General features: G+C 38.6%; 1 protein-coding gene across 4 annotated transcripts; it reads right to left on the minus strand.

Annotated features, from left to right (window-relative positions):
* Positions 1 to 11,244: 11,244 nt before the first annotated feature.
* On the minus strand, positions 11,245 to 27,675 carry SLITRK3 (SLIT and NTRK like family member 3). 4 transcript variants are annotated; one of them, XR_008791947.1, is made up of 3 exons: positions 26,975 to 27,058; positions 18,348 to 21,630; positions 11,245 to 11,424 (listed from the first exon to the last, which is right to left on the minus strand). XR_008791947.1 is itself a non-coding variant. In XM_056110597.1 (2 exons), exon 2 carries the CDS (start codon positions 21,607 to 21,609, stop codon positions 18,670 to 18,672), a length of 2,940 nt encoding a protein of 979 aa, XP_055966572.1. In that variant the 5' UTR covers positions 21,610 to 21,630; positions 27,660 to 27,675; the 3' UTR covers positions 17,485 to 18,669. The 4 variants fall into 4 exon arrangements, 3 of the variants coding, with proteins under 3 accessions (XP_055966572.1, XP_055966571.1, XP_055966573.1); XM_056110597.1 differs by lacking the exons at positions 11,245 to 11,424; positions 26,975 to 27,058 and adding an exon at positions 27,660 to 27,675 and having other exon boundaries at positions 17,485 to 21,630; XM_056110596.1 differs by lacking the exon at positions 11,245 to 11,424 and having other exon boundaries at positions 17,485 to 21,630.
* Between the last annotated feature and the right edge of the window lie 44,414 nt (positions 27,676 to 72,089).

A 72,089-nucleotide genomic window follows, 5' to 3' on the forward strand; every position in this document is an offset into this window, starting at 1 on the left:
CCAAAACACAATGGATATATCTTCCTTATTTTAATAGCTAGCTATCGGCAGAGTACATACGTCTATGTCCACTAAAAATTTTTCAAGCATAATTGAATGTACTCTGTTTTCCTATCCTTCAGAAGTTTTTTTTATTAGTTAGAATTCACTTATTTTATTTTGTCATGTACCAAGATCGACAGTAAGCAAAATATTTTGCTACACTGTATAGGAAATTAAGTTAAATTTCTTATTTGGGGAATACTTAATCTCATTAAACCATCCAATATGAAGGACTAACTTCAAATGGACAGAGGTAAGATATGTCATAATTGAAAATTAACAGTAGTTTTAGACCATGTCTATCATAAAAATCATAATTATGGGTGTCATGTATGTATGAGAACATGCTAAGCCCAGGAATTTCCTTCCTCTTTTCCAGTTTAGAAATGTTTTCAGGGCTTTGAGCAATAGTACAGTGGGTAGAGCATTTGCCTTGCATGCAGCCTACCCACATTCAATCCTCGGCACCCCATGTTGATTCCTTAAGCACTGCCAGGAAGATCCCTAAGTGCAGAGTCAGGATTAAGCCTTGAGCACTGCCAGGTCTACAAACAACAACAACAACAAAAAACACCAAATATATTTTATATTCATCTTACCAAATTTGATTAAAATGGTATCTGGCAGAGGACAAATAAATGCATTTTTGTCAACTTAGTTGTTTACTTCATCTTTTTATGAGAAATGATTTCTTATGGCAATGGATATATAAATAACAGTAAACTGTACACCTTGTAGTCACTTCCAAATGTTTTTGCATGCTATTTATCCCTGGCCCCCTGTTCTTGCTTATGATCATCCTATTCTTAATGCCCCTGGCCTCTGAGAAATCACCTAGGATATTTATTACAGGTTGTCTGTATCTAGCTAGCTCTTACCTACCTATTATCTTACTGTACATTTTTATAAAGATGATTTTGTATCTCTAACTTTATCTCCTATTAAAAATAAAATATCTAAAAAAATCATAATTATTTATACCATAATTAAAAGAGACTTAATTTGATGAATTCACTTTTATCATCATCAAGATGTTCATTATAAAAAAAAGATGTTAATTATTACTACACACTGGATTGAACATAGGAAATCATATTGCTTATGAGTATTTTTGATATTCAAATCTTATAGGACATGATGTATTTTCACGTGTAAGTTTCTTGATATTGCTAAATTATATAATTGCCCCTTAATGGATAAATTACAAACACCTTAAGAAAGTATTTACGCTATTCACACAATGGCTTTAATCAGTATGATTAATCATCTCTAACCGTGGTTTCAAAATCACCAAACTTCTGTTTTCAAAACTCTGAGATCCAGGGGTATTTTCCCCGTACTAATAGTACTGCACTGTCCTTCTGTTGTTCATCCATTTGCTCGAGCAGGTAGCAGTAACATCTCCAGTGTGAGACTTGTTGTTACTGTTTTTTAGCATGTTGAATACACCACGGGGAGCTTGCAAGGCTCTGCCGTGTAGGCAGGATACTCTCGTTAGCTTGCTGGACTCTCCAAGAGGGACAGAGGAATCAAACCCGGGTCAGCTATGTGCAAGGCAAATGCCCTAGCCACTGTGCTATTGTTCCAGCCCTGTACTATTGATAATTATTATAAATTATAAATATAAAATGCAATTTATATATTGTAAAAATATAGAATTATAAAAATAAAAGTTTATAATAGTAAATATAAAAATAATAGTTTTTGAAAATAAATAAGACCTGCATTCTAGTGCTCTTCAGCTCATTCCTTGATCACTTGATCACTTGACATCCCGTTATTCATCAATTTGCTCCAGCAGGCACCAGTAATATCTCCATTCTTCCCTGTCACTTGCTAGTGCAGCCCAATGGCGTATGCTCAATCCAGGAACAGGAAGAACCTCAAACAACTCATAGGGTCTTGACAAAGGAGTATGACCAACTCAAAGGTCGGCAACCATGAGATCTTTTGACGTCCTGAGGAATCCAGTGGCTAACAGCTCTAGTCCAGCGGTCATCTCCAAATCCCATTATGTGTCCAGTCCATCAGATTTTTGACACCTTGGCAAATGAGACAGCATCCTGATTCTCGATCATCAACCAAGGTCAGAACTCTGGATTCTTTCTCTCACTTGAGTGAAACATGATACTCCAAGCACAGCTGTTTTGATTCCACTTTGGGAGACCTGAATAGCATTCTCATCCTGTTTTCATAGGGCCCAGGTCTCTGAGGCATAAGTTAATGCAATAAAAACGGTGGAGTCAAAGAGATGTGCCTGGAGCTGGAAGTTCTTCACCCTCTTAGCTATTTCTTCAATTCTCATGAAGGCGTTCCAAGCCTCTCTCTTCCTCCTGTGCACCTCAGTTGCCAGGTCTTTCGTCATGTTGAGTTCTCGACCTAGGTACACATAACTGCTTCATTAAGAGATATTGTTACTGTGTTTGGCATATCGAATACTCTCGGTAGCTTGCCGGGCTCTCCAAGAGGGGCAGAGGAATCGAACTCGGGTCGGCCATGTTGGCCGCTTGTAAGGCGAACACCCTACCCGCTGTGCTATCAAGAAATATTTGTTCTATTGAGAGCAAATGGACTGTCAGGAATGAGTCCGTTTCTCATGAACATTGTCTTGGTGAGATTGAGCTGCAATCCGACCTTTCCACACTCACGGTCAAAGTCGGCCAGCATTTGTACCACTTGGCTAATGTTTGGTGTTATTAGAACAATGTCATCAGCAAAGTGGAAGTGATGTAGTTGCCGACCGTCTATCTTCACTCCCATTCCTTCCCATTCCAGTCGTTGCATGACGTTCTTGAGGGTAGTACTGAAGAGTTTCAGTGAAATGGTATCACCCTGCCAAACCCTCTCTTGACATCAATGATCACTTCCTTGTAGAATGGTGAGATCCCGGTAGTAAATCCATAATAGAGCTCACGGAGGATCCTGACGTATTGAGTTTGAATGCCTTGTTTGGCTAGGGCTTCTATAACCACTTGAATCTCACAGTATCAAAGGCCTCCTTTAAATCAATGAATGTTAGACAGAGTGGCATCTTGAATTCCAGAGAAACCTCAATGGTTTGGTTACCATGTGGGTATGGTTGATCGTGCTGAATCCTTTTTGGAACCCAGCTTGCTGGCATGGTTTTCCTTCATTTAGTGTTCTACCAATCCTATTCAGGACGACTTGAGTGAACAGCTTGTAGAGAATGGACAACAGGCAGATGGGGTAATAGTTGCCAATATCATGGATGTCTCTCTTCTTGTACAGTAGACCAGTCCTGCTGGTTTTCCACTGGGACGAAACCTTGCATTCAGACAGGTAGTGTGTGAAGAGCCGAGACAGTGTATTGGAGCTCATTCCTTAGACCTATTGAATGCTGTATTGAGAAAATAAATTTTTATCTTACAATTTAGAGAGCTTAATAGCTCAGAAAAATTAAGCATTGCTACTTAAATAGGGATTTTTACCCTGACATTACAACAAATTTTAAATACTATATAAACTTCCTCGATAAATAGTGGAGAAGTTTGAGAGAATAGACTCTAATTTTGATAAAAAGTTCTATTGTGCTTAAGATATTAAGATCATCCCATGCTAAACATAAATATTTCATAGGGAAGAGACATTGAATAATGCCAGTTTCATTTTTCTACTTAAGAATAGCCGTAGTCACCACATCCTGCAGTATTACTGTTTCATCAGCTTCCCTCCTCAACATACAGGCAACCCAGCACCAATTACAAAAATTACTGTGCATTAAAGACATAAGAAAATAATTTTATATATGGTACTTAGAGTAGCTGGTGGAGGAAATGCAATGGTTTCAATGGGGGTGGGGTGGGGTGCTAGATCACCCTTCACTCCAGAGTGCAGAGAAGAGAAGAAAAGAAATAGAGTGAAGGGGAAGGGGAGGAGAGATAGATGAAAAGCAACAGGGGCAGAAATCAAAGGGATTCAGGTACATTGGTGTTGTTAAGGAATGATAGAGCTAAAGATCCAAATCACAGTCAACCACACTGAAATTGCAAGACCCTGACATTAATAAATAAATGTAAAGGCTCTCGTAAAGATGGCAGACTGGGGCAGAGGCGGGACTGCAGGAGAGAGAACCTGAGAAGACACTGATGGTGGACATGGGGAAAATATTATGTGAAACCTGACATTGCTGGTTTTCTGTAGTACTCTCTTTAGATTTATATTAAACTAGAATAGCTTAAATTGAGAGTGAGATTATAGGCTATTATAGGAAATTATGAAGATTATTTCTATAATCCTATAAGGCAAAAATTGGAGGATGAGACTATAGAATTTGTTTTGGTTTTTTGAGTCACGCCTGGAGAGGCTCAGGATTACTCCTGGCTCTGTACTCAGGAATTACTCCTCGTGGTGCTCAATGAACTAAATAAGATGCCGGAGATCAAACCTAGGTTGGCCACATGCAAGGCAAACACCCTACTCACTGAACTTTTGCTCCAGTCCCCAGTTCCTGGGATTTGGTTAATATATTTTTGTCTCGTATAATTGTATATTTTGCACTCAGGAGTAACTCCTGGCGGTGCTCGGGGGACCATATGGGATGCTGGGAATCGAACCCAAGTCGACCCGCGTACATGGCAAATGCCATACACGCTGTACTATAGCTCCAACACCTTGCATGCAGCCGACATGGCCTACCCGAGTTCGATTCCTCCACCCCTCTCGGAGAGCCTGGCAACCTACCGAGAGTATCTCACCCTCATGGCAAAGCCTGGCAAGCTACCCAGGACGTATTCGATATGCCAAACACAGTAACAAGTCTCACAATGTTACTGGGCCCGCTGGAGCAAGTCAATGAACAATGGGAGGACAGTGACAGTGACAGTGAATTGTATATTTATTTTATATATTTTCATACATTAGTCTTTAAGATGGGCTGGGACACAGCAGGTAGAACATTTGCCTTGCATGGAGCCGACCCAGGTTTGATTCCTCCATCCCTTTTGGATTGCCCGGCAAGCTACTGAGAGTATCTGCTCGTTTGGCAAAGCCTTGCAAGCTCCCAGTGATGTATTCAATATGCCAAAAACAGTATCAACAAGTCTCACAATTGAGACATTACTGGTGCCCACTCAAGCAAATCAATGAACAATGGGATGACAGTACTACAGTGCTACAGTCTTTACAATGAAGAGAGTACATAACAAAATGATACTGACTCAGAGCAGGATCTACATACCACAGTTATTGGAGATTCTCATCATTTTAATAAAACAGTTCTGATTGTGTTACAATTCAAGAACAATCAAACCTAAATTGCATTTCAATTAGAAATGCAAAATACTTATATTCATTGTCAGTACTTTATAATATTTTCATAAGAATTTTAGCTTGACTCTGAATATATTTAACCCACGGATAATTATTATCTTTATATTTTCCTTTGGGATGGTGGAGTCACACCCACCTGGACTTAGGGTTTATTCCTGGAAGTTCTTGGGGGAAACATATGTGTTTGTACGGATTAAACTGGGTCAACTGCATGCAAGAAAGTTGTGCTACTTGCTTTACTAATCTCATCAGCTCAATATATTTATATATATTTTATTATATACAAAAGCACAATATAATTGTTTTAGAGAAGTGGAGGGTTTGAGCCACACCCAGTGGTGCTCAAGGCTCACTCCTACCTCTGTTTGATTGTTCATAGCAGTACTCAGGTGACCTTACACAGCACTAGGAACTGAACCCCAGCTGACCATGTGCACAGTAAGCACTTTTGTTCTTGTACTAGCTTTACATTCATTCCCATAACATCTTGGCTTTAAAATATAAATATTTATTAAATTAGTAGCTTTTAAAGTGGGTCAAGGTATAAAATCCCACTCATGTCTTCGTGCTTATAGTATCTGAAAGATGCACATCAACGTTTCAATAAATTTTCATAGTATTTTGGCTAATGGAAATATTAATAATAGTAAGTACATAGGGATTGCAGAGAGAGTCCAGTGAATGAAGCACATGTCTTGAATGCTACTGGCCCAGATTCAATCCGTGACACTGTATGTTGTTCTCTGAGCCCAAAGAAAAGTGAGCCCTGAATAGAGTTCAGTGTTTCCCAAAAGCAAACAAATAAAAAAAAGAGTTTGGGAGACACTGGTGTATACATACATATATACACACTTATATAGGTATAAGGCTGGAGTGATAGCACAGCGGGTAGGGCGTTCGCCTTACAAGCGGCCAACATGGCCGACCCGAGTTCGATTCCTCCGCCCCTCTCGGAGAGCCCGGCAAGCTACCGAGAGTATTCGATATGCCAGACACAGTAACAACAAAGTCTCCAGTGGAGACGTTACTGGGCCCGCTCGAGCAAATCGATGATCAACGGGAGGGCCTTTACTTTTACTTTTATATAGGTATAAAGATATATGTGATAAAGATATATGCATATCTTACTTTAAAATCTAAAGATATGAAAACTATAATGTGATTTGTGTTTAAATTTTCTAAAAACATACTCGATTAATTTTTACCTTTTTAAAATTCTTTTTCTTTTATTTTCTTTCTATCTTTCTTCCTTTTCTTTCTCCCTTTACTTCTTTCTTTCTATATTCCTTCCTTCCTTCCTTCCTTCCTTCCTTCCTTCCTTCCTTCCTTCCTTCCTCCCTCCCTCCCTCCCTCCCTCCCTGCCTCCCTCCTTTCTTTCTTTCTTTCTTTCTTTCTTTCTTTCTTTCTTTCTTTCTTTCTTTCTTTCTTTCTTTTGATTTTGGCTTTTGGCTAACACACATTGGTGCTCAAGTCTTATTCCTGATTCTGTGTTCAAGGATCACTCCTGGTGGGGGGCAGGGGATCAATCCACCAGCTGCATGCAAAGCAAGTGCTTCATTCTCTTTACTAATTTTCCAGTCCCTTTTTTTATATACTCATCTCACTTTCCATTAACTGGCAAAGTATTTTCATGTTACGTATTCTAAAATTTACTATAGTACTTGTTATTCTGTTTGTCTAGAGAACGCTAAAATTATAAGACTCATGCAAGTTTTGTAGAACAGCTTCTAAAGTATTTGGATAATACTCTAAATGCATTAAAATATATAAATGTGCAGTTAAAGATAATTTTGTCTCTAATGAAATTAGTTCACACACAATTATATTTTAATGATGAAAAACACCAAGAAATGCTATTTGAACACAAACATAAAAGACAGTTAAAGTGTAGGGTCATAGTGATGAATATTCTGGATTTTTTATAAGAATATTCATTTTATAAATAAAAGTTAAAAAAAATACCAGTGGACTATTTTTAATCAGGAGCATCTTTGTATTTGTTTAAAATATTCCTTTCTGGAATAACATTAACATTAATTAAACTATATTTTTCAGTAATTTATAGATGTAATCAGAGTAGCATATTAAGATTCAATATTCAATATGAATACAGATCAATTTTTTTCATTTCTTTTGAGACCTTATATTATCTAGTAAAAATGTAGGTAGTTATGCATTACCATATAAATATTGCAATATAAAAATATTTTGCATATTATTCCTAGTATTAGCCACAAGGTTCTTCATCACCTGCATATTATGGTATATGCAGGATAATACTAAATTGCAGGAATAAAGCTTGGCATATTTTATTCCTCAAGTGTGCAGTATTATAAATTTTGCTAGCATGAAAAAATAAAAACAGACAGACAGTTACTTTGCATGTGGCTGACCCCAGTTTTATCTCCCCAGTGTATATCCCTTGAGCACACCAGGAGTGATCCCTGAGTACAGAGCCAAAAATAATCTCTGAGCATAGCTGGGTGTGACCTAACAACTCTACCCCCTACCCCTCATCCTCAAAATAAAACCCTCATTTCTGGAAGAACCAAACCTGGAGAAATAACTTCAAAGCTATGGAAGAGAGAGCAGGGACAGAAAAGGAGAAAGAGCTCGACGTACTGTCCTGGAGGGATTTTGGTAAAGTTCTCTTGCAACATATTTGGCAAGACATGTAATTTTACCTCTAAAACAAGCAGTTATGTAAGCTAAAGTTGTTCACTAGAAATATCATTAATAGACTGGTAGTCTCTCAATGGTGGGGGTCAGTGTAAAATATTCATGTTAATGTGCTATTTTTTGTTTTCTGGATGGTTTCAATTAAATGAATAGTTTAAGTACAGAAGTAAAATCTTCAGTTAAGCAATTATAACAAATAAGACCAGAAAACTCCGTAAATTATTTTCTTATAACATTTCAACAACTAAGCCAAAACGTCACTAATATCACATATGCATTATGTTATACTGGGTTTTCTTCATCTAACAGAAATAAAGAAGATATAATCAAGTTTATAGTTCCCCTATTTATTTTCCTTTCATTTTACCTTATTTTATTTCCAGAAACATATTCATAAAACTGTTTCCTTAATTATATTTTTCTTGAGGCCAAAAAAAAGAAATTCAAGAGAACCAGAGTTATTACATTTCTCATATTGTTTATTCCTTGCCAATTTTTTCACATTCTAAACCAGTCCATCATTTTTATCATTTCTTTGGGAGTATTAAAGTTCTACTAACTTCTACACAGGCATATGTATTTTAATTTTTTTATCTATTTAGTCAATGCATATATATTAGTGTCTAATGTTATTAATTCTGTGTTTAGAAGTAGGTATAAATGTGGCTATTCTAGACACAAGACAGATTGCATGAAACTCAGAAATCGATGAGACTATATTGCCCACTGGTGGGCAAAATATGGTCCTAGACACAGGGACTCTGAATATTGTCTCTCTCCTTAAGTTACGCTTAATTGTAAAGCCAGAATTATTGGCACAGATAGGTAAAATGACAAAAGGACACTTAGTATAATGTTCCTGAGAAATAGTATAGCAGGCAAGGTGCCGATCTTACTTGAATCCAAGCCGGGTTCATCCCCAGCATCCTCAGATGGTCTCTGGCTCTCACCATGGGTGTTCCCTTAGTACAGAACCAGGAGTAAGCTCTGGACAGCTGGGTGTAGCCAAAAACAAAAGCTCAATGTTCTTAAATCACCATGAAGTAAAGATTGTAAGAATTTGGAAGAACGATATAAAAATCCCACTACTTTATTAATAGAGGCTTATTAGATCTGGAAATGTGAAATTAAGTTTTGATACATGTGTGATATTCTGAAAGTAAAATAATAACCACTGTGACTTGTATTATCAATTTACATTGATAATATGTATAGTTTCCTATTTCAGGAAATAGGAAACTGCACTTAGAATCAGTATTTCTACCCTCCTTCTTTGAATTAAGACACATTGGTAGGATTCCTAGCAATTTTTAATGAGGTGACAGTATTAAAAGTAACATCTCTAAAGTATGTAGTCAGTTTAATATTACAGTTATTTAGTTAATTTAAAAAGTAAAACATGGGACCAGATGATAGAGTAGGAAGTGCTTGTTGTCATGCAATCCCAGGTACCCATATGTTATCTTGAGCCCAGCAGGAGTGATCCTTGTGTGCAGAATCAGAAGTAAAATCTAAGCATACTGAGTGTGGCCCCCAGACCAATAAATAAATAGATAAATAATTAAAATAAAATAAAACATTAAAACTAAGTTCAGTTCCCCACACTGCATCTTAGCACATTTTGAATTTTTAAATCTTTTACATTTCATTTGTGCAGTAGTGCATTGTAAATTTTTTCCTTATTTGATAATCATTTAATAAAATTTGTATGTATACAGAATTCATTTGAGAAACGTTTAGATATTAAATATGTATATAGAAGAAATTAGAGTTGATTTTTAAGAAACTATTTCAATAACCTTTTGCAAGGAGCAATTTCACTGCCATCTTAAGTTGTGTATGATTAAGTCACAACATGATTGATGAAATGTTTGGATGAAACTTGAGGGCATCATGCTATATGCAATGAGTTATATAATTACCACATACTCTCAATTTTTGTGAAATCTTTAAAAAATGACAACATAAAGGTAATAGACATCTATAAGCTCATAAAGAAGATATTGGTTATTTCTAAAAAAAAAAAGAGGGCTGGGTGTGATGGTCAAATTGTGTGAAGGAAATTAAATGGTACAAACTTCTAGTTATGGTAAAAGAGATAAGGCACTTGCTTTACCCGTGACCAACCACAGTTTGATCTCTACCATCACGTATAGTTCCCCAAGCACCACCAAGTGTCATTCCTCAGCACAAAATTAGGAATAGCCACGGGGCACTGCTGGATGTGTCTCCTGACCCTATGAAATGTCTTAAGAGTCCAGTTATAAAATAAATGTCAAAGGGCCAGGAAGATAGTACATTGGATAAGGCACTTGCCTTCTACACTGCTAACCCAGGTTCAATGCCTGGTACCCCGTATGGTTTCCGAAGCCAGCCAGGACAGATTCCTAAGTACAGAGTCAAGAGTAAGCCCTGAGCCCTGAGCACCTTTGGCTGACCCCCCTCAAAAATATGTCATAAGAATGTAGTGTAGAGCACAGTGATTATAGTTATAAATACCAATAGATTATTTGAAAGCTTTTGATAATAAATTTTAAGTTCCCATCACAAACAATATATACTTATTGTGTCAGATGTTGAAATATTATTTAAAAATATATACAAATCATTATATGTATAAAACTGTTAAAATATGACTCATTAAAAAATAAGTGATGCATTTTAAATGCATCTCATTTTTAAATTCATCAAAATTAATATTTATCAGAAAATTATGCAAAATTTCAAACTATAATCAGAAGTAGAAGTAAACATTTTTGCAGCTAACAAGAAAGGCTTAATCTACCTTTATTTAGCATTAGAATTTTAAATCATATATTACGGTGAATATTTAGAAACTTCCTAAAATAAATCCTAAGTCAATTTATCCTTGGGACCAAGGATGTGTGTCAGCAATAGACTACATGCCTTAAATGTGTAAAGTTCTGTGTTCAATCCTTAAGAATCCAAAAATGGGAAAAAAAGTTGCTGATATAAAATCAGAGATAAGTATGCTAACATGGTATGAAATAAACCAGAAGATAACAATAAATTCTTATTTGTATATAAAAAATAACTAAATAAAAAGATACTGACTCCATAATTCATTTTACAGTTTATAGTATGAATTAGCTAAATATCTTAAAATCCATTAATATTTATTCTTGTGATATCTTTTGAATTCGAATTTTAAAAAATATTGTTGCTCTTCTTCCTGTAAAAGTTTAATTTTCTGTCCAGTAGCTGTTAACAAAAACTGATTGAAGTGACTTAGAGTTATGTTGAAAAACACAGTAAATCTGTTCTGGGATTTAAAGATCAGCAAAGGTTAATATGAAAGTTTTGTTTAAACTAGTAACTTCTTATCTTCAGAGAGGCAGAACATTTTCATTTTCACCCTCTATTTCCATTTCACTTCTTGTTGAGAAAGTTTTCCTGATGAAATAGTGAAAGATTCAAGTAATGTTGCACAGATTACTTATATCTGATATCATTTTTATATCCATTCTCACTTCATTTCTCACCTAAAAAAATGATATGTCTAATAAACTGTTAGAAAGGGTGTAATAGATTTTAATACTGAAGCTAAGTTTGGCGAAAAGCACAGAGAGAAAAAAAACTCAAGTTGATTAAATATCCAATTTAGAAAGATGAAGGGTTTTCTAAAATCTTATGGTAGGGGATGGAGAGAGGGTGTCCTGCCTTACAGGGGCTGGAGCGATAGCACAGCGGGTAGGGCGTTCGCTTTACAAGCGGCCAACATGGCCGACCCGAGTTCGATTCCTCCGCCCCTCTCGGAGAGCCCGGCAAGCTACCGAGAGTATTCAATATGCCAGACACAGTAACAACAGGTGGCCCATACTGGTTTAACTCCACAATCTACAAAATCCTCCAGATCCTTCAGGAGTAAGTCAGGAGTAAGCAATGAACATCAAAGAGTGTGTCCCAAAAGCAAAACATACAAAAAAGCACTATGGTATATCAAATATGGTTTAGGCATACGATTCATAATTTACATATGCCATGGACATTTTTATTATAAAGTCAGTTAACACAATGAAATGAAGGTATAAAGGTAAATTGTTTTACCATAATAGTGTAAAAGAATGGTAGATTGCCCGTTAAAATGCAACAGCCAAATTGTAAGAAAGTTTACACTGCAATAAGAGGAAGTTCTTGAAAATGTGTGAATTCTAGAAAGGGGGTAATATTGAAACAGATATTTTCTATTTATATTTAATTTCCATAAAACCAATGTCTTATATAGAACAGAAAATACATCAGGGCATTTTAGAAATGTTAAAGCAGGGTTTGAGTTCTCAGAGAAAGCTTTCAAACGTTTTAAGAATCTGGCTTCTGTTTTCTAGAAGAGATTCTAGATTTTTTAAATAATTATTAATATAGGCATTGCTATTTTTCATTGGGTTTATAAATGCTTTCACAACAGAGTATGCTTATTTTCTCATTACAAGTACAAATATAAATAAGTTGGATAACTTGCTATTCGTTATGCATATTCATCGATCCCTTATTTTGCAATGGCAAACAATTTGAGCCCAATAAAATATCTCTTGTCCCAAGTTTCTTGGTATTGTGTCAGAAAAAGAAGCTGAAGGAAAATACCAGAAAGGAGTGAGAGAAATAGGGCCAAGAAGAAGTTTTTTCCATTCCTCCACACAAATAATATCTATGTTTCAGCACCTATTTTTCCTAACCCATCACCACACCATAAGTTCGAAAAGTTATAATCTTTTCTATCTCCTACAAAAATAGTACAATTCTAAACCTAAGTGTTTATATTAAATTATATCAAGGGCAAAAGCTCACTCTGCACTAAATATTACATTACAAATGCACTAAATATTACATTACAAATGCTATATAATACAGTATTTGTAGTACAGTAACTTTAATCATAAATATAACAAGCTATTAATTATAAAAATTGAATTATTCTATTCATGTTTGATTTTATTGGTTATTAGCACATTTTGGTATTTATTTCATTGAATAAACTGAGTGAAAACTATCTGCAAACTCACTGCAAACTATTTAACAGTGAGAACTATTACTTCATTTTCCATTCGTAAACAGGAGGGTATATTGAATATACTAAAGAAATATTTAGTTCAATATTTAGTGGACCTCTGGTGGTGGGTGTGGTGTTGAAACAATTTATGCCTGAGACTCCATTATTAATAGTATTTTCAATCACAATATCTAATAAAAATTGGTGATAAAGTGCCTTATTTTTACTAATCATCATGTGTTTCAGTATTCTAAGGTATTATAAGTATTGAATTAATGTATATATATCGTATTACTTCCCTGGAAATAGATACTGTAAGTTATCAGAATCAATATTTTATATGAGGATTCAAAATTCTTAAATACAATTAAGATCAATGCAACAGAGGAAACAGAGGGTTCTCAAAAATATATTATTTTCAAACCAAAAATTATCATAATAAAAGAAGCTGGCAAAAACATCACATCTTCACCACTAGCAGACACAAATAATAGACCTGTTTCTTGATATAAAAATCTTCTGCTTCAATTCCAATTCTGTAGAAGCATATTAAAATGGTCAGCTATCTTTATTATATATTTATTATTATACACTTAATAATGGAGCTAAGAGCAATCAACTGAATGATTAATTTCTTAAACAGGTCCTTTATATACCTTTCATTTACCTCCAACATTTCACTTTTTTCACATATGTAAGTAAATTACAAGGTTTGTCAAATTAATAACTACCAAAATTATTTTCTCCTGTGTAATGTATTCTATGGATAGTAAAATAAAAGTTTTTTATTTTTGAGGATTTAAATAAGTGATGTCCCCTATTAAATAACAAAATGAAAAAAATTGGAATTTAACTTGGAAATTCAGTAATATTAATTACACTGGTGTGGGTTACATGTGAATATTCACAAAGTGAAGATTCATGATTTCATCTATGTTAACCCAAATGGTACCTAGACAGAAAAAAAGGAAATAAATGTATAGAACTATAAGTATTATATTTGTGAGAATAAAAACCTCTTAATTTATAAAACAATAACCCATTATATATAAAGTATGCATATGCCACATATACATATGTAGTAGTAATTTCTATATATACATATGTGTATATATACACATCCATACAGAATTGCCTATTACACATATTATTGCTCCTATTATTTTTAAAAAGCCTATATTAATCAGAAAACATTATGAAATTGATGATGTTTATGTCATATTCACCTGAATTTTTATAGCTGCTTAGTTTGAACTAAGTTAAAATGTTTAAATTCAAATTAAGCCATCTCAAATACAGTGTCCTCTCATTACTACTTCTACCATTGTCTTGGATCATCAAAGTCTTATGTCTCAAATTTCAGTTATGTTTCCATTATCATAGTCACTATAAAAATTTACTGGCAAAGACACAGCATCGTTGTTCAAAGGTTAGAATTGTTTAAACAAACAAAAAAGTAAATTAACAAAAAAAATAACGCATTATAACAGTTTAAAAAATTTTGTTCTACTGCATTATCAATTTTCATAAAGCCAAATATAAATACCATTCTTTTTATATGTCAAAGATTTAAAGAAGTAATTTGCGAAGTTAATAATTGTTTTCCATGTTATCTTTCTAAACTCATTTAAATAATGGTACCCAACATACCCACATCCTTATGCATCAACGTATTTTTAGAATATTGCCTTTTAAATAAAAGCTAAAGTCTTTCTATGAATATCCTATATAAGTACATAATGTCAAAATTATTACTGAATCAACATGAGTTCACTTTCAATTACTTTCCACTCAACATCTTGTAGTTAAAGGGATGATACAATATGTCATTTTATGTCATTGTAGTTAAGGGGATTATACAATGCATCATGTTGTGTCATTTTTAAATATAATTATTATACCATCTTTTCAGTTGCCATGAATGATCTGTCAAAAGTGGATGTTTCAGTTGAATTTACTATTATAATAAAGATTCTGAAAAAAATGATAATTTTATGCAACAAAATATAAACCCTAAACATAATACCTGTATGAATGCTTTGTACTTTGTGAAAATGTATCTAGTATTAAACATTAAAATTAACTTAGATAATACTATTAGGGAAATAATCATGGAAAAAATAAGTGACCTAGTCCATGGGGTAGAAAACTTATGTAAGTAAAAGAATTATCTCCTTTGATACAAAATTCCATTCTCATATAAATTTATTTTCCCTAAATAATGTATTCCTCATTTATGAGTAAAATTTCTATCCATTTTCAAGACAGTCTTACATTCTATATTTAATAAGTAAAATATAAACATTATATTTTTCAAGTCATATTGTAATCTGATATAGTTATGACACTCAGTTTTCAAATGTCAAAAGCACCAGGATAATTGAGATTGTACTTTAACCTGATTAGTATATATTACACAAATATGTGCATGTTTATTAAGGAAATAACAGTAATTGGAATTGTGTAGGTTTGCACTTGCAGTTTTTACTATTTATATGCTGTCTATTATCCACAAAATTATTTTATTAGGAGGATGTGACTATAATGAATCATTAGTTAAAGGGACACCATAGTTCTGTAGACACTATAAAGAATAATAATTTATTGAGAAAGGGAAGAAAGAAGAAAGAAGGGAAGGAGGGAAGGAAGAGAGGAAGGGAGGAAAGGAGGAAAGAGGGAGGAAGGAAGGAAGAAAGGAAGGAAGGAAGGAAGGGAGGGAGGGAGGGAAGGAGGGAGGGAGGGAAGGGGAGAGAGAGAAGAAAGTAAGGAAGGGAGGGAGGGAGGGAGAGAGGGAGAGAGGGAAGGGGAGAGAGAGAAGAAAGTAAGGAAGGGAGGGAGGGAGGAAGGCAGGGAGGGAAGGAAGGAAGGAATGGAGGGAGTGAAGGAGGAAAAGAGGAAGGAAGAGCGGGAAGGAGGAAGAGAGGAAGGAAGAAGGGAAGGAAGGAAGGAAGGAAGGAAGGAAGGAAGGAAGGAAGGAAGGAAGGAAGGAGGGAGGGAGGGCGGGCAGAAGGAAGCGAGAGAGGAAGGGGGAGTGAGGGAGGGAGGGGTTAAAACTAAGTGAAGGAAGAGATGATCAGAAATAATATAGAACATGAAATAAGTATGAATTTGACTAATGGGAAAGCAAAAAAAAATGAAGAATAAACAGAAGACTGACATCTATTTAAAAGTGTGGACCTAATCTTCTTATATAAGAAGAGCTGCATTTCAGTGATGTTCGTGAGAAATAGCAAATCATGTCCATTGGTTTTCTTGCTCTAAATTCCAAAATATCCAATTAGGTTTAATATATAATGCAGCAAATGCAACTGCAGCTCAAAAATTGCATTTTATATTAATATACTTGTGTTTTCTGTTTCATGCATTGTCCTGATATTTTATATAATTATAATCAAGGTACATACATACGTATGTGTGTCTAGAAGACATATATTTATATATATAGCTAGAAGAATACATACATATTGTCTTCTAGACAATAATAGGATTTTTTTTAAATACAAAGCTTTAGTATATACCAGTCACACAACTTTAGAAGGTGTTTTATGAAAATATTTGATGTAAGGCATTAGTGATTTGCGGTGAATTACATTCAACACATAATCATTTCTAAGGGCAAATGAATAACTACACAGTTAGAGAAACTGCACAGACCAGCAGGTACAGGGAGTCTGGATCTCCTGGGCGCTGCTCCCCTCTACTGGCAGAATTAGATAAGTGCCTGCCTCAACGCTCGCGTTTCTGTGTATCATCAGTCAATAGCTTCGTCTGCAAACAAGATACTGACACTTAAATATCCAATTTTCTTTGGTTTTGCTCACATGTAGAAGGATCGAAACTTGCGTTATTGTCTAATTAATTTTTTCATATAATCTCAATTTCACAGAGAAAGAAAAACTAATTCAGGATTTTCTTAATTCAAGTATGACTGACCAGCTGTAGCACAGGCTGGGAAACACAGTAGCCAAATGGAAACAGTAACAACATTCTTAATAGCAGGATTCTCACAAAATCTCAAATACCTAGATTTCGATAGGACTGTGTGTGGTAGTAAATTCAGTGCACACTAAAAATGACAATTTCACTTTTTGTTTTGCCTGCATGTCATTTAATATATAAAGATGAGTGAAACTTTAATCACTTCCTCCTAACCAAGCCTGTCATTCTTAGCAAGCTCATAACAGTGTTTCCTCCCAATGTTACCTAGGAAATATGGTCCATCATTGGGACGTTAAGGTTGAAGTTCATAATTAACTAGCAAACAATAAATCAAGCGTGTAAGTCCCAAATGTATCCTGGTATGGGATGGAGGTGGTGGGTTATAAGACTTATCAATCTCACAGTGCATCAAAATTGTTAATAAACTAGTTTTTTGTATAATAAGAAATACTTTTTTAATGGAAGAAGGAAAGGCATGGCATAGCTGAAGTTAAGGTTCAAGCTTTGTATCCTCTATATATAATATATTATGTTTTTCAAAAACTTTTTATTAGGAAAGCTATACCAGACGCATAATCACTATACAATGATTAAACATTACCTTTACAATTTATAATCACTGAAATTACATAATAAATATATGCACATTTCTTTTGAATCTTTGAGTGTGAGAAGACATTAAAAGTGCTTCCTACAAAGCTGTTAGTGATATATACCCAGTTGCTTTTTATGTTTTTTAATATTATATATATATATAAGAAAGTGAAGATGTTCTCCAAAAATCTTGGCATCACAAGATGAAGTGTCACAGAGGGTACTCATCCCTAGATGTTTGCTTCCGATAGTTATTCACCAGGCCTCCACTTCAGAAGGGCACAGACTGCTATGTGACTTTTCTTAGGATAGTAGGAGAAATGTGTGAGCTATACAATAATAATAATAAAGAGAAGGTGGTGCTATAGTGAGAAAATGAATGGATCAAACCCGAAATAATTAGACTGGGTTAAATGGGAGAGGGGTGTGTGTGTCTGCAAGTATGTTTCTGTGTGTACTGCACCTGGAGGAAGAGGCTGCAGGTATAGGGATTTAGCTCTGTGCAGGGATTGGTGATTTGCATGGGTCTGAAAGACAAAAGAGTGGGTGAGAACATTCGAGCAAGACCCGCCCCCTCCCTCCCCATCTTGCAGTTTCCAGGCATGCAGCAAACTGCATTGTTAATACATGTACAGTATCTGTGCCATGATGAGAAGAGGAAAGAAAGCCACAAATGTCAATTTTCTCCCTCCCACCCCCATCAAACAAAACTACAACTAAAAATAATTAATTTACCGAAAATAAAGACACATTGACTTTTACTTAATTAGGATCAACATAATGATCCCCATTATACCTTATACATGGCACAGTCAAAGTCTCAAGTTTCAGTATAAAAAATAATGATAACATTTGCTGGCAAAAGTCTGCGAAGGCACTTCATTGATTAATGATCTGAGTATGGCCCTTCCTCCAAATCACATTGGAGAGAGAAGAGCCTACATCTGTATTTTCTAGTTATCATGCGGTCTTGAGTTCTGTTCAGGGCAGGGAAGTTTGTGAGAGTGGAGTTTTGGGGACAAATATAAGGGGAAAGTGGATTGTGTTCCTTTTTTTCCTTTTTTCCTTTTTTTGTTTGGGGGTGGGGAAAAAGCACTGATTTTTTTTTTCATTTTCTATTAGAACCTATATGTTGTTTTCTCCAAGACTTCGAGGTAATCCGGCTTGGTTTGACGTTTGGCCCTTAACTCGAGGTAATCACTTTTTTGGGTTTGGTGGTCTGTGAAGCCCTTTCCAGCCGAGAAGAGAAGGGTTTCTTTGAGCCTGGCATCCTGCTGTAAGTCTGGATATTGCATGCCAGGAGGATGGACATGCAGTTCCTTTAACTTGGGCACTGTGCCATAAAGACAGTCCACAAATCCTACTGTGCATGTGGCTGGCTGTGGCCTCTCTCGGTCTAGTAGTATGCCACCACCACTACAGCCTCCCCCAGGAGGAAACAGCACCACCCCACCATTCTTCTCATGGTGACGGAACCCAGTCAAGTCTCCGCCAGGTCCTGGAACAACCCCTGGGACCCCACCAACTACTGGGTGGTGAGGGTGAGAGTGATGGTGATTGACTGTCACAATAGTGTTTAGCTGTGAGCTGGACACGGCCAGGGCCCACTCCTTCTCCTTTTCGAGCAAGGTCCGGTAGTTGCTGTGGTTCTCCTTGGCTGTCTCCGTGAACTGCTCACTGCCTAGGAGAACCTCCCCTATCCCTGGTGGTTGTGTCCCAGGACCGCCACGCTCTGCACTCCCTGTCTCCTGGAGTGAGGCAACAGTCACCTCTTCCTCCTCCCGGGGCTTGTAGATGGGATTGTTACACATCTGGGTAACTGGGTGGGGGATGTACTCATACACCCGACCCACAGGAGGGGCCTTGTCGGGGGAGGAAAGCGTTGGTCGGAGTCCACCCCCACCTCCACCTCCACCTCCTCCACCATCTTCAAAAAGCCGATGGCACTGCATCTGGATGCCAGTAAGATCCACACCTTCCTGCCTCTTGCTTCTAAAGGGCAGTTTCTTTCGGCGCCTTCGGAGGACGTAAGCAAAGAGTCCAGCAGCAACAAAGACTGCTGAAAAAAATAGAACCAGTAGGCTAAGAATCAGCACAGACAGTGGCACAGGGCCTCCAGGGGGGGAGAATTCATAAGGTGATGCACTTGTTGTTCCCCCTGCAAGCTGAGAATCTCCAGGCTGGGCTGGGGATACTCCAACAGGTACAGTGTGCAGCATCTCTGGGCAGAGAACTTCCAGCTCAACGCTGCGCACATCCCGGTGGGTGAGGTTCTCAGGGCTTCTGCAGAGCACATCGCCCACCACACTGACTGAACTGATGGTCTCAATCCATTGTTTGAAGGGGACTAAGTCACACGTACAGTCCCAAGGATTCTCATTCAGGTCTATCTGGACAATGGCATTCAAGTGTTCAAGGACACCAGTCACAGGAAGATAGAGGAAGTAGTTCTTTCTCAGGTTGAGCCTGGCAAGAGATGTGCCTGCAAAGGCGTCAGTTGGCAAGGTCCTCAACAGGTTATTGTTGAGGAAGAGTAGCTTCAAGTTCGGCATAAGACTGAAGGCTGCAGGCTGGATTTCCCGGATGACATTGAACTCAAAATATAGGTAGTGCAAACTCTGTAGGCCCCGAAACATGCCTGGTGTCAGTCTTTCAATGTCATTACCATTGAGAAAGAGGCTCTTTAGGTTGGGCAGATTGATGAAAGCTCCATCTTGGACATATGAAATACGATTGTTTCCCAAGTGTAAGAGATCCAAGGAAGAGAAATTCCAAAAATCAGAACGATATATTTTTTGAATCAGATTGCTACTAAGGTACAGTTTCTTGGCATTCAGTGGCCTTGGAAGAAGTTCAGAAATGTTATTGAATCCTCGTTCTTTGCAGTTGACAGTCAAGCCAAGGTCATTGATATGCAAATTACAGGTACACCCAGTAGGACATATAATGGGGATAGGTGGTCTAGTCTGATAAGGAGCAATGGGAGGTTGGTTGGGACCAGGGTATAAAGCTTGGGATGTGGAAGGTGGTCTTGGTGTTCGGGGCTGTTTAGTGGGCTTGGGTTGTTTATTTGAGGACTTATATTCAACAGACGAAGCAGTAAAATGAACAGAAGACAACATTGAAGAAGGCTTAGTTGGCCATGCATTCTCCTTGCTTGATGATAAATGGGGAATCCCCAAACTGGCTTCCACCTCAGAATCAGACAGCAAAGGACATAGCTCTGTCTTCCTGATTTCTCGTAGGTCTTTTCCATGGAAATGAAAAGGCGTCTCGCAGGTGATGTCTCCCACCAGGGCTGTGTAAGGAATCCGTTCTAGCCAACTCTTCAATTGCACAATCTCACATGTACAGTTCCAGGGATTTTCTTCAAGCTGGAGCTCCATTAGGCTTCTGCCAATGTGGTCTAACATTCCTCTATAAAAAAGAACCTTTAACCTATTTCCACGAAGATCCAAATGGGTTAAGGATACAGCCTTAAATAAATTTGTTGGAAGCATGGGAATGAGATTATCATTTAAAATCAGAACCCTCAATTTGCTCAGGTTCCGAAATGCACCACTTTCAATACGTTTGATGACATTATAATCTGCCTGTAGGTATTCCAGACTTTCCAAGCCAAGAAAGGTATCATTTCTGAAGATGTCTAGTTTGTTCTCATGTAGGTATAGCCTCTTTAAAATTTTAAGACCGTTGAAAGCTCCTGTCTGAATATCCTGTAATGCATTGTTCCCAAGGTTAATGGATACAGCATTATTCAAATGAAGAAAACTGTTGGTATACAATTTTCTCATGGAATTTCTCTGTAGGTACAGTTTAAAAGGTCTTGACCAGAATTCAGTAATCTGACTAACATTTGTAAATCCTTTACTGTCGCAATGTATATGAAAGAGGCTTTCTTTAACTTCACAGTAGCATGGATCAAAGCAGGGCTCATCTACTTCCTCCGAGTCCTCTATCAGGGGAATTGGGGTAGTCCATCCTAGAGCAATTGTACTCAGAAGAATCATCCACAACATCCTCCCTCTGTGAAGCATCTCAGTTATGGAAGATTTCATCTTTTGTGGTTGATTACAAAACTGCAACAGAAATAAAAATGCAGATTTTAGCTTTTAGTCATAGGTACTGTTCTAATTAACTCGTACATATGGAGCTTTTTAAGAGTGATGGAACTCTACCAGTTGCTGAATTGACACTAAGGATGACCTGTAAGTATGCTTAACATACTATTTTTAATTCAGGGAACTCAAATATTTTACAGTGCCACTACATTTTTTCTGAATCAAGCCATACTTGTTAAAGAATATACCACACACACAGAAGCAGCCTTCATATTTTTTCTAGCAAATAAACTAGTATAGGAGGATAATCTTGAATTTAGGCAGAATAAGAACGAATGCCAATGATTTGACTATCATATCTGTTTACCTGTTAAAATTCATGATGATATTAGAAGTCCCTGATAGAGATTTTATTGGAAATGTAATGGAAGGAAATAAAAGTTCTTTAAAAACCTTTAATTTATGTTAATTCAATAAAAATAGTTATTTTATACTTAAAAAAGACATGTCATTTCTCAAAGTTATAAAAGTTATTCCTCTCGGAGAGCCCGGCAAGCTACCAAGAGTATCCCGCCCGCTCAGTAGAGCCTGGCAAGATCCCTGTGGCGTGTTCTATATGCCAAAAACAGTAACAAGTCTCACAATGGAGACGTTACTGGTGCCCACTGGAGCAAATCGATGAACAATGGGATGACAGTGCTATAAAAGTTATTACCCTAGTGACCAATACTACATTGTCAGTAGGCTAATAACTGAGTAATATAAGATGATTTGTATTTCAGGAAAACAAGATTTCTCTTAAGAGAGCATCACAGCCTGCTTAATTACAGGGCATGTTCAGTAATACTTTATCCACTCACTTTTATCTGAACAGCTTATTAATATACCATTTAAATAATTACTACATTTTGGTATTATGTTAACTTTTGTACTTAAGTTCTATAGGGGTGATTAGTCTTTTCAAAGCACTATGCAACGGTCAGAGGCAAATGTATAATATAGAAAATATAGCTAAAAAATGCTGAACCTGTGTGGTTCTGCTCTGTTGGTGGAGCTTTGTATAGAATCTGTATCCCTGCCTTCAAGATCAACTGAGGAACCCTGGAAAAGCTGGAATTTCAGGTGACTCATTAGAGGAGAGGTTGGGATTTATAGTCAGGAAGAGGAAAACATCTTCATTCTGATCTGTGGATAAATGATCTATGATATGGTACAAATTTCAAAGAAAATCACGATTGTTTTCAAATCAGAAAAAAAATACAGTGCTGGTCTACTAAAATAGAGCCTTCAATAGCTAAATTTCCTTGCTTACTCTTATCAGTGTATGAAATGCATATATATCCAAATGTTAATAAAGAAAGCAGTTTTATTAGATTGCCCTTTCTAAGTAGGTGAAATATCAGTCAAAATTGAAAAGCATTCTTTTAAACAAAAAAAAAGCTTATATTTTAGCTTGTTTTCTTTCTGCACAGAGACACATACGTTAAGGAAATATCTCATTAATCTTTTAACTTAAGCACAATGAGCTAATTTATAGGGAGAATGAAAATAATGCATCTTCACATTCAGCTTGCCTATAGTGCAGACAGCTGTAAGAAAAGAATCCATGAGAAATCAGCTAGAAATCTGCCTCATGCAGTCAGTGCTCAATTTTTAGAAACAATTAAAGCAAGGGAGGGGAAGAGAGAAAACAGATGAGGCTACACTGCAGCCTCAGTTAGTCTTCCCTGTCTCCCTCATAAAATATTAAAATTTTAAGTTCTTTCATCTTCAACAATTAGGTTTTTTTCCATTATTTTTAGTTCCCTATAGTCGAGGCAAGAAAGGCTCCAGAGGTCTTTTACTTACCTATTTTGCAGAATTTTTAAAGCACTGAAAATTGTGGGTGGGGGTTGGGTTGAGTATAAAGATCGCTCTCTATCGCTCTCTTGCTCTCTCTCTCTCTCTCTCTCTCTCTCTCTTGCTTGCTTGCTCTCTCTCCCTCCCTTTCTCTCCCTTCCTTTTGCTGAAGCTAAAGCAAAGGGGGATAATATATATATTTTTTTAAAGGAGGGAAGTAGGGGGTGGTGGAGGGAGCGGAGAGACTAAGAGCAAAAAAGCCAGCAAGCTAGAGACGTGCTGGGAATGCAATGGGCCTTTCAATGGGCTTCTTTAGGATGCAGAACTGCTGCTTGGCACTCAAAGGAGAAGGGAGAAGGGGCTGCTGCAGGATTCTAGCTTCACCACCACAGCCTGTGCTGATGAGGCTGTTCTCTCTGGGTACCAGCAGCACATCATTGGGCACCCAGGAGAAGGGCGGGAGGAATGCAGGGAGAAGAGATGCCTCAATCACGGTGTTGAACCTCAGACTTCTTACATCCTGTTTTTTTCTTCCTTCTTTTTAACGTGCACTGTAACTCTGGAACTGACTTTTCTGCATTATGAAAATGAGCTCCAAGAAAGGGAACACTTATCAGGCAGAATCACTTAGGAAACCATGACAATTCAGTGTGTGTGTGTGTGTGTGTGTGTGTGTGAGAGAGAGAGAGAGAGAGAGAGAGAGAGAGAGAGAGAGAGAGAGAGAGAGAGAGAAGTAGAGAGAAAAAGAAGAGCAGGAGGAATGCTTAGCATGAGGTCATGCATGATCACTATTCAGTGTGCATGGTGTTGTGTGTGTGTGTGTGTGTGTGTGTGTGTGTATTTAAGAGAAGACAAAAGAACTCAAGGGTCCAGATGACAAACTGTCAAAATAAGAGAAGACACTGAAAGATCAATCAGGCCATAAGAAACTTTCCTTTGGTGTGGAAGGAGGAGAAGTGGGGGGAGGAGTATAATATTCTTTTTTTTTTTAACTATCAAGGAAACCATGGCCTGAATGCTTTGCTGTTCTAGGTCTTCAAAGCTTCCCTTGCTAATGTATATTGCTTGAAAAGTAATACTATCTTTCAGAATGATCTTTTTTACAGCAGTAGTTTCTCTCAAAGATATAGATTGGAAGGGCATTTAAGTGCTTAAGGCCAAAGAATTGACTCTAGCTGATTCTGCTTGGGTCTCCTGAATAAGGAAACGCTCAAGCAATCTGAGCAACGGGGACTGAGTTTCTCCTGCATTTTGCTTCGATCTCTTTGCACCAGGCATCCTTTTACTGTGCTGCAGCTTAAAGCCTGCAATATTTTTGGATTCAACAGACACGTATTTGCTTCCATATTTTAAAAATCAGAGACAAACCCATGGAGACTCAGACTGTTTGGGTAACAATAGCACATTCAATTTTTCTATTGGGAAACACCTAGAGAACCTAGGGGGTGGGATCTCAGGGATCGAGATTTTCTGTCTTTTTTCCCCCTTTCTTCTATTTTCTCTTTCTTCCCTCCCCCCCCCCATAGGTGTTTCTCCTCATTATTTGGGGGAAGTGATGGTAGGGAGTGGCAAAGATGAGGATGATTGAGGGAGGAGGCTGCAGTTAAAAGAGGCACCAGGGCATGCTCCATAGGGCCCCTCAATAAATAGCAAGATTTTTTAATGGTTCAACTAGCAGCTCTACCTAAGGGCTCGCCTGTCCTGCCGGGTGGGAGAACACACAGCTGGGAGGGCAATTTCGAGAGAGGCAACATGCAGCAAAGGAGTCTATTGTGCATCATGGATGCACGGCACCATCTCTACACACACATACATGCATCAGTTCTCTCACAGACAAATGGGGACAGACGGGACTTTTCTGTTCCCTAAAGGACTGGTCTGAGCCTGAGTTGCCCCGGGGTTTCAAGGTGCCAGCAGAGGGGGCTTTCCTTTAAGGCACACTTTTTAAGGCACAAAAAGGAAATTTATTTTAAACATGTTTTTTTTTTTTAAAGAAAAGCAGTTTGTGTAAAGCTTTTCTTTAACCATTCTAACTATATAGAAATCACCTAACTCAAAGTGTTCCTTGAACAGCCCTCTTAAGCAATTTGCTTGCTATTTTGCATTAAAAATGACCACACATGTGTCACTGTTACATACAGTATCTCACCCGGGAAACTGCAACCCAAGACTAACTACAGGAGGGCAGGATTCTCTAACATTCCCCAACTTTAATATTCCACACCCAATCAATTCTTCAGATAGGTGTCATCAATGAAGCAAACACGGAAAGCCTGAACATCGAACCAGAGCAACCCTATCTTCTTCACCCACTGCCGCCCTTCCTCCTCCTTCCCTCCACACCACCTTCTGCACCCTATGGAAGCAGTGACCATTTAGCTCATCCTTTGCAAACCCTTGATGCACTGGATAGAATGGGCAACCTTATCTGATCTCCCCAGCTCCTGTAAATAGTCCTCTGCCTAAACATCTTTAAATTCTTGACATGTGGCAAGTTCTAAAGCTTCCGTTCCCCTTTCCCTTTTCTTTATCTCAGTATGGCTTGTCCACCAGCTTCAAAAGTTAGAGCCGAAGCAAGGCCAGGATCCTTCTAATCCCACTAGATATTCCGGGCACCATTTATTTCTCTCCAGAGCACAAGAAGCTCTTTCTCTCTACAGTGCCCCCTCTCCATCTCTTCCTTCCCCTCTGCCCAACATCTCTGAGCTAATTTACTCCTGTCTAAGATTAAATATTCCAATATGGAAGCAAACGATCTCCTCTAGAACAAATAATTGAAATGCTGCATCATTCATTTTCCGAAGAGCGCTGAGCCATCTACCGAGGATTTCCTAATCTGCTGTCTCCCGCGAAACGCACAATGGTTCGGTTTAGAAACGGAAAATGATTTTTTTTTTTAAGCTCCGGCCGTGCCATTTTCCTTCCATCTTTTTTACCAAGCCAGAGAGATCCGCTGGGGGAGGGGCTCTTCGCTCGGATACCTGGCCTATTTGTTGGGGTTCCTGAGGATTTTCTCCCCCAGAACAGGGGTCCGCGGGGATGCTGGCCTCCGGTCTCACCCCTCTTGCTATTGTCCTGACAGTGGTGGCCGCATTCCGGCAAAAACGCAACATTCCCCAGCACCCGTGCGCGGCGGCGACCCATCCTAAGGGTCCCACCGTGCCTCCCTCCCCGGCGGCGACCCAGCCTAGGGTCTGACCAGCCTCCCTCCCGGGCGCGACCCATCCTAAGGGCCCCACCTGCTCCCTCCCCAGCGACGATCCATCCTACGGGTCCCACCTGCCTCCCTCCCCGGCGGCGACCCAGCCTAAGGCCCCCTCCGGCTCCCTCCCCGGCTGCGACCCATCCTAGGGCCCCACCGAGCCTCCCTCCCCCGCGGCGACCCATCCTAAGGGTCCCTCCCGGCGGCGACCCTCCTGAGGGTCCCACCTGCCTCCCTCCCCGGCGGCGATCCAGCTAGGGCCCCACCTGCTCCCTCCCGGCGGCGAGCGCGCCCGGTGGGCCGAGCAGGAGGCGCGAGTACCTAGCGGCGCAGCACCCCGCGCCCGGCTCGGGGGCTCCCGGCTGCAGGTGCGGGCTCCGGGCGAGGCGGCGCCGCGTCCATAGCCGGCCGTGGTCCTCCTCCTCCTCCTCCTCCTCCTCCTCCTCCTCCTCCTCCTCCTCCTCCTCCAGAGAGGCCGCCGGGTCACGCCCGCGCTCCTCGGGGCTGTCTCCGCCTCGGAGAGTCGCGGGGCGAGGGTCGCCGCATCCCCGCGGGAGGGGAGAACCCGGTGGCCGCGGCCCCTGCCGCGCGGCTCCGACCTGCGCCCGCGGCGCTGGCGACGGAGGCGGGGGGGCGCTCGGAGGGGTCCGCAACGCTCGGACCCGCGCCGCGGGGCTGTCCCCTCGGGGCCGCTCGGAGGGGCCCGCCGCGCTCGCTCGGACCCGCGCCGCGGCGCTGTCCCCTGGGGGCCGCTCGGCGCCCGAGCCCCGGCCCGCGCGGTCCCCGCGGTCCCCGGCTCCCCGAGGCTGTCCCCGCCGCGGGCGTCTCGGCTGCCGACCCCCGGGGTGGGGGCGGGGCGGGGGGAGCGCGGGTCCCGCGTCGCAGCTGGCGCGGGGGGCGGGCGGGGGGCGGACGCCGCGGCGGCTCGCAGCCCCCGGTCCGGCTCGGGGGCCGAGCGCGCTGCCCGCCGGGGACGCGCGGCCGGGGACGCGCTCCCGCCACTCACCGTGTCTGCGCCGAGCGCGGGGCCGCCCGGGGACGGCTCCGAGAGGGGACCCGCCGGCCGCAGGCACCGTCCGCCACCGCCCCCAGCCGCGCGGGGAGCGCCCGGAGCAGCCGAGCGGCCCAGCCCGCCGCCCGCGCCCCCCGCCCGCGCCCCCCCGCCCTCCCCCGCGCCGACCGGGTGCAGCAGCCGCAGTCCCGCGCAGCCCGGCCTGCAGGAGGCGGGGAGCGGGGAGCAGGCAGGCTGCTCGCGCTCTCCTCCCTCCCCCTCTCCCTCCCTTCCTCCCTCCCTCCTTCCCTCCGTCCCTCCCTTTCTCTCTCTCTCTCTCTCTCTCTCTCTCTCTCTCTCTCTCTCTCCCTCTCTGTCTCTCTCTCTGTTTCTCTCTCTCTCTCCTCCTCCTCTCCCTCCCTCCCTCTCTTTCTCTCTCTCACTCTGGCTCTCTCTATCTGTCTCTCTCTCTCTCTCTCTCTCTCCCTCTCTCCAAGGAAGCAGGCTCTCTTGCTCGCTCGCTCTTTCTCTCTTCCCCTCCCCCTCTCCTGTCCTTCTCTGTCTCTGTCTCTGTCTCTGTCTCTCCTCCTCCTCCTCCTCCTCCTCCTCCTCCTCCTCCTCCTCCTCCTCCCTCTCCCCGCTCTCCCTCCTCCTCCTCCTCTCTTCCTCCCCTCCCCATCCCCACCCCCGCACTCCACTTTTCTGTTACTTCTTCCTTTATTGGTCACAATCTGGCAGTTTCACAAAGAAAATCCCTGTTAAATTAAGTGTCAGGAAACCAGCAATCTGTGGATTGATTTTAACTTGATCAGTACGTGAGAAATGACTACTTGGAAAATTCCCGTCGCGGCTGGAAGGGTGGGAGGCTGGGGAGGAGGGCAGAGGGGCGGCGATCACATTAAAAGCATCTGAGCTGTATGGGTGGGTGGTATGGTGAAACGCCGCCTTTCTAGAAACTGTTTCCAAGTGATTTGGAAGAGTTCCCCACCTTCATGATACAGAGAGCACAATTTCCAAGTGCACGCATTTCTCAATCTATTTACTCTCCCTTGCTAGGAGAAACATTAAACTCTTGGGTGAGGGGCAGTGACCAGGAGGGCATTTTTCTGGAGACATGCTGGATACACTTCCTGGCGAAAATTAAATGAGAACAATGGGACAGGTATTACCCCTATTTCAAAGTATTATTACTATTATTATATACCACTGGAGGCGGCCGTTACCCCCACTGCAGTTGTACTAATGCAGTCATTTAATGCTCCATTCGATCTGCAGTTTAAACCAACACAGTTCTTTCTTTTTAATGGCTCCCTTTAATCAGAGACTGAGTTACCGAGCGGACAGTCTTCCACCTGCTCCTAAAAATGAATAGAAGGTCGTCTGAGGAATCATTTCTATATCTCTTGTTTTTCTTTTCTAAAGTGGAGGCAACAAATTGACCAAGTCAAGTGGGTTGTGTAGCTTCACTTATAAGTGTGGAAGTAAATTGAACTCTACCCTATTTCCAAAAACTCTTTAAAAGCAACGGTGCGAAGAAGTAGTGTGGTTTTTATCTGTATATTAAAACACCCGAGAAACAGGCCTGACAGTATGACTTTAGTCTTTCATGGACTTTCTAATCACTGCTATACATACCATTATTAATCTAATGTCCTATTTACAACTTTCTAAGTTCTAGTGTTTTTATTATTACTTAAAAGAGGAAGATAATTAAATAGGACATAGTGAAATTCGGGGATCTGAAAATTTGGGACCTTATTCATTTGTCTTTCGCTTTACCGGACATGACTTCCACTACCCAGCTGTCGCCACACTCCAGGACGCTTTCCGGACCCGCGCGGCCGCTTGCGGCACATCATAAGACACTAAATACCCATCTTCTGGAATTGTCGTACCATATTTGATAGGGTTCAAATATGGTAACACCTACAAGGGTGATTAGAGGTCACCCCAAAAGCCTCTATCCCTCTTGGAAAGACTGGCAAGCTACCGAGAGTATGAGAGTATTCCGCCCGCACGGAAGAGCCTGGCAAGCTATCCGCTGTGTATTCGATATGCCAAAACCAGTAACTACAATTGGTCTCATTCACCTGACCCTGAAGGCTTCACCGACATGACAGCACTGAGAAGGACTGCATTAACATATGCCTCAGAGACCTGGGCCCTACGCAAACAAGATGAGAACTCCATTCAGGTCTCCCAAAGAAGAATAGAAAGAGCTATGCTTGGAATATCACGTTTCACTCAAATGAGAGAATGAATCCGGAGTTCTGACATCCGTCAATGATCAAGGATCAGGGACGCTGTCTCATTTGCCAAGGTGTCGAAAATCAGATGGGCTGGTCACGTAATGAGATTTAAAGACGACCGTTGGACTAGAGCTGTTACTGATTGGATTCCACGGGATGTCAAGAGACCGCGTGGCCGCCCACCTACCAGATGGTCAGACTTCTTCGTCAAGATCATGAACGATTGGTTTGAGGCCCTTCATGTTCCCGGAGCGAACAGATGCCATTGGGCTACACTAGCACGCGACAGGGACAAATGGAGACGTTACTGGCGCCCGCTCGAGCAAATCGACGACTAACGGGAACTTAAGTGATTAAGTGATTAAGTGATTATTCATTTGTCTTATCCTTCTATGCCTTTGTGTCTGACAATTTAGTACAGCAACTGTTGATTATGCATAGAGAGTTTAGGTTGCTTTTTAAAATAATGTTTTCATTTGTTTTTCAAAGTACTCTTTTCTGAGTTTTCTGGGGGGGGTTGTTTGTTTATTTGTTTGTTTTTTGCTTTTTGGGTCACACCTGGCATTGCAGGAGGGTTACTTTTGGCTCATGCACTCAGGAATCATTCCTGGTGGTCCTCCGTGAACCAAATGGGATGCTGGGAATCGAACCTAGGTCAGCCGTGTGCAAGGCAAATGCACTACCCACTGTACTATAGCGCAGCCCCTTCTGAGTTTTTTTGAGATTACTAAGGTGTGTATATGCAAAAACTAAAAAATTGAATATATATATGCATGTGCATATATATACACATATGCGTATGTATATCATATATCTTGAGATCTACTGGAATGATTTCCATCTAAACTGCCCTCTTCCACATGAATTTTATATATGTGAAAACATGAGTAATAAAGAACATTCGAATTTCTTTTTTTTTTTTATAATGTAGGAGTACTGCTTTTTAATCAGTCATTGATTAAGCTGACTGAATTGGGCATGAACTCCACATTACTTTTTTTTTTAAATTCAGAATGTTAATTTAATTTTATTATTATCCCCCTTTTTTCCCTTTTTTCCCTTTTTATTGATTCGTGAGATACAGCCACAAAGCTTTCATGTTTGAGCTTCGGTCATACAATCATCAAACACCCATCCCTTCACCGGTGTACATTTTCCACCACCCAAATCCCTAGTATTCTCCCGTCCCCACTCTGTTCCAACCCTTACCCTGCCTGTGTGTCAGACAATTTCCCCCATACTCTCTCTCTACTTTGCTTACATTTGATATTTTGACACCAGCCCCACCTCCACTCAAACCTGCCAAAAAAGGCAATGCTAGACAATTTGTTTTGTGTTGCTTGTTATGGATAGAATATAATGTCCAGGAAATTCTATGTCATTCTCTTCCGGAGCTTTAGTTTACAGTCTCTGGGTCTTGGCTATTGATGAGATTACATGGCACTGCTGGGGATGGTTTGTGGGTGTGACTGCCAAGCTACTGGATAACTGGGGACCTGGGGTAGGAGGCCCTGTCCTGATCCAAGTGGGCTTGGATATCTCAGTCACAGGTTCTCGCATACCTGGGTTTTCCTGCCAGTCCACTCTCAGGTGAGGTTTATCCAGTCTTGGGTGAGGCTCATCCAAGCGTGTGGAGAGTGGCCTTGGGCATGGCGAGGATTGGGTTCTAGGGGTTTTTGGCTGCTGAGGTTCTACTTGGGGGGGGGACTCAATCCCTCTGAGATGCCCAGGTGAAGATAGCCTGGAATGGGGTCAGGACATTCTGCGGGACTCTCTTCCAGGAGTTTTAGAATAAGGCAAATAAATGAGCTTATATAGCTAAGCTAGAGGTGGTTTGTGGGTGTGTCTCCCACGTACCTAACTTTTGGCCTTTTAATTTCTTGGTAAACTTGGCCCCAAGTTGTTGGGGTCTGGCCAAAGGCACAGCAGCAATTTTGGGGTATCTGGAAGTCTGAAGGCAACATCAGGCTGACCAGGTACAGGTTGACCTGTTGGCAACACCATACACCCTCAGATTTTTTCTTAATTAGCCACTAAATTGAGTTTTAAAGAGACACTCTCAGAAAGGGTTAGAGAGAAGGTCCATTTTATACAAAATTAATTACAAGAAAACAAATGACAGATATAAGTAGATTGAGAAGTCATAGAAATGTATCATCCCCTTTAGGTGATTGCTCAATTTAAGGAAAAACACTATTGAGTATGAAACCACACAGGCAGTGGGCCAAAGACAAGACTGAATTGTCTCAGTGGATGCTTCGTACAAGGGAGGTTCATTCACCTATATCACATGGTGCCAGAATTTCTGCTGGAGCAAACCCAAGCACGGAGTCAGAAGTAGCTTGTATCTACCACCAAATTTGGCCCCATACAACCAAAATGCCCTAAGTGGTATTTTGTCCTTGAGCTGATCCCCTGGCTGCAGGTGATCAGGAAGGGCTTTGATATGTTGATTGTGCTATAAGACCTGGGTGTGGTTGCTACCCCCAATGCTGGGAGTTGAGGGTGGAGAGAGAGAGAAGAGAGAGAGAGAGAGAGAGAGAGAGAGAGAGAGAGAGAGAGAGAGAGAGAGAGAGAACAAGTCAGAGCTCAGAGGGAGACAGGAGGAGACAGGGATAGGGATGAGGGGCTTAGTGAGACTGGAACAGGCGCGTGGGAGGAATGGAATAAACGTCAACTGATCACCAACCAGCCTGGCCCTCATTTCCTCGTTTCCTCCTTCTTCCGCCCATGGCATTGGTTGTCCTGGGTGGGGAAAAGACACGAGGCCATCAAAAGCAGGCAGTGAGAGAGCTAGCTGCAGGATTCCCAGTCATTTGGAGAACACACAATATGGAGCTACAGCATTTTGAATGGACTGCTAGAAGAGCTAGAATGGGCTGCTAGTGTACAAAGTCAATAATTACAACGCAAATATTTTAAATATTGTATGGTGGTTAATTTTGATGGGATTTGCTTTCATGTTGCGTTTTAGTATATGCTAAAATGGTATTTAAAAATCGTCGGTTTATTTAATCACACACAATTTACTTTGTGGATTTAAAAGACCTCACACACAGACACACACAAAAACCTGATCTTTGTTGATGACATGTGTTGGGGTCTTATCCAGGCCTCTGTTCAGCCCACTACCCCGTCTAGCAAGAGGCCACTGCTCAGAGTCCTGAGGACAGGGCCTAGCTTCCCTCCAGCCTGTAGGAGGGGTCTGAGAAAAAGAGCAATCCTTGCCACCTCCTCCTCCAAGGAAAGAGAAATAAGCACATGAGCATAGTGGAGGTACTGTAAAGCAGACCCCCTTTATTGTGGGACTTCAAGCCTTTATATAGGTTGAGGAGGGTGGTGGGAGAGTGCGACTGCTCATGTACACAGGGTGATCGAGCAAACATATTTCCTTCACCGCACAATTGCCAGAAACATCCTGTCCCCAGGTAACACTGAAGAATTGTACAAGAAAAAAAAACCTTCCAACCCCATTAAAAAATAGGGAAAGAAATGAACAGAAACTCCTCCAAAGGAATTTCCAAAGAAATACAAATGGCAACAAGGCCCATGGAAAAAATGCTCCACATGGCTAATCATCAGGGAGATGCAAATCAAGACCACAAGATATCGTCTCACACCACAGAGGCTGGCACACATTCAAAAGAACAAAAACAACCAGTGTTGGCGTGGATGTGGGGAGAAAAGGAAGCCCTTTCACTGTTGGTGGGAATTTCGACTGTCCAGCCTCTCTGGAAAACAATATGGACAGTCCTTCAAAAACTAGAAATTGGGCTTTCATATGAAACCACAATACCATATCCTGAGGGTGCAAAAAAGCACAATAGAAAGGATATCTGCACCTATATGTTCATTGCAGCACTGTTCACAATAGCCAGAATCTGGAAACAACCCAGGTGCCAGAGAACAGAAGACTGGTTTAAGAAACTGTAATACATCTACCAATCAAATACTATACTTCTATTAGGAAATATAAAGTCATGAAATTTGCTTATAAGTGGATGGTCATGCAGAGTATCATGCTAAGTGAAATGATTCAGAAAGAGAGGGACAGACATAGAATGACTGCACTCACTTGTGGAATATAAAATAACAAAACATGAGACTGACACCCAAGGGCAGAAGACACAAGGGCCAGAAATATTGCTCAATAGTTGGAAGCTGGAGAAGAAGGCAGCTGGAAAAAAGAAGGGATCACTAAGTCAATGATAGTTGGAGGGATTGTTTGGGATGGGAGTTGTGTGTTGCAAGTATATAAAGGACCAAACGTGATAGCCTCTCTGTATCTATGTTGCAAACCATACTGCCGCAAAATAGAGAGATAGTATGGGAGAAAGGATCTGACATAGAGGCATGGGGAGGGTTGAAAAGGGCGGGGAGGATACTGGAGACATTGGTGTTGGAGAATTTGCACTGGTGGAGAGACGGATGTTCGATTATTGTAGGACTGAAACGCAAGTGTGAAAACTTGTAACTGTATCTCACAGTGATTCAGTTAAAAAAACCAAATGTTTATATTGTTAAATGATAGAATATAGTTAAAATAATGTTAAAGCATCTATTTCCATGCTGGTTTAATTCCAAAATTATATGACTTCTTAAGCACTGTTTAGGGGAGCATCGAGGTTCAAAGTGCTTCTGTGTGAGTGCTTCTGTGTGAGGCCCTCATGATCCTCCCCAAACACAAGTGCCACACACACCACATCCTTGTACCTCACACTGAGATACCTACAAGGTTGCTGCAATATTAACAGAAGTGACCCTTGAACTATCACATTAATAAAATGGCATCTATTTTCTCATGACGTATATATTTTACCCACCCTACTAACATAAACATGTACATGATTTGAAAGATTAATTGAAGCAGTACTAGGTTTGTTTACAGTGACCCGAGCATCATGGAGAGTCATTTATATGTCAAGTAGTTTTTAACAGTCACATATTCATACACTCTATCTCTAATGTTATTTTTAATTTAGTCAGTATGAGTTACAAAGTTATTCAAGATTGGGTTTAGGCATACCGTAGGTCAATACCAATTCCTTCACCAGCGTCCACTTCCCTCCACCCCTTTCCCTCCCACTCCCTAGTCTGCTCTACTGGAGGAGTTTTTTACAATTATTGGCTTTGTGGTTTACAGCTACTGCTTACTGCTACTGATAGGGATTTGTGCACCCCTTTGTTTGTTGGGTGGAAAACTTCCCTCCACCATAGTTGTAATCTCTTCCCTGTCCTATCACCCAACCCACCAAAGTGCCGTGTTTTCTATTTATGTCTAAGTTTTACTTGTTCATTGTGAATAATTCTCAAGCCAAAACATATTTATTGCATGATAATTATCTAAAAACTAATTGCATCATGATTAATGCTTGATGCCATAAAAAACAATTGAAAGTATAGTTACTTATAAAATTTTATAAATAATAATTTATCATACAAAATAATCAGGCAAATTAAAATGTGATCAAAATTAATTTAGTTAGTTTTGTTCTGTTCAAAGGATGAACAATTCAGTCTGAAGTTACATTCTTGCACTTTGTTTTTTATTGGTACAAGTCTTCATATACATTCATTTGAGAAAAATGTTTTAAATATTACATATAAATATAAAAAATTTATAAGCAATTGGGCTGGAGTGATAGCACAGCGGGTGGGGCGTTTGCCTTGCACGCGGCCGATCCGAGTTCGATTCCCAGCATCCCATATGGTCCCCAAAGCACGGTCAGGAGTAATTCCTGAGTGCATGAACCAGGAGTAACCCCTGTACATCGCTGGGTGTGACCCCCCAAAACAACAAAGAACAAAAAAAAACAAACAAAAATTTATTGATAATTTTAAGGGGCTGGAGTGATAACACAGCTGTATGGTGTTTGCCTTGCACTCATCCGGCCTGGCCTAGTCAGGTTCGATTCCTCCACTCCTCTCGGGGAGCCTGGCAAGCTACCAAGAATATCTTGCCCACACAGCAAATCCTGGCAAGCTATTCATGATTTATTCAATGTGCCAAACAGAGTAACAACAAGTCTCACAATGGAGACATTACTGGGCCTGCTCGAGCAAATCAATGAACCATGGAAGGACAGTGCTACAGTGCTACAGATAATTTTAAAGGGCATTAAAATATAATTATAAATTTGTGTTTGATGGCTGAGTTATCATTATAATTAATATACCATAAGTATGAGGAAGTACTTATAAGTAGACAATGATCTTTTCTAACTTGTTTTCCTAAAATATTTAGAAACATTTCATAGGCTAAACGGGATCATATGTATTTTTATCACAAAGATACGTATTTTAATCCCAAAGGTTAAGTGGACAATTTTAGCATTTTCAAAATTAATTGGTATAAAAAGTTTCTAACTTTTTAGTAGTCATATAAGCATAGGAAGTTTATGAGAATTTATAAATTATTTGGAATTAGTAAGTTATGCCTAAAACTTCTGAGTGAGAGATATGTCTGAAGACACTGAGATAAAGGGAAACTACATATATATATATATATATATTTACTGAAGTGAACTACATATATATACATATATATTTACTGAAGTGAATAAAAATTTAAATAATATATCAGGAGAGATAAAGAACAGGTGTTACATGTAGTGGCTAGACTTAGGTCAGGAAAGGAAATTGTAAAATCATATGATTATAGAAAAGCATGCATGTCAGTTTTGTTCTGTTTTTATTTGTTTGTTTGAGAACCATACTGGCAGTGCTCAATGCTTACTTCTGACTCTGTACTCAAGGATCACAGGTTGTAGAGGTTCAGGGGACTGTGTGGAGTTAGGTGGATCAAAATTGGTGTTGGCCACTTGCAAAGCAAGCAGCCTGATCTTTATAGTATCTATCTCTCTGCTCCAAGAACGGAGATATTTTTTGTCTTTTTTTCATTCACACCCGGAGATGCACAAAGGTTACTCCTGGCTCATGCACTCAGGAATTATTCCTGGAGGTGTTCAGGGGACATATGGGATGCAGAGAATCGAACCCGGGTTGACTATGTGCAAGGCAAATACCCTACCCAATGTGGTATGGCTCCAGCCCCCGGAAGTATTTTCATAAAATCATAGAATTTCAAAATTAGATAAAAAGATTTTCTAATCTCATTCACTGTATCACTGTCAACCTGTTGTTTGTTCATCGATTGCCTCGAGCAGGCCACAGTAATGTCTCTTTCATCCTAGTAATGAGATTTTAAAAAGTGCCACATTCGATGCTCTTTCAGGGTCAGGAGAATGAGACCCATCATTGTTACTGGTTTTTGGCATATTAAATACGCCACGGGGAGTTTGCCAGATTCTGCCGTGTGGGATACTTACTTTTGGTAGCCTGCCATGTTTGCTAGAGTAAGAACTAGATAATAAGACATTGCGCAGCAGCGAATGCGGACGCATGTTTCCGGGAGCAGGGTTTTATAGTCTCTGGTCTTGACCATTGATGGGATTACATGGCACCGGGGCAGTTGGTGGGTGTAACACCTATATACTGGAAGATGGGGGATCTGGGTGGAGGAGGCCCAGTCCCAATCCAAGCGGGCTTGGAGATCTGTGCCTCGGGTTCCGCGCACCTGGGTTCCTCTGCCGGTTCCTTCATGCGTGAGGCTCGTCTGAACATGTGTAGAATGGTCTTAAGCATGGCTGTGGCTGGAACGAGAGGTCTTCAGCAGCCAGGGCTCTGCTCGGGGTGGGGAGGGAAACTTAACCCAACCTCCTTCAAGGGGCCCCAGTGAGGACAGCAAGGCGCAGAGGCAGGAGACTCTGCACTGTTCTCTTCAGGGAGCAGGGTTTTATAGTCTCTGGATCTTGGCCCTTGACGGGATTACACGGAGCAGAGACAGTTGGCGGGTGTAACGCCTACATACTGGAAGATGGGGAATCTGGGTGGAGGAGGCCCCAGTCCCAATTCGAGCACGCTTGGAGATCTACACCCTGGGTCCCGCACACCTGGGTTCCTCTGCCCGTTCCTTCATGCGTGAGGCTTGTCCAACGTGTGGAGGGTGGTCTTAAGCATGGCTTAAGACCGGCAGCTGAAGACCTCCAGTTCCAGCCACAGCCATACTAATCTCATTAATTTTGTAATATTTAAATACCCATTTTATAATTTCTTGCCATTTTTATGCTAACCATACCTTAATACGATTTATAATATAGAAAGTACATTTTGGGGAAAGTCCAATTTATATTTAGTTAAATCTAGTTGATAAAAAATTAAGCAACTTGAAATTACAAATACGTTTTATTTACTTCCCATTAAGTTCTCTTAGTTTTGTTTGTTAAAATTAAAAATAATGAAGTTCTGAGTTGGAGGGTTATTACATATGCTTGCTTTGCAAGCAGCTGACCAGAACATTGCAAGGAGTGATCCCTGAATACATCTGAACATCTGGGTGTGGCCCTAATCACCCTCCCCACCTCACACACAAGTGTATTTTTGTTTAGATTTAAATTCATGCAGAGAAACTAAACTGAAAGATAGAGTTAGAGCCAGATAAGGATTGAAGTAAATTGGAGAGATACCTAAAGTTGCAAAACTGTAGAATTTGTATAATAAGTACTAAAATGATAAAATAATAAAAGGGGTTAATAGTACTTGAAAGTTATTTATTAAATATGCAAAATATTTTAGCTAGTTTTCATAGTACTTCCTTGGAAGCTGTACTTGAAATTCTATGTGTCCTCTTAATCTATACATTTAAATTCATCTACAGTATCAGAGATAGTACTGATAAAGAGGGTCTTTATGTAACTACTTAAAAATCAAATAAATCTCCCATAGCTTTTGGATTTTTAAAAATCTATTACAGAATATGAATGTTGCATGAAATTTTTTAAGTGTGACTGATTTCAATGCAAAAACCTAATGGAAACTCCTAATACTACCAATCCTTGGACAAAGTAATCATAATTTATTATAATAACATCTTGAGATTCGCAGATAGTGAAATTATGTGTACTGTATACACACATTTTATGGATCACAAAGATACATTATATTTCTTCTTATATTTTTGGAGGATTTGGGGAAGCATGATTTACTTCAAGGGGTGCACTGGGCTTCCTCTTGTCTCTGCTCTCAGGGAGCACTCCTTGTAGAACACAGGGAAACATATGCGATGATGAGGTCAGTAGTCTGCAAAATAAATACCTTGCATACTGTACTGACACTATGGCACAAGAAAAAAGATATTAAAAAACACTCTATAATATATACCTGGTTGTCAGTATTTGTTTTTATCTTTAAAAAATGTTTTGTTGAGTTGAAATGTTACTATTACTCTTCTGAAAAGTGCCTTTTAGCTTTTGTGCTTCACTTAAGTCTCTCTTCACATCATCATGTTAGTAAACCACTCATGTTTAGTGACGTCCTGTATCTGTACTATTGTCTATTAAAATTGATGTGTTTGTGTTTTACATTTAGCCATTTAAAGATTCAATAAGTGTCAATTTTTCCTATTTATTTCTAAATACATTTTTATTTTTTAATTTTTATTTATTTATATATTTTAAAAATTTTATTTATTGAATCACTGTGAGAAAAGTTAAAATCTTCAGGTTTAAGTCTCGGTCATACAATGATCAAGCACCCATCTGTTCACCAGTGCATATTTTCCACCACCAAGATCCTCAATATATCCCCCATCTCAACCCTCCCCCTGCCTGTGAGATGATTTCCACTGAACTCTCTCTCTACTTCGATTACATTCATTATTTCGACAAAAGATGCACCATTATTATTTGGAATTTCCCCCTAACAATCAGCCCTGCTGAAAAGTCATCATGAAATAATTTGTTTTTCTATTGCTGGTTATGAAAAGCATATGATGTAGCATATCAGAAATTCAAAATTTTGGCCGCGCAATTTTGAATTTCTGATATTTTACTAATGAAGTCTGGAGAGATTTATGCCAAAAGCTACATAGTTCCAATATTGGTTTTTGTGCATCTGGGGCCATGGCTGTGCCAGAGAGCCTCTCATGGGGGGCAACTCGTGGTCTCGTGGGGCAGGAAGGACGTGCCAGTTCTGCCCTCATCCCATGAGGCCACAGTTGCCCCGTCACCACTGGCGCTCATACCAACTGTCTGATAGGCTCTGAGGCAATGGCCACCATGCCACCTGGGGGAAAATGGCAGAAGGGACAGGCACCCTTTCCATTCCGGGGGGCGAGGGGCACTGTGCCGTAGCTTACTGCATAGTCCATTCACATTTCTGGCAAAAGTTGCTGGGATCCAAATTAGGTCTGTGTGCCTCTGGGGTCATGGCTGTGCTGGAGGGCCACTCATGGGGGGGGCAACTCGTGGTCTCGGCGGGGCAGGAAGGATGTGCCGTTTCCACCCCCCATCCCATGAGGCCGCAGTTGCCCCATCACCACTGGCTCTTACCTGCTGTCCCATTTTTTTCTATTGTACTCAACAAAACACTCTCCTTATATAGATATTTAGCCTAACCTTTTTTTCTAATGGTAGTTATTTTAAAAAATTTGATGATTTCCAAGTGTTACTTTGGGAAAATATTATAAATTAAAAAATAACAAATAATAACAAAAATAACAAAAAATAAGCATATAGAGAAGCTAAGAAAAATGCAAAACATCTTCGAGCACAGAATGAGGAACTTAAGCCTGCGGCACTGGAGTGCAAATGGCTCTGTTGTGCCTGAAAGCAGTGTGAACCCTGGACAGCCAAGCTGGGGTGAGCACGAGAAACTCCAGGAAGAAATTGCGGGGTAGGGTTGTCTAGCCATTTTTTGTGTACCAAACGTTCTGTGTCCTGAATTGCGCTTATGTGTGTGCACTTATTTCATTTTCACCAGGATCGTGTGAACTCTGGGAGTCACAATCTTACATTTCCCCAAACTGCTTTGGTAAAACTTAATAGACATTGCTTATTGTTGTGAGAAATATGACACTAGTAGTGTTGGAAAAGAAGCACACAATGGCACCAAAATACTTCTATATTCTATATTCTCTAACAAGAGTATAAAAAGGAAAGTTAACCTAAATTATATCTTTTTATATTTTTTTAAAAATCAGCTGTGACTTTTAAAAGACAATAGCCAAAAATAAATAAATAAACCAGAAAAAAAAACCTAATGAAAAAAGATCCAACCATATTTATCTTCTATGTTCTTAATGTTAGATCACTCTGTATGTACAGAGTGATCTAATATTTAGATTTTATTTTTGCATAAAATCTCCTGACAAAATGAACATTTTTACATCTTTGTTCCATAAAGAATATTGTATGGTTATAACAATATCAAAATGATAGTAACACTTTCAAATTATGTATGATCCGTTATGCTATAATTTTGCCTGCCTCTGCAAGAAATGTGAACTGGAGCAAGAAAAGCCTCTTTAACAAATTTTGCTGGCAAACCTGGACAGCTACATGCAAAAAAATGGGCTCAGATCTCTGCCTAACATCATCTACAAAAGTAAGATCAAAATGGATTGAAGACCTCAACATCAGACTGGAATCCATAACGTACATTGAAGACAAGATTGGCAAAACCCTCCACGACATTGAAGCTAATGGTATCTTCAAAGATGTTATGCCATTGGCTAAGCAAGTGAAAACAGAGATAAACAAATAGGACTATCTTAAATTAAGAAGCTTTTGCACCTCAAAAGAAACAGTGACCAAAATACAAAGACAGACTACAGAATGGGAAAGGATATTCGCCCAATAATCTTCTGACAAGGGATTGACATCAAGGATATACAAAGTACTGGTTGAACTCCACAAGAAGAAAACATCCAATACCATCAAAAAGATGGGGTCACAAAATGAACAGAAACTTCCTCAAAGAAGAAATCCGAATGGCAAAAAGGCACATGAAAAAATGCTTTACATCACTAATCAATAGGGAGATGCAGATCAAAAGAACAATGAGATATCATCTCACACCATAGAGACTGGCCCACATCCACAAGAAAAAAAAGCAACTGGTGCTGGCGCGGATGTGGCGAGAAAGGGACCCTCCTTCACTGCTGGTGGGAATGCTGACTGGTTGAGCCCTTTTGGAAAAAAGTATGGACGATTCTCCAAAAATTAGAAATTGAGCTCCCATTTGACCCAGCAACACCACTCCTCGGAATATATCCCAGAGAGGCAAAAAAGTATAGTCAAAATGACATCGGCTCTTGTATGTTCATTGCTGCACTATTCACAATAGCCAAAATCGGGAAAAAAACCGAGTGTCTGAGAACAGATGACTGGTTAAAGAAACTTTGGTACATCTACATAATGGAGTACTATGTAGCTGTTAGAAAAGATGAGTCATGAAATTTACATACAGGTCTTACTACATGGAAAGTATCATGCTAACAAATGAGTTGGAAAGAGAGGGACAGACATAGAAAGATTGAATTCATCTGGCGAACATAATGTAACAAAATAGGGGACTAACACCCAAGAATAGCCAAGATAAGTACCAGGAGGTTTACTCCATGGCTTGGAGGCCAGCCACACATGCTAGGAGGAAAGGCAGCTCAGATAGAGAAGAGAGCACCATGTAAAGGGTGTTGGGAGGATCCTCCCAGGATGGGAGATGCATGATGAAAGTAGACTATAGACCGAACATGATTGCCACTCAATGCCTCTTTGGCAAACCACAGCACCCAAAAGGAGAGAGAGAAGAAAGGGGAATGCCCTTTCACAGAGATGGGGTTGGATGGAGGAATGGGGGAGGGGGTGGGGTGGGAGGGATACTGGGATTGGTGAGGGTGGAGAATGGGCAATGGTGGAGGGATGGGTACTAGATCATTGTATAACTGAAACCCAAGCACAAAAATTTGTAAGTCTACAACTGTACCTCATGGTGTTTCACTAATAAAACTTTTTAAAAAAATGTGGAAAATGAGAAAAAAAACCAACAAAAACAAATACAAAAACCCAAAACATTAGTGTTAACACTACTGTAAACATGTTACTTAAATAAGAATAATAGCAAATAAAATGAATTTTAAAAAGAAGAAAATAAATTTGCCTGCCTCCAAATACCACAAAATAGCCTCCAAAAAATTCACCAATATTATAATAAAATGTAAAATAAAATGAAATACCCAAGCAAATAATTCTAAGAGTAGGATAGGTCAGTAGCAAGTGCAATTATGTGAATCCTTCAAAACACATTTTGAAAGGTAACATGTTTCTGAATATTCAATGTTACAATAAAGTTTGCAATCCTTAGAATGTAAAATTTCCTTAGAAGCCATGCAGAGATAATTTTTTTAAAAGGGCTGGGGGCGGGGTGGGGCATGATCAAAGGGATTTATGATGTTATTTCCTGGAAATTCAAGGACTAAAGTCAACCATACCTCACGGGAAATGTAATAGGAACGCAGGCCACACTTTGTCTCTCTCAGTATATACATTTTCCTGTCACTATTCTTACTTGTCATTTGTTCTCTATAACAACAAAAACTATTCTTTAAAATGTAAGTCAGATATTATCTTCTAGTAATCATCCATAAGCTTCCTGTCCCTTTAGGTTACAGCTCTAGGGAACACAGATTCACAAGACTCAAACGTCTCTCACTCTGCTTGTGGCTTCATGCTGTTACTTGCTCTCTATTACTCCTTTCCAGAAATTATTTACCGACATGTTATTCAACTCATTTACCAACTCAAGTTCAGATCACCAAGCAGACAATAACTTCAGAACTTTTAGACATGCTTACCCTCAGACAAGAGAACTCCTTTCCACACATCACATCTCTTGCACCTTCACCTTGGCATTCAGATTTTTGTTCACAGGACACATTATCGATCATAAAGACATAAGTGATCATGTTATGTCACTGAGCAATTTCAAACTTTACTAGCTCCCTAATTTTATTCCCTATAGCTTGCTTAAACAGTGAAACATAACTTGCTTGTTTGTGCTTATCCTATGATATCTCCAATTATCAGAGAAAGCTTTGAGACACTGTTTGACTCATCGCAAAGCCCTAGCACTTAGTACAGTGTCCAGTGTGTCAAAGCAACTTCATAAAGATTTATTGGAAGAATTAAGTGACTGAATGTTCTCTCTGATCTCTACTTGTTTCTGAGTCTGCACCTTCTTTTAATATTTCTGCTAAGCTGCTTTCTCTGCGTCAGATAGCAGATGATTCCTAATTGCTACACAGCAATTCAGCAGCAATGCTCTCTACTAACTGGCAACTTCTCTCTTGTACTTTAGTTCAAATTTCAGAAAATCTAATTTGATAGGCTTTAAAATATTTATGCTGCACACACCATACATTTATGAGTATATTTTTTGGTCTGCTATATGCTTCTGATCTAATATAGCTGAACCACTGCAAAATGTGACAGAAACAGTGTACAGTCAGGTAAAAGAAGTATGACTAATATATAAAGTTATTGCAGCCTGTTAACCCAAGTGATTTTCACTGCCATGAGCCCTGCTCATGAGTCTGACATCAATCTTCAATTCATTTGCCTTCTATCTCTATGTCCCTACCTGATCAAATTACCTTTATCTTTTGTTTATACTATTTTTAGTATGAACGATCGGTTTGAGTCTCTTTGTGTTCCTAGAACGAACAGACGCCATTGGGCTACACTAGCACACAACAAGGACAAATGGAGATGTTACTGGCTCCCGCTCGAGCAAATTGACAATTAACAGGAAATCAAGTGATCAAGTGATCAAATGATACTATTTTTACCACATATATATAAATAAACAAAATTATATATATATATATATATATATATATATATATATCACTGTAGCACTGTTCTCCCGTTGTTCATTGATTTGCTCGAGCTGGTACCAGTAACATCTCCATTGTGAGACTTGTTGTTACTATGTTTGGCATATCGAATATGCCGTGGGGAGCTTGCCAGGCTCTGCCACGAGGGTGGAATACTCGGAATACTCTTGGTAGCTTGCTGGACCTTCCAAGAGGGACAGAGGAATTGAACCCGAATTGGTCACATGTAAGGCAAATGCCCTACCTGCTATGCTATCACTCTAGCGCTATATATATATATATATATATATATATATATATACATATATATATATACACACACACACATACACATTTGTATAAATGTGTGCATTTGCTTTAAACTCTAAAGGCAACAAAATGCACCTTTATTTCTTTTTTTAAAATTTTTATTAGTGAAACACCATAAGGGATAGTTGTAGACTTAATAATTTTTGTGCTTGGATTTCAATTATTCAATGATCAAATACCCATCCCTCCACCAGTGCCCATTTTCCACCACCACGGATCCCAGTATCCCTCCCAACTCTCACCCTCTCCCCCCATCCCACCCTGCCTCTGTGGAAGGGCATTCCCTTTTGTTCTCTCTCTCCTTTTGGGTGCTGTGGTTTGCGAAAGAGGAATTGAGTGACAATCATGTTTGGTCTATAGTCTACTTTCAGCATGCTTCTCCCATCCTGGGAGGAACCTCCCAACACCCTTTAGTTGGTGCTCCCTTCTCTATCTGAACTCCTTTTCCCCTAGCATGTGTGGCTGGCCTCCAAGTCATGGAGCAAACCTCCTGGTACTAATCGCAGCCACTCTTAGGTGTTAGTCTCCTAATTAGGCCACACCCACTTCTACAGAAGCCAGGCCACTTCTGAAAAAGGCCACACCCCCACGGGTTCCTGGTGTGTGTGAGGGAAGTAAAGACTGGATAGGGGAGAAGACCAGCACAGCTTGGGGGATGAAAAGGAAGAGGCAGAGGCTCAGGGCTGCATCTCTCCCAGGTTCCGAGAGGATGCCTGTGCGGCTTGCAGGGAGAAATCCAAGTCCCTGGTTCGAGTACCAGCCGATGAACTGACCTGGGTGGGGGAGGAGACCAGCATAGCTTGGGGGATGAAGAGGAAGGCACCTTTATTTCTAAACCCCAGAATATCCTAATATCTTAATTCCATAGTCCCAGACTTTGGAACGGTAAACAAAAAAAGCCCCTAAGGTTTTACATAAATACAGCTGTGGATACAGCTTCAGGTGACCCCTGATGTTTTAAACCATGCACACTAACTCCTTTACTTTAGTAGGGTACAACCTATACATTTGCCTTTACCTTGTAGAAAAGGAAAAAAAATAAATGTTCAAAGTTAGTTGATTATTGATCACTTGACTTCCCGTTAATCATCGATTTGCTCGAGCGGGCGCCAGTAATGTCTCCATTTGTACCGGTCATGTGCTAGTGTAGCCCCATGGTGTCTGTTCGCTCTAGGAACATAAAGAGCCTCAAACCGATCATTCATGATCTTGATGAAGAAGTCTGACCACCTGGTAGGTGGGCGGCCAAGCAGTCTTTGACATCCCGTGGAATCCAGTCGGTAACAGCTCTAGTCCAGCAGTCGTCTTTAAATCTCATTACGTGACCAGCCCATCTAATTTTTGACACCTTGGTGAACGAGACAGCGTCCCTGATTCTTGATCGTCGACGGATGTCGGAACTCCAGATTCTTTCTCTCATTTCAGTGAAACGTGATATTCCAAGCATAGCTCTTTCAATTCCTCTTTGGGAGACCCGAATAGCGTTCTCATCCTGTTTGCGCAGGGCCCAGGTCTCTGAGGCTTATGTTACTGCAGGAAGAACAGTGGAATCAAAGAGATGTGCCCGGAGCCAAAGGTTCTTTGTCCTCTTAGCTATTTCTTCGATGCTCTTGAAGGCGCTCCAAGCCGCTCTCTTCCTCCTGCGCAGCTCGGGTGCCAGGTCATTTGTCATGTTGACTTCTCGACCTAGGTACACATAACTGTTGCATTCAGAGATGGTTGTTCCGTTGAGAGTAAATGGAGCGTCAGGGACGAGGCTGTTTCTCATAAACATTGTCTTCATAAGATTCAGCTGTAGTCCGACCTTTCCACACTCACGGTCGAAGTCGGCCAGCATTTGTGCCGCTTGGCTGATGTTTGGTGTTATTAAAACAATGTCATCAGCAAAGCGGAGGTGGTGTAGTTGCCGACCATCTATGTTCACTCCCATTCCTTCCCATTCCAGTCGTCGCATGATGTTCTCGAGGGTGGCACTGAAGAGTTTCGGTGAAATGGTATCACCCTGCCGAACCCCTCTCTTGACATCGATGATTACTTCTTTGTAGAATGGTGAGATCCTGGTAGTGAATCCGCAATACAGCTCATGGAGGATCTTGATGTATTGAGCTTGAATGCCCTGATTGGCTAGAGCTTCAATGACCGCTTCTGTCTCAACAGAATCAAAGGCCTTCTTTAAATCAATGAACGTTAAACAGAGCGGCATCTTGAACTCCCAAGAAACCTCAATGAGCTTGGTTATCATATGTATATGGTCGATGGTGCTGAATCCTTTTCGGAATCCGGCTTGCTCGCATGGTTGTCCTTCATCTAGTGTTCTGCCAATCCTATTTAGGATGACTCGAGTGAACAACTTGTAGATGACAGACAACAGGCAGATCGGGCGATAGTTGCCAATGTCATGGATGTCTCCCTTCTTGAACAGCAGTACGGTCCTGCTGGTTTTCCATTGGGATGAAATTGATTATTGATTATTACAGAATTGATTATTAGTAAAACAAAAAACAAATTTGGGGTAGCTCATTTTAATCAGAGCAAAGTGCTTGGCTGAGAGGCCAGTGAGTGCCCTGAAGTTAAGGGGCATGGAGCAACTGAAGAAACCAATCCTGCTAACATCCAGATTGAATTTAGAAATAAGTTCTTTTGTCATGAGTTTGGGCTGAAGCGATAGCATAGCGGTAGGCTATTTGCCTTGCACGCAGTCAGCCTAGCCGAGCTGGGTTCAATTCCTCCGCCCCTCTCGGAGAGCCTGGCAAGCTACCGAGAGTATCTTGCCTGCATGGCAAAGCCTGGCAAGCTACCCGTGACTTATTCAATATGCCAAACACAGTAACAGGTCTCAAAATGGAGACATTACTGGGTCCACTCGAGCAAATCGATGAACAACGGGAGGACAGTGTCGTGAGGTTCTTTGTAAGATATTTTGTAACTATATTTATAGGAACATAGTTCAATTAATTAGTTGAATTAATACCTAGATTTAAAATAAATATTCTTCAATCTAACTCATTTAAAAGACTTATTTAGATCTGTTTGATTATAAATATGTTTTTTAAGATGGTTGATACTTTGAACTCACATGTTTAGTTATGGGAATAGAAATAATCTACTTCTTTAGTATACTCCTTTTAAAGATATGTAATTTCCATATATTTTTTATTTTGCCAGGAGTGCCTCCCACCCCCCGCAAAACAAATTTTTCCTTTAAGTGAAGAAGAAACCATGTCTTGTAATGTGTACATGTATGAAATCACATCATTTACATTGTGAAATAAACTGAGCATCCCAACACACCACAATTAGGTATCCTCGTCTTCTTTTTATTTTTATTCTCCCCTACGTGCGCAGCAAATATAAACGAAAGCCGGTATACTTACTTGACAAAGAATTTGCTGACATCCTGGCCCATTTACGTTTCTACGTCTGCTGCAGTTACCTCTGGCCACCTCCAGATGCCGCACTGGTACCCGTTTGCTCAGAGTCGCTTCCAAGCAGCCGCCGGCTGCCAGGGAGAAAGCGCCTGAAGCGGCCAGGCTTCGCCTCCGCGGGTGCAGAGGGTTGCGAAGGACCAGGAGAGGCGCCTGCAACGCAGCATCACTCACTGTCCACGCATTTACATCTTGGAGCGCAGAACGAGGAACTGAAGCCGGCGGCACTGGAGTGCAAATGGGTCTGTCGTGCCTGAGAGCAGTGTGGACCCTGGACGGCCGAGCTGGGGCGAGCACGAGGAACTCCAGGGAGGAATTGTGCGGGGTAGGAGCGTCTGGCCGGTCTTTGTGTCCCAAACGTTCTGTGTCCTGAATTGTGCTTATGTGTGTGCACTCATTTCATTGTCACCGGGATCGTGTGGACTCTGGGGGTCACAGTCTTATACTTCCCCAAACTGCTTTGGTAAAGCTTTATAGACATTGCTGATTGTTGTGAGAAATATGACACTAGTAGTGTTGGGAAAGAAGCACACAATGGCACCAAAAATACTTATGTATTTCTTTGTTAGAGTAGGAAAAGGAAAGTTCACCTAAATCATATCTTTTTATATATCTTTAAAAATCAGCTATGACTTTTAAAAGACAATAGCCAAAAATAAACAGTAAAAAAACCTAATGAAAAAAAACCCAATCATGTTTAACTACTATGTTCTAAATATGAAATCACTCTTTCCTGTAAGTATCAGCATAAAATCTTCTGGCAAAAATGAACAATTTTACATCTTTGTTCCATAAAGAATATTGTCTAGTTATAACAATACCTATGTATACACAATGTATATAGGACATATTTGTATGGTATAATATGCCATATGAATGAGTGTTGTGGATGTGTAGACAACAATATGCATCCATGATCCAGAAGCAAGATTACTGTTCAGTTTAAACATGCATATGTTAGGAATGAATGGATAATTCCACCTTCAATACAGTGTTTTTTTGTGAAACTTAGTATGTTAGTGCCAGAAACAAAATGTGAATTTATTTGAAGGATGTACTTGTTTCACTGTTACGTTTTAAATTTTTCAAGTTTAATTGGGTTGTGCACTTATTTTTTGTGTGTTTAAATTCGAAGGAAAGGTTGGTTTTCATATTTTGCATATAATACCGAGTTTATAAATGGGATGCATTTATATTTGAATACAGTTTCCTTGGGAATGGAGCTACTGAGAGTAGAATCCACACAATGTCTTTCAAAGCATGAGATATATGACTGAGAATTTATTGGTAGAAAATTGAAGTATTCAGTTCAGAAATATATCAGATATAACAAAACTTGGGCTTTACTAAATGTTACTACTCTAAAACTAATTTTAGAGTATTTACTAATATGTTTGCATTGCTTTGTAACAGATACCTGTGCGAAATTGATTCTCTGCTAAGTTCTGGTATTGTACACTCACAAATAAAGGATTATTCAATGTAAGAAATATGCTATGTAGAGTAGTGTGCTAAATAAATCTTAGGTACAAAGAAAAATTAGAAAAATCCCCTGTCCTCAAAGAGTTGCTACTTTACACAATTAGATTGAAAATATTCATGAATATATTTTCAGTCATAAGAAATACTAAAAGTAAACACAGGTGCATTTAATTTTATACTTACAAGTACTTAAATATAAATGAATGCTACTAGACAGTAGCATACATAAGGTAGACATCATTTATATTTACTAAGAACTTTACAATGTATGTTATTCTGTTTAAATATTGGTAGAAAAATTATTTTGGGTAAGTGAAGATCATAATGTTCAGGAAAACACTCATTATTTGTATTTGATAATGCCTTTTTCAGGAGTCTCAAATAAGTACAAATAATAAACAGATGAGGCAATGTTAGAGATAGTCATAAAATTTAGATTTCATCATTATTTCTTCCCCAGTGCAATGTTACTAACTAATAGGCATTCTGAGTACCATACATTAGAGTAAAAGCAAGTATGTAGTTATACAATAATTTATCGTGGTTTTATTATACCTGCTATTAGTTCTGAGATCCTCTATGTTTTTCTAAATTTATACCAACAGAAATTATAAATTATTGGAAAATATTTACCTGTTGCAAGAATGTAAGGTAAAAAGGGGTTAAGGTCTGGAGCCTATATATTTTAAGGAGCCTATATATTTATATTTTCTAGTACTTATTGATGGTTAAAATCTCTCAAATTTTCCAAGTGCTTGAAACTGTATTTCAGGCAGGTTATTTTCTTTTATTTCTTTCTGCTTTTAATTTTTTTCATTTCAGATAGTGCAATGCAAAGCAAATTCCTAAAATAACCACTATTGATGTTTAATCTTATTCTTAACTTATAAGAAGCTTGCTCTTACATTTTTCAAAAGGTTGGGGTAATTTTAAACAGAATATTTATGCATAATTTACCAGTTAATCTGGTAAATTTACCAGTTACTAAAAAATCTTTATAGTTTTATAGTACAGATATAGTGAAATATATATATATATTATATAATGTTAAACAGATTCAGGTAAAAGGGTTAATATTTTGAGAATGCCCCTGTGTATTATAATAAATAACTTCTTACATTAAAAATCCAAATACTTTGTTATTCTGCAGTTTAGGTTAACCTCTGTAGCATCTCTTTTGTTTCTCTGGAAATAAGATGCTCACTTGAGAAAAACTTTATTTGCTTTCCTAGTTTTAGAGGCTACTATGGTTGCATGATTGGCAGCACAGATCCACATATGTAGAGGTGGAGTTTTTCTTTGTCATGTGCAGCGATTCTTCACCTTTTATGGAGAGGGAAAGGCATATGTGAAGAAACTAGTGAGGAAAAATATTTGAAAGCATGATTCTAAATGATAAATCAGGTATTTTAAATAAATGTGTTGTGTCTTATACAGATAAAGGTCAAACAAGCATTGCTTTCAAGGCAACAGTACTGGAAAATAATCCCCCAGATTTTCCCTTTTTGCTTAGTGAGACTGTTATCTCTACTGAGATGATGATAAATACAAATATTTTGTTCCCTGTAAGACATGCAGGGTGACATATCTTAGATGTGTGTTAATGGGTTATGTTAGTTAAACTGGATTTGTTTCACTTTGAGCTAATGTGGACAGAGTGAGATCATTTCTTTCATCTCAATCTGGCAAATTTTCATACCTGTCCAGTTCTCCTTCATGCTGGAATGGCTGTTAACTATTTGTTTTTAGCCTGTGTTCATGGAAGCAGTAAGAGATAGTGACCCTAGACTTTCTCCTGATTTTAAATCATGGAGTACGGTTTGGTCTGGAGCCTACTGGATAAGAGAAGGTACATCTTGTTTAAATGAAGCAGGATATTTAGTTACAGAGCATACTACAGTGTAAAGTGAGGCTTTTACCTTCTAGTGGATTACTTAAAATAGTTTGTTTTAGGTACGAAGAGATAAAACAATGAATAAGGTATTTGTATTATATGCAGCTGACCCTGGTTCAATTCCCGGAATCATAAATGTTCCCCAATCACAAATGGAGTGATCCTGCAACTCAGAGCCAGGAGTTATATCTGAGTACTGCTGCTTGTGAGCTCAAACCCAACCCCCAAAACACCAAAAGCTGTGTCTTCTTCCCTTCCCTTCCCTTCCCTTCCCTTCCCTTCCCTTCCCTTCCCTTCCCTTCCCTTCCCTTCCCTTCCCTTCCCTTCCCTTCCCTTCCCTTCCCTTCCCTTCCCTTCCCTTCCCTTCCCTTCCCCTCCCCTCCCCTCCCCTCCCCTCCCTTTCCCTCCCCTCCCCTCCCCTTCCCTTCCCTTCCCTTTCTTCCTTTTCTTCCTTCATGGTGTTTACCCCTGTCTCTGTGTTCTGTGATCACCCTTGGCTGAGGCTTGGGTCACTATATGTGATGCCGGGATTCAAACATGAGTCAGCTATGTACCAGGCAAGTATCCCACTCTTCAGTCCCCATGTTTATTCAAACAATTGAATGGAACCTCTTTATATACTGCTTTGGTTAAGATTCTCTAACGTATCTTTTAAAAAACTTGTCTAATGAGAACATGCTATTTTTTATTTATAATTTTGAAGAATAATGTAAATCTGGGAAACTGGAAATTTTTCAGTTTCTGTGGAAGGCTAACATTAAAAATATACAAATAGAATATAAACAAAATAGTGAAAAATTTTACTACTGGCTTGTATATAATTCTGTTCTCATAATGTTGAGAAAAGTTTTTTTCTTTCTCTGGTTATCTGATGCACAATTTTCTAGAGTCAATGTCAGTGAATCAGTTTAATATAATGTCCTAGTCTTTCCAAGAACACTGTAAAATCCTTAAAGAAAATTCACAGGTTCTGTTCATCCTTCAAATTCCTCATTATCAAACATACTGCCAGCCACAAACAGCTCTGACTTCATTTAATAACAATTGAATAAAGATTAAATTCTTATTTTGACAGAATTTCAAGTAATTACTTGTAGTTATATAACAGTGACTTCTAAGAGATCAAAATAAATGTATTTTATTAGTATATTTATGAGGCTACAAAAATTTGCCAAGAAGATATATGAGTGAGTGCTAGCAGCAGAAAACTTCATTTTAGTAAAAGCTAGAGGAAAATAATAAAGAATTCATGACTGTCTTTTTTAACTGAAGTTCTCTGTGTCTCTGGGTCAAAGGCTATCAGAAAAACTTTTGACTATTAAAATGTTTTCTGTTTTGGTCTCAGGCTCATTAATGATGATAATAGGAGGGAGAAAGTATAAAGCATCAACTGAAGCTGTGGATATTTCAGGTCGTTTGTCACCTGGCATGAAGTCCATGTTGGCAGATCTAAAGTTCCAGCAAGCAACACCAGGGAGCAAATGCCAATTTATTGTTGCTCTCACCAGCTTGCTGTCTAACTCAGATTAATCCTTTAGATCTCTGCTGAAGTGTTGCTTTCTTTAGGTAGATTGTCCAACCTCTCGAGCAAACACTTAGCGCCATTCTCTCTGTTATGGTCTCATAATCTCATCCTGACCATTACACTTGCCACTTGAGGGGTTATTTCCTCTCTTATTTAGAGGAATGAGCTGAGTCCTGTTCAATATTACTCAGAGTCTGGGTTGGGGTTACAATAGGTTTATGAATATTTATGACTACTGTGTTATATAACAGTTTAATGTATGAACTTTGATGGCATTAAAAATCACATTTGATTCTAGGGCCACAGAGAATGTAAGAAATTACTAAATTCTTAGTCTTGGGTTTCTCTTATTTGAATCAGTACCTGCTTTTAAAAGATTGTTCATAATATTATAATATTATAAAAGTATCATTACTGTGATATTATTTTCTCATGGTTGTGCTAAATATTAGCTGAGTTAAACTTAAACAAGAAATCTTATCAAGTGGGAATCCTTATTATTTTTCTTTTTTAGATAAAAATAGAGGCACAGAAATTTTTATTTACTTTCTCAAGGTCACAGGAAAAATTACTTTTTTAATGAGTAAAAGATGCAGCACAGTGCTCAGGAAGGAATTAACTTGTGTAACAGCTGGGATGGGCTTTTGAAATTTTATTTGGGGAAGGTTGATTCCCACATAAATGAAAAATTACCCCACACAGTTAAGAACAGTTTGTTCCCTGATTTCAGAACCTTCTGTTGTAGATATTTTATTTGTAGAATTATCATAGAATCCAAATATGGTCAGAAAAAACAATTCTAATGAATAATCTGATTGAATTTTATCTTTCACCGAACATTTCACTGTGCTTTATATAATAGAATTAAATAATAATGACAAAATCACCTGACCAAGATGTATGTCATTGGTTTTTATCTCAGGATAAAAAAGAAGCATATGGTAGAATGACCCATTTTTAATACATTGTAGTATTCTTTGTTATCACTTTGTTATAAACATTTATTTAAAATTTAATTTTATTTACTAAGTTTTTTTTAAACTGTGATTTTGTAGAAAATATAAATATAGTTAGATTACAACCTAGGTAGGATACAGGTAAAGGTAAAATATAGGTAGATTACAACAATCAAATAAGAGGCATTTATAATTTTTCAATTCAGAAATAACTACTATCAATACTTCAGTATATATTTTTCTTTTTCTTTTTGGTGATAAAGGGTGTCTTACTATGTGTACACTCTGACACAGTTGTCAACAACAGATATTCATGTACAATGCATTTATTCCCGTGACAAATTTTAGCATTGAATCACACAATAAATATAACTTGTATACTTTTTTATCATAAGAAAGTTTCAACTACATGTATAATGCCTACACATTATTATACTATGTGAGTATATCATACTTTTACTAGTAATATTGATTTTATTTAAATTTTTCTAAATTTTGTTTACTAAAATAGTCTTTAACCTTCTGAATACTGTTTTACATAGCATACATTTCCTAGGTAATCATCACGGTCCTTCCGTTGTTCATCGATTTGCTTGAGCGAGCCCAGTAACATCTCCATCATGCGACCTGTTGTTACTGTGTTTGGCATATCGAATACATCATGGGGAGCTTGCCAGGCTCTGCCGTGCGGGCGAGATACTCTCTGTAGCTTGCAGGGCTCTCCGAGAGGGGCGGAGGAATTGAACTCGGGTCGGCCATGTTGGCCGCTTGTAAGGCAAACGCCCTACCGCTGTGCTATCGCTCCAGCCCAGGTAATCATAATCAGATGATTATTATACAGTATAATAAGATTGCAAGAAAATAACACATTTCTACTCAGAAGTAAATGTGCCCAAATAAGCATTTCAAAAACTGTGTTTCAAGCTTATGGAAATAAAGAATAATAGAATCATAGGTGAAAAGAAATCAGTTTTTGAGATATCATGATATTCTATGACCCACATTGGTCAGAATTAATAATAACTCTTTTAGTATGGTTAATTAAGACTCTAAGAGGGTGACTGACAAAGTTAAGCTGCTTCAGAAGCACTGTCAGATTTAAATATATACGTATCTATTTTATTTCACCATACAACATATAGTCTATACAGTCTCTGGTACTGCTCACAGCTCACATAATACTAAATTTCTTATGGCCTGAATTTCTCTCTTTTTAATTTTTACTATATAGTTTTTTGTGGTGAATTAGATAAATCTGGAGGGGTAGCACAGTGGGTAGGGCATTTGCCTTGCACGCGGCCAACACGGCCGACCCGAGTTTGATTCCTCTGCTCCTCTTGGAGAGCCCGGCAAGCTACAGAGAGTATCTCACCCACATGACAGAGCCTGGCAAGCTACCCGTGATGTATTCAATATGCCAAAAACAGTAACAACAAAGTCTCCAATGGAGATGTTACTGGGCCTGCTCGAGAAAATCGATGAACAATGGGAGGACAGTGATCTCCGACAGTGAACTACTCAGATGCATTGAATTTCTTACTGTACTACATGCTGCAGAACTATTTTAAATGTGCAGAATAACTTTGCAGATGTTATAAAATAACAAAGTTAATGATGATTAGATATTTAACTGGTAGATAAGAGATTCATAATTTATTAATTGGGTTTTCCACTTAACTATAACCTACAGTTTCCCTGTAGCTATTTTTATACTGTCATTTCAAAGAAGCTAGGGTACACTGCTATTGATAATTCATCTTCATATATGTACAATTTACGTGTATATTCTGTGAATTTATTTTTGTTTTTTGGGTTACATCCAGCAATGCTCAGGGATTACTTCTGGCTCTGCTCTCAGGAATCTCTCCTAGTGGTGCTTGGGGGACCACAATGGATGCCAGGGATGGAACCTGGGTTGGCCACATGCAAAGCAAACACCCTACCTGCTGTACTATCGGTCCAGCCCCTCTTTTTGTAAAAAATTTACAAGAAACATTCCTAAATATGTCCTTCAGCCTTATCACACTTCTATCGATAATTCATCCTCATACATGTGCAATTTACTTGCACTTTTAGTAAATATTTAGTAAATATTTACTAAAACAGCTTTTTAAAATATCTCCTCCAGCTATATTAGTCTGTATCTTGCTTGAACATAGTGAAGCCTCACAAACTCTAGATAAGATTATTCTAATTCAAATCATTAATATAATAGAAGACCTTATCAAAATCTTCCTCAGCAAATATTGCAGACATTTGTAGCCTATATTCTTCTGATGATTTTGTTCTGTGTATGGTTTGGATCAAGATAATCCTTGTATCACATAAAATAGAAGAAATTTTCCAGACCAGGTATTTTTGTTTTTAATTTTCAATCACATTTCTTGCATGGTTTCATCTACATTCTTTTCCAGCTGTTACCCTTAACCCATTTGCCTTCTCAAACCCCCCCTCCCCCCCCCACACACACTGTTTCTTGTTTCTCGTACTGAGAAACAAGCAAAAATATTGGTTAAAAAATATCCACATCCAAAAAACAAAAGCAACCGATGCTGGCGCAGATGTGGCAAGAAAGGGACACTCCTTCACTGTTGGTAGGAATACCGACTGGTTCAACCCTTTTGGAAAACAGTATGGACGATTATAAAAATAATAAGAAATTGAGCTCCCATTTGACCCAGCAATACCACTCCTGGGAATATATCCCAGAGAGGCAAAAATGTATAGTCGAAGTGACATCTGCACTTTTTTGTTCATTACAGCACTCTTTACAATAGCCAGAATCTGGAAAAAACCTGAGTACCCAAGAACAGATGACTGGTTAAAGAAACTTTGGTACATCTACACAATGGAGTACTATGTAGCTGTTAGAAAAGATGAGTCATGAAATTTACATACAAGTGGTAATACATGGAAAGTATCATGGTAAGTGAAATGAGTCAGAAAGAGAGGGATAGACATAAAAAGATCACATTCATCTGGGGGACATAAAGTAACAAAATAGGAGATTTATACCCAAGAATAGCCGAGATGAGTACCAGGAGGATTACTCCATGGCTTAGAGGCCAGCCGGGCATTCTAGGGGAAAGGGCAGCGCAGATAGAGAAGGGAGCACCAAATAAAGGGTGTTTGGAGGATCCTCCCAGGATGGGAGAGGCATGTTGAAAGTAGACTATAGACCGAACATGATTGCCACTCAATGCCTCTTTTGCAGACCACAACACTCAAAAGGAGAGAGAAAACAAAAGGGAATGCCCTGCCACAGAGGCAGGGTGGGATGGGGGGATGGGGGTGGGAGGGATACTGGGATCCATGGTGGTGGAAAATGGGCACTGGTGGAGGGATGGGTATTTGATCATTGTATAATCAAAACCCAAGCACAAATATTTGTAAGTCTACCACTGTGCCTCATGGTGTTTCACTAATAAAAATATATAAAAAAATTTAAGAAAGCAAGTTAAAGTATATTATCATATATATGTGAGTTGAGTAGGGGGATTTCAGAGATAGTTATCATAATTTTCTTCTGGGCATATTATTATTTTCTGAGCATTGTATAGCTCTGTGCCACCCATTAAGTGTATTTTATGAAAGCCAATAAATATGCATGCTCAGATTCTACATAGCAGTAACAATACTGTTATTAACCACTTGCTGTGTACTGAACTGAGATTACAATCTTTATGGCATGTAATATTTTGTATATTCCAATTTTTTTTAAAACACACTTCTCTGACTACATGATTATGCTAATCATGCTAGCTGTTTTTGGGCAATTGTATTTAATATCTGCTATTTTTCTTTAATATATAATAGATTATTTCACCATTGTTTACTGTGTTCAGTTCTACACATAATGACTTTCATGTTTTTCCCACATTGTTTTCACCTTATTAGATAGCTTTGATTCTGGCATATAGGATTTTCTGTTTTGTAAAGTCTTATTGATTGTCACTCTCTACATAAAATCTCCAGCCAATGTCAAAGGTTACTTATTGTACAGATATCTTATATACAGGAAATTAGATTCACTATGGGTTTTGTTAAACTTGTACCCATTAATTGGATTTGGGTAATTCATTGGGATAAATTCTAGAGTATGCTTATAATTTCATAAATTCCATGCTTCTTTGTATCTTAAAATTTGTATATTAAAATCTTAAAATATATTACATTTAGCTCTGTGGATATATTTTAGAAGTTGACAAACTATTTTATCTGATGAATATGTTTCTGATGAATATGAGTGAAAAAAACCCCTAACCTTTGTTTGAAATTGAGCTAGTTACAAATTACCAAAGAGATATCAGACTGATATTGTGAGATATGAAAAGGCCACCAGTAAAATCATTATTCAATTTGTATGATTTTATTACCCACATAGCATTAAAGAGAGTAGAAAAATCAGGTTTGATGATTATTAAATAATACATTAGAAAATTTGGCTTTGAAAATTATTTTAGTGTATTTTAAACTTTTTAATGCTGATAAGCATATTGCAGAACTAAAAAAACTGCCTTAAAATTTGTTTAATTTTGCATAATGCTCTATTTATGCAAATCAATTACTGAGCTGCAGTTTTATTGTAGGAAAGATTGTTGAGGAGGAAATTTACAGTATGGTAAATAGGAAGAAAGTGTTCTAAACTGTCAATGTACTGAGGTTTCTTAGGCTCTGATTATACAGTACATCACGTAAAACTAATTCGTTGCAAAATAGATGTGAAATGCAGAAGATTATGGAAATGATTTTAGCTAAAAAGTTCAGAAAAATTTAATCATTTTGATGATATCTTAATTGATGTTTGAGGTTTCATTTTGATAGTGCATTTATTTAATCCCCCCAAATGTCAGCTCTGTATGCATGGAGGCTGATTTTAAGCTGTAAAATTTAGACCTATCATAGTAAATCAAATTTCTCCAGCACTAATAAGGCCAGAAAAATGGCAGGATAAACTTTAAACTCTGTATCTTTTTTGTTTTTATTTCTATGTAATAATTTTTTAACTGACTTCATGTTCCAGTCAACATTCAACTAGGCTGGAGTAAATAGATACCCGAGTGTAGGACTCCAACAATATTAGAATACTGAAATAAAATGGTGATGGTCAAACAGCTAGAAATGTTTACTGACCTTCCAAAATACATGCCTCTGCACTTGTAAGATTTTTACCACCACAATCAACACCTGTCTAGAGAATTCTCTGTTTTACAGAGTTTTGGCCATGATCCCAGTTTTACTTTTCTGGAACGTTAGTCTTGCCTACCAATAGCATGAGCCTTAAGAAAATTCAGGTGTGACATGGAGGAGGAGACATTCTTTTGTGATTCCTACAACTACAATATAAATTCACTGTTCATATTCTAAGACAAATTTACGAGTTTTTCCCCCCACACCCAGTGATGCCCAGGTGTTACTCCTGTCTCTAAACTGAGGATTTTCTCCTGGCAGTGCTTGGGGACCCAGGATATTGAACCTGGGTCATCTGCATGCAAGGCAAACACTCTACCCACTGCACTACTGCTCTGGGCCCCAAATTTATGAGTTTGGATATAATGTTCTGTGTATCTTCAAGCATGCCACTTTTTGCTACATTATTAAATTATTTTTATATTTCTGTAAATTCAATATATTTTAATGCAGTGCATTTTCAGAATTATTACATGATCCCCCACCCTTACCAACATACTTAACAACTTAACCATCATATACTAAATCATTAAACCCTGGCTACTTACAATGACTAGGTAAATATTTTGTTTCCTTTCAATTCTATCCTCAAAAGACTTAAAACTCAAAGATTAAGGTTTTAATCTTCTCTGTAAAAATTTTAACATTGTTTAAGAATGAAATGTAATATGAAGAATACTTCTCTCATTCCTCCATTGGAAAAATTTAGCGTGCATGGAAATTTGATTTCAAAAATTTTGGAAGACTGCTATTCTTACCACCATATCGTCAAAAAGGGGAAAATCAGAAAGTTTTGAAATATTTTTTTTTTACAAAATACAGGGGCTGGAGTGATAGCACAGTGGGTAGGGCGTTTGCCTTGCACACGGCCATCCAGACCAACCTGAGTTCGATTCCTCTGCCCAGCAAGCGACTGAGAGTGTCTTGCCTTCATGGCAAAGCCTGGCAAGCTACTTGTGACATATTCGATATGCCAAGTACAGTAACAACAAGCCTCAGAATGGAGATGTTACTGGGCTCGCTCAAGCAAATCAATGAAGAATGGGAGGACAGTGCTACAGTTCTACAAAATATAAATACTTCAAATACTACAAAGAAAAACATTTATTTAGTAGTTTCTTTTTTAGGCTACCAAACATAAAACCTCTGTTGCAACTATGAAAGACAAGTGGACTTCTTTATATTTCTTCTTCTTAATATGTTCATTGGATAATGTCTATTTAAAGTTAAAGGCTCATCAGAATCAAGATAATAGATGTCCATAGGAAGATAATAATTTAATGGAATGTATTTAAGAAAATAGAGCTATCTCACTGAGAAGTGAAAATGTTAATGTCATAGAATTTCAGTATTTAAAAGGGCTATTAAAAGCGTTATGATGCTCTAGCATTCATAGTGAGCACATTGGTATAATTTGAACCTTTGAAGAGAAATTGGGGTCAAAATTTTAGCACCTTCAATGTAAATTCAGTATTTGAAGCTTTATTCATTAGCTAAATGGAGATTTACCATTTCTGCATTAAATAATAGGAGGAATGCTTTGTGATTTAGAAAGATTAATTTGGCAACTGGAGCTGGAGCAATAGCATAGCAGGTAGGGCATTTGCCTTGTACACGGCCGACCCAGGTGACCCAGGTTTGATTCCTCTGCTCCTCTCGAAGAGCCCAGCAAGCTACCAAGAGTATCTCACCCGCACGGCAAAGCCTGGCAAGCTACCCATGATATATTTGATATGCCAAACACACTAACAACAAGTCTCACAATGGAGACGTTACTGGGCCAGCTCGAGCAAATCGATGAACAACAGGAGACAGTGACAGTGACATTGACAATTTGGCAACTATATGAAAGTTTATTTAAAGAAAAATATGTTGGATATAAAATGTGAGACTAATTCAGTGGCAGAAGTAAAGGGAGTGATTTAGAAAGGCATTTTTGAACTGGTTTGGTAGATGAGGGAAAATTTACAAATTAAGGATGATTTAGATTTTAAACTCATGTGTTGGGTAACTAATAATGTCATTAATCATAATAGGGATGAGCAACTAAGTTTTATCAAGAGAAGCTTTTAAATTTTAAGGAGAAAGTGAGCAAATTATAGAAGATTAATTTGGATTTGGTTATGCTAAGTTAGTTAACTGTTTTACATATATGTAGATTTTTTGACTTCTGTGTTAACATATGTTTTCAATTGTATATATATATATTATTTTCAGGTGACACTAAGATATTTAACAATATATCTGATCTTTATCCACTATATATAAATGACATTTCTTCAGTTGTACCAACCCAAAATGTATTCAGACATTTTTAAGTGATATTTGAGTGCTGGAGCAATAGCACAGCTGGTAGGGCATTTGCCTTGCAAGCGGCCAACATGTTTGACCCGAGTTCGATTCCTCTGCTCCTCTCGGAGAACCTGGCAAGCTACTAAGAGTATTTTGCCCACACGGCAAAGCCTGGCAAGCTACCCATGGCATACTCGATATGCCAAACACAGTAACAATTGTCACAATGGAGACGTTACTAGGCCCACTCGAGCCAATCGATAAACAATGGAAGGACAGTGACAGTGACGGTGACAATTTGAGGCAGGAACATGATCAATCCAGATAAAAAATATTGTGTGACAATAAAGTGACTATTGCAGTTGAGAGTCTAGAATTTAGTATAACGGTGAACTTAAAATCCTTATTTTGAATCAAGTGGTGGGTGCCTATTTGGGCAATGTGAGTAGTTAAGCTTGTGCCCAAGAATAATGTAGATGACTACTGATTTTATATTATATATTTTTTGTTTCTTGAGTATCACCATGATATGCTCAGGGTTTGCGCCTGCTGCTGCACTTGGGGGTCACTTCATGAGAGCTCCAGGGACCTTATGGAGTTCCAGGGATCAAACCTGAGAAGGCCTTGTGCCATGTCTTACCCATAGTACTATCTGTCCAGCCCTGTAGGTGTCTAAGCATTATTTGAACAACCTCAGAGACTAAAAATCCCCAAATTGATGAAATAAATAAAGGCATTACTTGCTTATTTTAATTTTTAGTTGTGTCTCTAATCAATACTCAAAGAGCCTAGGGCCTCTTATAACTATGCTTAGGTCAACTCTTCAGTGTTTTGTCCAATAATAAAGTGGTGCTTAGGTATAATGGAGCAGGGTGGGAGTAGGGACTAAGGCTACTCTGATTATGCGCTGTGGCCATCAGGACACTCCCGAGATGCTTAGTGAGTGTGGTGCTGGGTATCACAGTGGTACATGTAGTTCTGGAGATCAAAGTTGATGCTTTCTGCTTGACAGATTTACTTTATGATATGATATGTGTGTTTTTAGAATTTTTTGCAAGATGAAAACTCAATTAGATGGTAACCACTTGAAATAATTTTCTTAACATATAAAGCAGTGAACAGATTAGGTTCAGAGGCAATGGGATTACATAATATTGCTCTTTTAATCCATTGCTCCCCCAGCTACCTTTTACTAATAATTTTTTTATTTTTAGTATAGACTGTGAACATTAGCCATGTGGATAAAAACTATACTGAAAGTTTCACAAACAAAATTTTTAAGTGTAATCCTCCTTTAAGACATGGCAAGATAATTTTGCGAAACAAAATAGAAAATTAACACAAGGAAGAACTATTTAAAATGACAAAATCAGGATACAAAGATGCATCACTGCATATGTGACTATGTACATATTAATACACAATTCATAATAAATATGTAATCAGTTCAGATGTGAATACAGAGAACACCAAAATGTTAATGATAATTGCTTCTCAAGTGGTAAATATTATTTTTAAAAGTTTTTTAATGTAGTCATAAATGTATAAGTATGGAGGATTACTTCTAGACTGGGTAACTGTCCTCTGTCCAGCAGCATTGTTTACAAAGAATGAAACAGTTGAAGTTGCTTGTCCAGGTAGATTCTACAGCCCTGATCCAAGCATCCCTTTGTTTTTTATTATATATATCTTCCATTTCCTTCTCCCTCTCCTATGTACACCATTAATAGAGAGTATTATGTAGAACTAAGTATAAACTGCTAGTGCAGTTGTGGGCATGAACTGTGGAGCAGATAAGTACAAACCTTGAGACTATGAGAACACTCTTCTTAGCAGAACTCTCCCTGCCAATCTGTCTGGGTAGCACTTGCCATAAGTCTATTTAAGCTTGTATGTTCTCTAGCAGGATGTTGTTTGCTTAGGCCTATGCTCTCCTTAGCAGAAAATTTCCTGCTTGTCTGCATGTTTGCAACTCTTATGACTTTATCCTAATCTTACTTTAGCCAGACCTTTGGGTCTACATTTGCTGCTATATTTCCCACATGTAATAAAATTTCCATGATTTTATGTAGAAAATGAATATGTTTCTATATTTTTGAGTGAGCTGAATTTAAAAATATTCTTGAGGTAATTGTATACATCTCTCATGTATGTATCTTTTTTTGGGGGGTCACACCCGGCAATGCACAGGGGTTACTCCTGGATCATGCACTTACCCCTGGAGGTGCTCAGGGAACCATGTGGGATGCTGGGAATCGTACCTGGTTCCACTGCATGCAAGGCAAACTCCCTACCTGCTATGCTATTGCTCCAGTCCCTCATCTATGCATCTTTTTGAAATGCCTAACCTTTAAATTTTGTTAGTTTCCTAAAGTTTATTATGGTCAATACATTTACATTGGTATTGACATTTATGATCTTGTACACATATACTTCACCTCACTATCATCAGATTTCCCATGCCTCACAACCATGTCACTGTATCAGGGTAAGCAAAACTTTCTGAGGTTCTAGAGCATTTTTGTGTTACATAAAAAAAGAAGTGAAGATAGACTTACATCAAATTTCCCATTGCTAACACTTGTGCCTGCTGACAGATCTCTTAAGAAATGACATCTTGAGGCTGAATAGGCCAGAACAATCTGTCAGATGGAGAAACACCTGCTGTCTCTCTGAACATGGCTGTTATAATGATAAAATGAGATGACAAATGCAAAAAAGGTAAGTTCTTGTTGAAAAGTACTAAGTTATATTTACTTTAAATGAGCGTTACAGGGCTAGTGAGACAGTGCAGTAGATAAGTTGCTTTCTTTGAAAACTGCCAAACTATGTTGGACCCCAGATACACATATAGTCCTGTGAGTACTCCAGGAATTATCCTTGGGCAAAGAACCAGGAGTAAGCCCTGAGCATAACTGGTGTGGCAGAAAAACGAGGAAACAGTAAATAAATGAATAAATGTGTATGCATCTTAAAATATTTAGTAGCATTATTTAACCTATATTCAGCAAAAATTCCTTGAAGATAGTGAACATATCCGATTGATCTTTTAATGTCTAAGCTCTAATAGATTCTTTCATGCCTATGAATATATATATGTGTATATGAAAGGATTAATCAAATTGTTAATATTTGAAAATACTTTATTAACTTATAGAAATAAAAGCAAAATATAAATATTATCATTGATTAATAGATTATAGATTAATTTTTTATCAGAGTATTAATATTGAAATTCTTCCATGTTGGTGAAACAAATGACTTATTCACATTATTTCTGAGTACAATTAATATCATTTAAATTTTTCTTGTATATGCTTTTAAATTTTAAAAATTTACTGAAATGTGTTTTGTCTCATTTTTTTCTTGTATATTTATAATTTTCATTGAACTGTGGCCTATTCATATAATTAAAAATCTTCTCTGTTTTGATGACTTAAAAGTCCATTGTTTGATTTTTTTCTAATCCTGTATTTATGACTCTTTGCAAATCATCTCTTCTGTTATTTCTCGACACTCTTAAAACCTCACTAGATCCATAGCTCTGCATTAAAAATCTACTTTCCCAGATACACAGTAACTCACTCTACTCTTTTAGGAACTATTTCTGTAAAGAACAAAAATGTGTCCTAGCCACTTATGCTAGAACTCTTGTAATTATTTCCTTATGCTTTACACACTGCATTGAAAACAGTTTTCAAATTTTTGTTTTATTTTTTTGGTTATTTATTTGTTTATTATTTATTTTATTAGTGAAACACCATGAGGTACAATTACACCATGAGTTACAAACTTTCGTGCTTGGGTTTCAGTTATACAATGATCAATTACCCTTCCCTCCACTTGTGCCCATTCTCCACCACCAGTTAACCCAGTATCCCTTCCAAACCCCACTCTATCCCCCCACTCTGCCCCACCTATGTGGCAGGGCATTCCCTTTTGCTCTCTCTTTCCTTTAGGATGTTGTGGTTTGCAATAGAGGTATTGAGTGGCCACCATGTTCGGTCTATTGTCTACTTTCAGCATGCATCTCGTATCCCGGGCGAGTCCTCTCCTGCTCATGGATAGAAAGAACTAACATTGTCAAAATGGCAATACTCTCCAAGGCACTATACAAATTCAATGTTATCCCTATAAGGATACCTATGAAATTCTTCAAAGAAATGGATCAAGCACTCCTGAAATTCATTTGGAACAACAAAGCAATTCTTGGGAAAAAGACAATGGGAGACATCACCCTCCCCAACCTCAAACTCTACTTCAAAGTGGTAACAATTAAAACAACATGGTACTGGAAAAAAGACAGAGCTGCAGACCAATGGAACAGAGTGGAATATCCCTACACACAACTGCAAATGTATGAACATCTAATCTTTGATAAGGTACAAGAAATGTGAAGTGGAGCAAGGAAAGCCTCTTTAACAAATGGTACTGGCATAACTGGACAACCACATGCAAAAATGGGCTTAGACCTCAACTTAACACTATGCACAGCAGTCATATCAAAATAGATTAAAGACCTCAACATCAGACCAGAGTCCATAAGGTAGACTGAAGACAAGGTCGGCAAAACTCTCCACGATGTTGAGGCTAATGGTGTATCTTTAAAGGTTACATGCCACTGACCAACCAAGTGGAAACAGAGATAAATAAGTGGAACTATGTTAAACTAAGAAGCTTCTGCACTGCAAAAGATACAGTGACCAAAATACAAAGACAATCTACAGAATGGGAAAGGATATTCATCCAATATCCATCTGATAAGGGGTTGATATCAAGGATACAAAACACTGATTGAACTCCACAAGAAGAAAACATCCAACCCTATCAAAAAATGGGGCAATGAAATGAACAGAAACTTTGTCGAAGAAGAAATCCAAATGGCTAAAAAGCACGTGAGAAAATGCTCTACATCACTAATCATCAGGAAGATGCAGATCAAAACAAAAATGACTAATTTTCGTTTACATTTCTAATGACATATTTATAGTATATAGTAATTTCCTTTCTTATTTAATTCTAAGATCAATGTTAAGGCTTTAATATCACTCATTTTCCTTTTGGAATAATCTCCTTTTGCTTTCATATTAGAGTACTTCTTGTTTTATGCTATTCTAGTTCAAAATCTTGGGACTAGAGTGATAGTATAGGAGGTAAAGCATTCATTCTGATCTTACTCAGCCAATTCTAATCCCTGGCACCATATGTGGTCCCCAAAGCATTTCAAGGTGTCACATCTGAGTACAGAGTCGTTAGTAGTCCAGGAGTACTGCTGGATGTGGCTCCAAATAAAAACCAACTATATACATTTACCTATTTTCTTTTTGTTACTAAAGCCCAATAATATACTTTGAAAGTAACAGATTTTACAAATCTTCAAGATACTGTGTTTTAACCTTACATAGTATGTTTCTTATCTTTTTGTTCTCACCCCAAATTGAAACTGACAGTTATTTCTTATAAAACACCTTAATTAGTATGACCACCTTAAGAAGGAAGTAATAGTTCACATGAGAGAAATTAGATTATGATTTCAAACATTTACAAAGCTAATGTTTACACTGTAGAGTGGAAGAAACATACTGACTAGTGTTGGTTGAAGATATAACTTGATATTAAAACAAAGGCAGTATTACATAATTTTTGAATATGTAAGTCTTGCCTTAGCTACTATTTAGGATCACACTAATTATTGTTGCTTCAGCCTACATTCCTTATATTTGTTTTTAATTTCTTATTATCCTTCTTTGACTTTCATTAAAAAAAGAAATGTAGATATATTAGAATGAGATTAAACCTACTAATACAAACTAAATACAAACTACTAATACTACTAATACAAACAAAAGCACTGTCCTCCCGTTGTTCATCAATTTGCTCAAGCAGGCCCAGTAAGGTCTCTATCTTGAGACTTGTTGTTACTGTGTTTGGCATATTGAATACATCACGGGTAGCTTTCCAGGCTCTGCCGGGTGGGCGAGACACTCTCGTAGCTTACGGGCTCTCTGAGAGGGGCGGAGGAATCAAACCCGGCTAGGCTGGGCCGGCTGCGCTGTGCTATTGCTCCTGCCCCTACTAATAAAAAAAAAACCTACTAGTAGGAAGAAGAAAATGTTTTTTGTTTGTTTTGAGATGTAATACCCTTGGGTTCTCTAGGCTCACTCCAGTTCTGCACACAGGGATCGCTCCCCACAGGCTGAAGGCACCGTGTAGGGTACAGGGGATTGAACGCAGGTCAGCCTTTCTGTCCACTGCACTAAAGCTCTAGCTCCAGGAAAAGAAATCTTGAGCATTTATAATTGCTGGGAAGTATGTTGTTTCACAAGAAATATGGGAAAAATCTTTTATTCAAAACATTTTATGCAGCATGTTGGTTTTCTCCAATGTAAGTAAATAGTTATTCAAGGTCAGATTGACTCAAGAAGAAAGCTTTCATTGGTCTAAATGTGATGAAATATGTAATGTTAAGTTATATAAAAAGTTTATGGAAGAAAATTATTGAAAATGTTACATTTAATTCAAAGATAATAATTTTGTATCTCTGTATTTCTTTCATGCTGCACTAATGAAGATCTTTGGGAAAAAAGGTCATGTTTTAAAAAAATATTTTAGAATTATGAATTCCCAAATTGGGCAAGAGAAACAGTACAGTGGGGCAGGGTACTTGGCTTGCATGCGGCCAAACAGGGTACAATCTCAGGTATCCCCATTTGGTTTCCCAAGTCCCAACAAGAGTAATCTTTGAGTTTTGATCTAGGAGTTCTCTCCTAATATATATACATACCTAATAAAAAAAAGAATTTGCAAAATACATAATGACTAATCCAATTTGCATAAAGGTTTTTTCTTTGTTTTGGTGTGATTGTTTTTGCAATGATGTTTGCAAAAGAATTGAAAGATTAATATTTGAACCCAAATTACTATATTAAAAGCCAATGAATTACATAGAATGAAAGCATTTATGTACATGTGATTATTTTAAAGTAAAAATTGACTGGATAACAGAATGTTAAAAAGTGTTCTTAAAAATTATTAAAGGAATTGGTGCTTATCAAAGTTTCTTTACAATTTGGGAAATAAGTGATGCAGAACATTATATGTATGTATATATATTACTCTTGCCAATAAAGTGCTACTTTATAATGTTTGTTCAAAATATTATTAATGTAGAGATGATTTCAAACACTTGTTTAGAGAATTTTTGTTTGGGGGGTGTTATTGGATCACATCCAGTTATCAGGGGTGTTCAAGGGTCTGTCCTAGCGCTGCTTGGGGAACTGTCTATCGTGCCAGAGATTTCACTGTGGACTATGTGCAAGACAAGTGCTTTCACCCTGATGACTTTGGCCATTTTCTGTTCTCTTACTATGGTTCTTAATATCCTGTACATACGAGATGAGAGAAGAGAGAGAGAGAGAGAGAGAGAGAGAGAGAGAGAGAGAGAGAGAGAGAGAAGAGATAGAGAGAGAGAGAAAGAGAGAGAGAGAGAGTTTTAAAAACATTGTGTGCAGACTCACAAGTTAATCTCGGAACTGAGCACCTTGCAGAGATGACACTGGACAATGTGACAGGCTGATTTCACTGGGCACCTCAGTGGGGAGCAGGCATCCTCTCTCCACCTGCACCAGATGAAACCTGGCAGCCGCAAACCTCCAGAACCTTATGTCCACCACCCTCATGACTGATCTTCACAGGCTCATCCTGGGCCTCCTACGCAAGAAAATAAATCCGCTGAAAAACACAGGTATGTGGGACCAATGACTGAAAACGTCATGCCTCAAGGGGTCAGGACTCGGCTGCCCCTCTCCATCTCCCTGCCCTTGCGGGGTCCTGGCTGTCACACTCACGAACTGCCTCCAGGTGCCATTCAAGTGCATTTATGGCCATGATCTAGATACTCACAAATGAATCTCAGAATCCAGCAAATGGCTGCAGAGACGATCCTGAATGCCAATTATTTAAAATTTTAGAATCCCGGGAGCACACAACTGCGAAAACAGCCATGCAATGTCTCATACTATTATTATTTTTCCCTTTGGGGTGAATCACTGTGAGATAGAACCTTATAGACATCTTATACTGTTCATAACAGGCAATACAAAATATATTATGTAGCATCTGCTTGGGGGACAGGCTTGAGTGGTGGTGGGAAACTTTGAAATAAAGGTGATGGGAAGTTGTAATGGTGGTGGGGTTGGTGTTGAAATCTTGAATGTAATCAATTATTGTGAATAACTTTATTAAAATAAAATTTACGAACAAAAAATTAAAATAAAATATATTGTGGAGATTGTGACACCTATGCATATAAAGCTATTTAAAGACGTTTAAACTCCTGAAATTCCAAAACATTTAAAATCAATGATAACAAATAAATCCTATAAACATATAATTTAGTAACAGTGAGAAGAGAATTAAGAAAATATTAAGTGAATATTGGAATAAGTCCACAAAAGTGTAAAAGTGAGTTCTATGCTAAAAACAGATATTTATGTTACAAAAATATATATTGGGGTTGGAGCAATAGCACAGCAGATAGGGCATTTGCCTTGCACGCAGCTAATCCAGGTTCGATTCCCAGCATCCCGTATGGTCCCTTGACCACCGCCAGGAGTAATTCCTGAGTGCAGAGCCAGGAGTAACACCTGTGCATTGCTGGGTGTGACCCAAAAAGCAACAAAACAAAACAAAACAAAACCCCAAAATCATTATCTTTATTAATAAGTAAAATACTATAATATAAATCTCTATAGATGCAAAAACTCACCTAGAACAGAACATTAAGTATAAATTAAACTTTTTTCATTTGATCATTGTACAATTGAAATCCAAACACAAAAATCTGTAAGTCTACAACTGTACCTCATGATGTTTCACTAATAAAAATTTAAAAAAGAAAATGTATAAAATCTCTTAACTAGCTAAGAATGAACAGCAATTTTATTTTTAAAATTTTATTTCTATAAAGTTGTTCACAATAACTTATTACATTTAATATTTAAACACCAATCCCACCACCATTACACCTTTCAACCGATATATTTATAATGTTTCCACCCCAAACCGCAAACTCTGTCCCCAAAGCAGAACTATAATGATCTATTTTGTATTTCTTGTTATGAATAATCTGTTAAAAATGATCAAAAAAATTTACTTAGGGGAAAGTGTGTGAGGAATATTGTATTTCACCCTGAAACCATTAAGCCCTTTTTTAAAGAGATTACTACCAAGTTGTTAAAGGCTGAACGGTTGAACCTTGTGTATACATATGTATATATACACATATACATATATATACACATATACATATATACACATATACATATATACACACATTCGTATATATATGTGCACACATTCATATATATATATATATTTATTTATTTATCTCCCTGATATTCCTTGACTTTCTACTTTAAACCCCAGCAAATGTGATGTTCTACTCTTGGTACATCAGTGGTGTGAATTATGAGATGTTGTGTGGCCATGAATATGGCCACATGCTCTAGGAATTCTAAAATTTAACATACATTATACAGCAGATTCACTCATGGGTGGGTCTCATCCAAGCCTGTGGAGAGCCTCTGTGAGGATGACAGTGATTGAGTTCTGGGGGTTTGTAACTGTTGGGACTTTGTTGGGGTGGGGAAGGAAACTCACCAACACCTCCAGGTTGCCCTAGATGAGACAGTGAGTTGTGGGGTCTGGAGGCATCTCTCTGTCATGCCACTTTATGTTGCTCTCTTTCAAGAGCTTTATTATTTCTGAGTTTCTGCATCATTGTTGTAAATAAGATTATATTGCTCCAGGGGCGGTTCATGGCCATAATTGCCAAGTTTCTGGAAACACAGGGAGATGGGGAAGATATGTGTGAGGTATAAGGAAATGCTGTATTTCTTTGGGATTTTTATAGAGAATTTTATTATATGTAGAGAAGAGTCAGATTTAAGGAATGAAAATTTGAAAATTTTGACTCTGAAATATTTTGGCCACACAGTAATTAGCATCATGTTTCCTTTTCTTATGCTTGTGACATAGTTTTTACTCAGTGTCATGACACATAACATTAGAGACCCAACACTGAAAATAGATGCGGAGTGACTAAAATTTCCTTCTCCTCTTTACTATGTATGTGTATAAGTGTACATATATACATTGAAACACATCTAAAGACATATATTTTGTTCATTTATTATCTCAAAAACATAAATAAAACATAAAAAACTAATTTAAAACATTTGGTGACCTTAAATATTAATACAGTATTCTTTTTATTACTAATTGAGGAAATGAGGTATAATTAACATATAACATTTACTAGGTTCATGTAAACAATGTAGGAATTTGATATATGTATATATTTTGTAATGATTATCCAGTTAGTATTGGTTA

Source organism: Sorex fumeus, unplaced genomic scaffold (assembly GCF_029834395.1).
Source record: "Sorex fumeus unplaced genomic scaffold, SorFum_2.1 ptg000010l, whole genome shotgun sequence".
NCBI lineage: Eukaryota > Metazoa > Chordata > Mammalia > Eulipotyphla > Soricidae > Sorex > Sorex fumeus.

Bases quoted from the DNA above. Each gene is read 5' to 3' on its own strand.
- SLITRK3 (XM_056110597.1), bottom strand. From the start codon at position 21,609: ATGAAATCTTCCATAACTGAGATGCTTCACAGAGGGAGGATGTTGTGG.